Source organism: Protopterus annectens, chromosome 4.part0 (assembly GCF_019279795.1).
Source record: "Protopterus annectens isolate FY-2018-M chromosome 4.part0, PAN1.0, whole genome shotgun sequence".
NCBI classification, from domain to species: Eukaryota; Metazoa; Chordata; order Ceratodontiformes; family Protopteridae; genus Protopterus; species Protopterus annectens.
In genome coordinates, this window is record NC_056733.1 from 1,376,409,636 (window position 1) to 1,376,481,724 (window position 72,089).

A 72,089-nucleotide genomic window follows, 5' to 3' on the forward strand; every position below is an offset into this window, starting at 1 on the left:
TATAGCTTAGTAATTAATTATTCTGTTTATTTTTTAGGAATTTATTTATTTTTAGGGATTTGCATAGTAAATGAAGTATTTTTCAAAATTTATATGTTGTACATTCTGTCTATTTAAAATCTTTGTTGTTACCAATGTTACAGCATAAGTCTGGAGGAGGTTAAGCTGAGTTTGTTTGTGAAGTTTTTATTATTATATTTAATTTTTGGCTTTAGTGATTAAATTGTTGATACATAAACAAATTTGCACAGTAGCACTTTAAATACAAATGTTATGTCAGACTAGATTCGCGCCTAAAAGTTTATTTAAAATGGCGTACAAATCAACTGAATGAGTTCTGAAGAAGCCTATAATTGATAGGTGAAAGCGCTAAACTCATGTGTCATTTTTGTATTATGCAGTTTTATGTTTGATTGTTTTCAATAAACGTCTGCTGTGGTCGTAACATACTGTGTTTTCTCATTAACTATGTAACACTATAGTGAAAATAACTAGTTAGGTAGGAGTTCTCATTTCACTCATACCAAATGTAAAAGTGTGTGTGTGTGTGTGTGTGTGTGTGTGTGTGTGTGTGTGTGTGTGTGTGTGTGTGTGTGTGTGTTAATAAATTACAGATTTTGTGCCCATTCAAACCCAGTACACTCCCCATTGCCTTACTTTAGCAGTCCTGCACATATCAGTTACCTTAGAAGTACCTTTCTTCAAGCCGCAGCCCTATAATCTGTATGGTGCAAGCGATAACTGTGTAACACTATAGTACAAATAAGTAGATAGGTAGGAGTTCTAATCCCAGTGTGCCTGACTAGAGTCACCTATGACTAGTGTGTTGGGTACATTATGCCTTATGGGCTGTAGTTGAGTGGCACACTGATTATGTGAGATATGTGTCATATGGTTTGTGTTGGGGGGGTGGAGGTTGCTTGCATTCCTGCTTTGGAGGTCTCGTTGTTTGGGCAGATTTTTATTGAGAGCCTCGGTGAATGTAGGCATATGTTTTATGCTTCTGTGTGTGTGTTTTGGGGGTGTAGTTTTTGAGTAACTGTGATGAGTGTGGTGTGGTGCAAGTGTTTACCTTCTCCTCTTGACTGTCTAGTCCAGTCTTCAGTGAAGAGAGCTTTGCTTCCAGTTTGGCTATATAAGTGCATCGCTCACAGGTCATAGTGTTGGGTGGTAGGAGGAGAGGGTTGTCTGTGTACATGAGGCAATTGCTGCATTGCCCCAAGATGCCCAGATTCATCAGGTAGACAGGAGAAAACACCAGGAGCTGACCTTTAAACATGCCTGGATAGGTGCCTGACTATAGAGTCACCTATGGTTAGAGTGTTGGGTACATTATGCCTTATGGGCTGCAGTTGAGTGGTACACTGATTATGTGGGATTTGTGTCATTTGGTTTGTGTTGGTGGGTGGAGGTTGCTTGCATTTCTGCTTTGGAGGTCTCGGTTGTTTGGGCAGACTTTTTTGAGAGCCTCCTTGAATGTAGGCATGTGTTTTGTGCTTCTGTGTGTGTGTTTTGGTGGTGTAGGTTTTGAGGGACTATGTGATGAGTGTGGTGTGGTCAAGTGTTTAACTTCTCCTCTTGATTGTCTAGTCCAGTCTTCAGTGAAGAGAGCTTTGCATCCAGTTTGGCTATATAAGTGCATCTATTACAGGTCATAGTGTTGGGTGGTAGAAGGAGAGGGTTGTTTGTGTACATGAGGCAATTGCTGCATTGCCCCAAGATGCCCAGATTCATCAGGTAGACAGGGGAAATCACCGGGATCTGACCTTTAGACATGCCTGGATAGGTGCTTATTTATTAAGTACTAAAAATTGTTTTTTTCTAGACAAGTGAGGAAAGTTGAGTGCTGTAGTAATTTGTAGCTTATTTAGTGCTTAGAGTACTTCTAGCATTAAGTAGCATTACCCTCAGATTTTCCTTTCTTCTTGTGTGTTTGTGTGAGAACAACATCCATTGCATGACCATGGTTTCATATTTTATGCCATGGTACTCACAGTACACATTCCTAGGTCTACTGTATGAGGTCCACTGTTCACATCATCTATAGTGGTATCTGTAGACACTCTTCAGCCCTATATGCCCTGTGGCAGAAGTATGGAACAGTATGGTATGAATACTGCTAAAGTCAGTACTGGCAAGTGTGTGTGTGTGTGTGTGTGTGTGTGTGTGTGTGTGTGTGTGTGTGTGTGTGTGTGTGTGTGTGTGTGTGTGTGTGTCTGCATTTATTGGTGTGCATAGCAGTGGTTGTAAGTGTGTAAACTTGCATGTGAGTACTCTCACACCCAGTCTACTCACCATTGCCATACCTCACAAGGCCAAGTGATGTTATTCACCTTACAGGTTCCTTATAACACTCATCACACTCTGCAATAACCACATAATAGTGTGGTACCACAACTTGATGGGTATGAGTTCCAAACACAACACTGGCAACTGTGCTCCTGTGCATACATGTGTGTGGGTGTGTGTGTGTGTGTGTGTGTGTGTGTGTGTGTGTGTGTGTGTGTGTGTGTGTGTGTGTGTGTGTGTGTGTGTGAACAGTATTCTCTGTATGTTTGGTCGACACAATATCCTCTGGGGTTGTTGGTATTAGCAATCTGAGGTGTGTTCCACCCACCACACTTACTATTGTCCACTGTACAAGAGTTGATGTCAACCACCATAGACTTAAATACAACCCCTCAGCCCTATACTCTGTGAGGCACATGCAAGAACTGTTACACAGACCTGTGAAATGTTTGCAGATACAGATGTACCTTGGCTATGACATGTTCAATGTGTTACAATGCTGCCATACCCCTCGATGGTGATGTCTGCAGAGCTACATCCTGCTGACACACAGAGACCTGGAACACAAACAGAATACAGCATGTGAGAACACATTCACTTAGTGTTACTAACACCAATAAGGCATCATGGGTGAAAAGGTACACACACACTCTGATGTGTACCCATTACAAATGCCAGATGACAGCACCTTACACATCTTTAAAGAGCTACACTCTGCTAAAGTCACCCTGTGCATCAGGCCCATATTAGCATGTCCCTGCTTTGATGGCATGGATGGCAGGGATGTGGCACATATATCATTATATGCACAGGGTGTTGTGTGGGTTTGCCAGAAGCCTAGGCTGAGCCATACGGTTGATATCATATGCGTGTGTGTTTAGGGGGTGTTCATTAAATGGGCTGTGCAGGGGTGGTGTGAGTGTGTGTGTGTGTGTGTGTGTGTGTGTGTGTGTGTGTGTGTGTGTGTGTGTGTGTGTGTGTGTGTGGGGCGGTGACTTTCTGATGGTGATGTGTGTGGGTTTTATGCACACAGACACCATGTGGGCACCCTACACAGAGGTATTTTGGACAGCTGTGAGCCATACATGGCAGGGGGTACAGTTCACCGTCTCTGGCCATGGACATGGGAACTGTGCCTGCCAGGGGATGCACAGGCATGTCCAGGGTTGAGTCCAGGTGCAGTCCTACTCCCCGATTGTGACTGCTGCCTGCTAGATCATCATCCCTGTTGGGACTGGCAAGAACCACGTGCCCATGGCCTGCTGTGTCGTGGCATGGACATCACACCCCCTTCAGTAGTGCTGGTGTTAATGCCACTATGAGAACGTGATGGTGCATGGCCATGTAGACCGTTGGCTGATTGTGGTGCTGCCCTACATCCACGTGGCTGCTGGCCATTGTCTGCCAAATGCTCAAGCACAGATATTCCATGGTTAATGAGTGCCAAGGTCTCCCCGTACCATCTATCCATGACCTCAGTATGCTCATGGATGGCCACAGTGAGTTCATGAATATCACCACACATACCAGGGACATGCTCATCCTTGACCCTTTGTATATGTCTGGTGTTACATTCATTATGTGCCTGTGCCTCCATGATGACCCGCAACATCTGCCTGGTGACTGCTGCTGTGACACTTGCAAGGCATGACTGGCTGCAATCCTCCTCCGAGCACCCCTACCCATCTGCCTGTTTGGGACCTCGCCAGCAATCTGGCTATGCTAGTTCCTGCACCCTAACTTGCCATAGTCACCACACTAGCCTTTTCCGTGGCACCACCCACCAACTGTCCATTATCTGTGGCCACTGGTGACGAGGTATGTGTGGGCATTATGACTGTGTGTGGGGATGGGGTTGACAATACTTGGATGCCAACTGATGGCACAGATTCAGCCCCTGACAACCCCACCTGTGCCTCAATATGAGTATAATCATGGTCAGAATCTGCAGACACTGACGTCAGAATCAGAGCGGGAGGGACCTCTGCCACCATGACAACCTGTGAGGAAAAAACAACATATGTAAATTACTACCTGCACTATAAAGTCTGCTGGCACACACACACACACACACACACACACACACACACACACACACACACACACACACACACACGCACACACACACATGCACACACACACACACGCACACACACACACAGGTGTGGTGCCTCAAAGGCATTACACAGACCTTACATTAGCTGACTGGGGACATTCACTACACACACTCAGACAATAACATACACACTCTGGACAGACCCTCAGCATCATACAGTGCAGCCCTTTCCAATTACTGTTACTACTAATATACACCTCTGGGATACGTGAGTGGTGTTAGTAGGTGATGGCCCTTCACCTAGCACACACTGCACTCATGTAAATTATTGCTGTTCACCTGTATAGCACTGTGGCAACTTCTACAGAACATACCTCCCAACTGTACAGAGTTTTGCTGAATGTTTAGATGTTTGGCTCATATGTTTGGTCTGTTCCTCATAAACCCTGTGTTTGTGTGATACATTACTGGGTTGACCTGTGGATTGGCTCCACTAATTAATGTCCTAATTTAAGGTGCAGACTGCATAACCTGCAGTACATGTATGTTAAACAAAGCCGGTTACTCAAACAACTTCCCAAGCTTAGAGTGGATATAGTCAGTGTACACACACATGTTAACATGCCAGGTTTTTGTGATATATCACATGAAACCTCAGAAATCAGGACATAACATTTCCATCATTTCATATGACATATAACCTGGGAAATCCAACTGAAGAATATACACATCAGTTACTGGTAACATATGGTAAATGAAATAGATACAATAGGCTGGTTGCATGATTGTGCAGACCCTTAAATTAATACTCTGTTAAAGCACCTTTTAATTTAATCACAGCATTCATTCCTCTTGGGAAGGTGTCTATCAGCATGGCACATCTTGACTTGCCAATGTTTGCACACTCTCCCTTGCAAAACACCTCCAACTATATCAGATTGCAAAGGCATTTCCTGTGCACTGCCCTCTTCAGGTCACCTTGCATATATCCTATTGGATGTTGGTGTGGGCTCTGGCTGGGCCATTGCAGAAGGTTGCATGTGTTCTGAGGAAGCCATCCTTTTGTTGATTTGGATGTATGGTTTAGGCCATTGTTGTGTGGAAAGGTGGAATTCCTCCCCATCCACAGCTATGTGGCAGACACCAGAAGGATTGGAGCCGCAAGTGTTTGGAACTGTTCATAATCCCCTCCAACTTGGCTACAGCCCCAGTTTCAGCTTGTGGACAGCAACCACAAAGCAGGACACTGCCATCACCATGCTTCACTGTGGGGGTGGTGTTGTGTGGTGATGTGCAGTGGTACTATTGTGCCAAACAAACCTGTCAGAATTGTGGCCAAAGAGTTCAACCATGGTCCCATATTACCATAGCATATGTTCCCACTTGCTGTTTGTAGACCCGATGTATTGTTTTCAGACTTTCTCCAGGCCTGGATATTGTTTGGTGTGAGGAAGTGCTGCCATCTTCCAACCCTACCCTATAGACAAGACATATGGAGACCACAGAAGATTGTTGTGACATGTAGTACACACATTTGGTGGGATGTTCACTCCTTCACAATGTCACTGTAGCCCCATATTTTCACCACCTATTGATGACTGTCTACATTGTGTTCCATGGTATGTGCAATGCTGTGGAAATGTTTGGGTACCCTTCACCAGGCTGATACATGTCAAACATGTGGTCCCTTAGCAGCTTTGTCAGCTCTAGGCAAACCATGGCTGTTGCTGTAACAGGCAACTGGGTATATGTTAGGATATTCCTGGTAAGTCAACTGACTGTTATTTGCTGTTAATCAAAGAGTCTCTGTAATTGACGGCTGTTGTGTATCCAATAAGATGTACTGCTGTAGTTATATCAAATGCTGCCTCAACACAGGACTAGCTTCAGCCTGTGCACACATATGCATCTAGGTTGTTGTACTATTGTTATGTGTCATTATTGTTCCCTTAACAGATTTGTTTGCTTTACAATTGTACAGTTTATAGGTCACATAAAAGGTTGGCAATATTTTGAAATTGTCTGTTATGCTCTCATTTTTGTATATCACAAATACCTGACATTCTAACAGGTGTGTACACTATTTATATGCACTGTATATTACTAATTTATACAATATGACACTTGTTTTGGAGCTGTGTCCCCCCATTTTGTCAGTCTTTTTCCAGATGTCCTGCAATGACAGGTTGTGAGGTATGCTAGAGATATGCGACATCTCCTGTAAACAGGCCCCTTTGATGACTACCGTGATGCAATCCAGTAAACACCACCACAAGTGAACATGCAGATATTGCGAAATGGCTGAGTGTAACAGCTGTGTGCATGGTCACATGCATTAACTTTAGCATGACTGGGGTACTGGTGAGCCACACCAGGAAATTCCCATACTTACAATTTACTGTCCTTCACCATAGATGTGCACTTGTGTGCATTACTAAACCCCACTCACTAATCCATTTTGCACTGACATATGTATCTAGAGATTCTGTAGAAGACACTTTAAATGTTATCTCATTGCATTGATATGCACTTTGGCCTTACCTGGATGCTCCTCAGCTGTTGCCTGGGTGCCACCCACCATCATGACTGCTGTTTTCCATGTTTGAGGTTGTGTGGGGGCTACCCCAAGGTTGACAAGGAGCTCCTCTGTCACAATAAGTGGGGCCTGTGTGGCTGTTTCCCCACCAGTAGGAGTATAGCCCCTCACTACAGTAGCAGCCCTTTGCCAGGCATAACTTATTAGGTCAGTTGGTCTATGCCTGACCTGATTGTATGTGCATCTATGTTGGCCCAAGATGTTCACTCTGCGGATGATCTCATCCCACAGGGCAGTCCGCTCCCACAGATTTTGCCAGCTATGGCCAAAAAGGATGGCAAAGTTTAAGATTACATCCTATGTCATGGCTGCTGTCTCTGCATCGGTGTAAAGTGGTTGCCGCTGCATGGCAACTAGAAGACATAAACAGGGAAACACATCACAGGACCTCAGACATTGCCCAGAGCTTTTTACAGAGCCAGCAGATGAATATTGACTATCATTACCCACCACTTACAAACACATCATACTCCTGTACCTAGCAGCACTGTATGAACATGCATTGTACTCCTGGTTCTGATGTGTCATGTTCCCCCCAATGAGGGCCAGTACATTGCATAAACAACCATTTATCATTCACGTTTGTGTAGAGGGATGACAGTGGCTATGTTCCTTGCAGATGGGATGTCAATGGTGCTCAGGCTTTGCTTGGATACAGTGTGTAATGGAGCTGGAAGCATATGCCTGGGTTCATGTAGGATGCAGACAGGAATGTTATCAGGCCCAAAGGGGACTTGCCTTTGTTAACTTTGATTAGGTAGTTTGCACCTGATCCGTGATGATGAGGGGAGGGCTGCATGTGCTGTGCATATCCACCTATACTGATGGTGAGCTGGGGGGGTTATGTTTGCCCTAAACCTGTTTGCTGCAGGTTGGCTGTAGCTATGATGTGTGTGTATGTGCTGTGATTAACCACCATTACAGAGTGGGTTGGGTTGGTGCCTCTAAAACTGCAGACATATGTGAATATGGCCTTGTGATCACCCATAGTGGCTGTATCCAATTTGTACTCATAGTTAGCCTTACAGTAATCCACCTGTGACCTAATATGCTCATTCAGACAAAGGTTGGCAAGCTTTCCAGTTGGTGCCAGCTCCTACTTTGCCCTGTACAGCCAATTTAGCATCCCACTATGTGCTTTGTGCATTGCTGCTCTCCAGCAAAGGGGTTTACTCTACTTTGGTGGAGACAAGTTTTACAAGTAATGTATTGCTGAGGCCATACAGTAATGTGGGTGGTATGAAGGGATTCTCATCTAGATCAAGGGAGGTCATAGTCTCCCTATACTCATCACTCATCAGACCAATGATTGAGTACAATGCCCCATTCGGAATGTATCTGACCCGACACTTGCAGCAGCTGGAGAGGCCACAAAAGTTCCTCACCAAAAGGATAAAGGGTCTCAAACATCTGTCCTATGCTGCCCGACTGAAAGAACTCCAGCTCTATTCAGTCGCTTACCGCTTGCTCAGAGGTGACCTTTGCCTAACATACAAGGCCATGTCAAACCCAGATTTGATGAATATGCTTCACCTCAAAAAATCTAGATCCGTCAGAGCCACAAGGGTGGGAGACTTAAACCTCGACACGGCTATTAATAGGACGTGCTGGAGGGATAGATTCATCACCCAAAGACTCCCTATGCTGTGGAATAAAATCCCGGTATATGTGAGGCAGAGCACCTCGCTGGCCTTGTTCAAGAGAAATCTTGACCATTGGATGGGAGATCGCAGATATACCCCAGGGATTACCTCAGTGTCACTGCTCGACAGAGGCACAGCAAAATAATGGGTATAGTTCCCCATACTAAAGGGGTGGCGTAAGCCACAAAACTATGGGCTAGGCTTGTAAATGCCCTCGGGCAGATAGCCTAGTATGAACCTATGAACCTATGAACCTATAATATATCTGTTTGTAGTAGGCATGGACACAAGGTCATAACACAGTTGGGCACCTCTACAATTTCAACGTGATATTTATGCTTATTCTAGTGCCCATGTCTATGTCAGGGCAATGCCACAGACAGTAGCTGTAGAAGTGTAACTCTGTTGGATGCACAGAAACTAAGATTACACTTGTGTACAACATGTACAGCTTATTTACCTGACATTTTGCATCCAATGTCAGTTGTTATGAGGCAGCCAGGTACACCCACCCATACATACATATGCACAGGTAATACTTGCTATTCATTTCTGTTCTATGTCAGTATGGCACACTGTAATTGCACTCTTGCTGCCCAGTCATTCCTGTCAACCTGTTAGGGCAGGACATCTTGAGGACGCCACACATACATGGTGGGCTATGGGCCAAGATTTGTGACACTTTCTTCATATTGCTGTAACACACGTAAGTCATTTGATAGTACAGTACCCTTTGCATTCACAGACATACCATGGAAAATGGCCACAGCTGATGTGACAAGCAAAGAGGAGAAAGGCTAGGAGTGTGGTAGTGAGGTAGGACCTTTTAATGTTGCAAGTATGACTGGTATGGGAACAGAGCTAACTGATATGATGGACAGAGGAAAGGTGACTATATTGTGTGTGCCAGAGACCAAATGGAAAGGGGGTATGGCTGTGTGTATCAGAGTCTGGTACAAATAGTTCTATCATGGTATGTATGGGGATGGACATGGTGTAGGGGTTAACCTGAAGGAACATTATGCCAAGGAAGTTTTTGGAGGTGATAAGAATGTTGGGTAGAGTGATGTTTATGAGGCTGGGCACTGATGGTGTAATGATGACAGCTGTTAATGCATATGCTCCACTAGTTTCGTGTGTGGTGGGTGAGACATGAGTACTTTGGAGTGGTTGGACAAAGTGGTGTTGAGTATACACAAGGGTGAGAGACTGGTAATTACAACAGATTTCAATGTACAAGTTGGTGAAGGGACAGAAGAGTTGCAGATGTAATTGGTAGGTATTGTGTTAAGCCAAGGAATGCAGCAGGCGTGATGCTGGTGGAGATTGCAAAAGAGGTTGTATATGGCTGTGGTGTATATGCATGTTTACAAGACTGAGGGGCATAGGGTGACATACAAGAGTGGAGGGAGATGCACACAGGTGGATTATCTCCTATGCAGGTGGGCCTATTTGAAGGGGAATGGAAACTGTAAAGTGGTGACAGTGGAAACTGTAGTTAGGCAGCATGGAATGTTGGTCTGGAGGATGATGTTGGTGATCAAGAAGAGGGGGAGGAATCTGAGGGAGCACCACAAAGCAAATGGTGGCTACTGTAAAAGGGTGATTGCAAGGATGGTTCATGGAAGAGTTACAATAGGCAGTGGGTGGCAGTGAAGAGTTACCAAATATCTGGGTAACTACATCCGAGCTAGTAAGGTAGATGAGTAGAATGGGGCTTGGTGTGCCATCTGGACAGAGGAAGAAGGACAAGGAGACCTGGTAGTGGAATGAGGGAGTACAGAGAAAGAGGTTGACGAAGATGAAGTGAGATTGTCAGACAGATGAAGAAAGTAGACAGGAGTATAGGGAGATGGGGTGCATGGCAAAAAGAGTGGTGGCAAAGGCTAAGGATGAGGCATCTGAAGGGTTGTATGTAAGGTTGGACAACAAGGATGGAGGATAGGACCTGTGCCAATTGGCTAGACAGAGGCACGTAGCTAGGAAGGATGTTCAGCAAATAAGGGTGATAAAAGGCAATGGTGGAAATGTACTCACAAGCAAAGAGAGTGTGTAAAGCAGATGGGTTGTTGAATGAGGAGAATGAGAGTGAGAGAGAGCGAGAGAGAGAGATGGTTGGATGATGTGGGTATGGTGAATCAGGAAGTGCAACAGAGAATCAAGTGGGGAAGTAAGGATAGCTATGAAGAGATTTAAGAATGGACAGGCTGTTGGTCCAGATGATATACCTGTGGAAGTAGCTGGCCTAGCAGTGTCACAGTCAGTATTGTTCAACATGCACTTCAGTAGTAGTCATATGTGAGCCATCCTTTCCTGGGGTGACTCAGGGGCCTGAGCTGCATTCTGTGTCACTGCAGGCAGACACAGATGTTATGGCCATAGGTTCTGATAAGCAATATATCAGTACAGCAAGTCTTGTTGAGACATATATGTTATACTTCCTATTCCCATTATTACATACTCCCTACTGCAGTCCATTACATGCATACTTATTTGTCATAGCTGTTTATTTTTCAAGTGTAGGTAGTTATATCCTGCTTGCTGTTGTTTTTTTTTTTTTCTGTCTGTTTCCTCTCTCTCTCTCCCCAGGATGTTGGGTATGCATCTGTTTTGCATAGGCAGCAGCTTGCCTTTTTTAGGTAACGCTCATGGGCAGCTGATGGCCTGTGCACCAATTGGATTCACTACTTACTAATTGCATGTAGAACAGCTAGGATATAATTACAACAGCCAATTGCATGGAAACCCACTCGTATAATGGAATACTTCATGTGGGCATTGGCCCTTTACCTTGCCTGTGAGGGGGACTTCATGGAGGTGTGTTACAAACAGCATCACAGGGGGTAGTTGGAAATACCTCTTAGAACAAACATTGTGGAAACAGCCCAACAATCTGGGAAGAATGTTCCAGACATAGGGACTTAACGTAAGTATTGCTGTTATACATTTGAAGTACTGCTAGTTTGACAGGGTTTGTGTGGATATAGCTGTTCTGCGTGATTTTAAGTCTGACAGTGTTATGTGGTTGACATAACTCTCAACTGTAGGGCTATCTGCAGACTGGCCAGAGTTTGGACACTTATATTTGGTGTGTTACACGTTTTCTGTCTTTGGAAATTCAGTAGCATACTCTGAGGATTGCAGTTCGTTGAAGGTTGGGCATCGGGCTGGCAACTCGACACCATAAAAAACAACTACCAATCATTAGCAGACCAGAGTTGCGCTGTGACAACTCCCTAACCTGGAAAATCCGAAAGACAAACAACAACTCTGAGGATTGCAGTCAGTAAATGGTAACATCCATTTGTGTTTCTGACTTCATATCCCTCAAAATGGATATGTTACAACAAACCCTGTTACACCAGCAACTTTTTCAGTTTATAACAGCAATATGTTAATAATGCCCCAGTGTTTGGGCCTCTGTCCTCCAAGTATGCCTGGCTTTTTCCAGATGTCATGCAGTAAGAGGTGGATAGGTATGGTATATCATTATTTAGTGACTTCACTCCTGATATCATCCCAGTGATGTATCAGACTACCAGCCATGTTATGTGTAAAAGGACTTATGCATGAGGACAAAGCCTGGACATTCTGTGGAACTCTGTACAGTTGTGATGTCTGTGTATTTCTAGTGATTGTTGACAGACTGTCAGGATTGTGTAGCAGTGTATTGTGAATATGTTATTTGGCCTGTGGAGGGGGGGGGGTTAGATGTAAGTGTTATGGCATGCTGCCCCAGTTTCTGGTGCTCTAGTAGCTGTAAATGTTTGTAGGGCAGGACTGAGACATGTCCCGTACCATGGTCAGGCATAATACTACACTGTGAATTGGGCCAGTATATTTAGGGGTAGTGTGTGAGTGGCAAACATACTCATGGTTTTGTTCACACAGTCCTTGTAATATACTGTTCATTTGGCTTAACAGTATGTGACTGTGACTGTGACTGTGACTGTGACTGTGACTATGGTGGACTTGGTTTTGGGTATGCACTTTCATGCTGGTGTCTGTTTTTCAGTGCTATTACATCCCTGTAGTGCCTGATACTTTTACAAATACATGAGTAATTTCCCATAGCAGATTTTGGTTATTGTTGTGTCAGTCTGACAGTAGTTTTGACAGTGCTTGGTGACATGCCTGGCAGCTCAGTATAGTTTCCTCACTATGTGATGTTATGTCCAGATATTTGTGGGATGTACTGTTGCCTGGCCTCCATACGTGTTGTGTATTTCTGACACATCAGTGGGATGATGTGAGGATTTAAGTCAATAACTAGTGGGAAGTAATTGGGTTTTGGACTTGTGCTATATCAGTCAATATTTGTTAGAACAGAAAAGAGGGTGTTACTGCAGCAACTGTGTCAGCTTATCTACTCCAGTATTTGAGATTTGTCCCTGTTTCCATTGCTTCCACCCTCCACTTTGTCAGGCTTGGTCCAGATTTGTTGCACCAAGGGGTTCTGAGCATTCCTCTCAACTGGCAAGCTTGTGTCAGAATGTCCAGGTTTATTGCTCATATTTCTGGTCTGTTCCACACATTCCTTAATTGTATTTCTCTGGTACATCAGTGTGATGATGTCAGGATTCCTGTTAGTAAGTGTTGACATACATTTCATTTTCTGAACTCACATCCTTCAGAACATGTATGCTGAAACTTACCCTGTTAATCTAGCAACATTCCACATTTATAAGAGCAATATTTACATGATGTCTCTAGTTCTGGCCCATTGTCCCCCCATTTTCACAGCCATTGGCTGGAATTCTTTCAGTAAGAGGTTGAGAGTTATAGTGCTGAGGTATGATTCCACATATATATATATATATGGTTCCCATTCAGAAGCCTGAAACATCATAAGCCTGAAAATCAAAATCCTGAAACCAAAAGCCTGAAAATTCAGAATCCTGAAAACTCAAAATCCTGAAAGCCCAAAATCCTGAAAGACCAAAATCCTGAAACTCAAAATCCTGAAAACACAAATAATGCTAATATGTCACTATAAAGACACTAATATCTACCAACTGACCCTGACCCTAACCCTAACCCTAAGGTCCGTCACTATCGCACACTCACCTGACCCGCGCCCTAAACCTAACTCACTTAAACCGCCCCTAACCCCAATATTTGTCACTATTGCATACATGCCTAACCTGCGCCCTAACCCTAACTCACTTAAACCGCCCCTAACCCTAAAATAAAACCAACCGCACACTTACCTGACCCCAAAGCATGACCTAACACCACAGGGCTAACAATAGCAAAGCCACAATGACATCAGTATGTCTATTTTGTGTTTTCAGGATTTTGAGTTTCAGGATTTTGGTCTTTCAGGATTTTGGGCTTTCAGGATTTTGAGTTTTCAGGATTCTGAATTTTCAGGCTTTTGGTTTCAGGATTTTGATTTTCAGGCTTATGATGTTTCAGGCTTCTGAATGGGAACCATATATATATATATATATATATATATATATATATATATATATATATATATATATATATATAAATATATATACACACACACACACACACACACATATATATATATATATATATATATATATATATATATATATATATATATATATATATATATATATATATATATATATATATATATATATATATATATATATATATACATATATTTTACATGTATATATTTTATATGTATATCTCTATAAATAGTTGTATATACTTTCTCATATTTATCTCACCATACATATCTTATATGTGTATATTTATATATAGAAACATGACTAATTCCACAGTATTGTTCACTACTATTCAATACCTGTACTGAATGATATATTTGAAACAGCAACATTGAGTCCTACAGCTCAGATGGGGTAGTGGCACATTGCTCTGACTAGTGTGTACATGGTCCTGGGTTGGGGGCTTGGCAGGGTTGATTATTTTGTTTTTGGGCAGAACAATGGCTGATGGAAACAGGGTGATTAAACAGTTTTAAGCAGTTGTAAGCATATTTGTGTGGGTTTGTGAGATGGTAAGCAATGCCAACACACGGTTAACCATGCAGATGCTTAAACATCGCTTAGAGTCCTGTAAACTTGCTTACTACCACTTACTGCTGCTTAATCCCGCTTACCCCGTGGTAATTTCTTTAAATGAAAAGAAAAAAGGGGTGATAGGACAGTGGTAAAAAAGAGGCATGCAGGGGGAAAAACAATATGAAAGATAGCTAGGGATATGCAGGATGGGAGTAGGGAAGGACCATAGCTGAACATTTCTTCTACAGCAACAGCTGTGCACTTCTACAAAATGTGGAGGTAAATGTGGACCCTCAAACCTCTGAGAGATGGGTGAGGACAGCAGTAATGTGTTGTCATGCCAATTGGACTGGATCACATGTGTTCAGTGGACACATGTGCGAAATGGACAGCTATGTATGTGGTGTCATTTTTTTTGGGAACAGATTGCCCTTTTTTTAAGGTGAGAGTGGGATGTTGGGGAAGGATAGTAGGTATAATTGGGGAGGTAGGTTGGGTAGGAAGACAGACATGACAGATAAGATAGTAGACAGGGGTGATATATGACACATGTGGGGGGTAAACACCTTGGATGGGAGGGTGGTTGGTAATCAGATGCCCACGAACATTCAAATGGACATAGTGGGACTGAGGAACCCACCCATGGGCAGTCACCACTGCACCTTCACGGCCCCAAAGGTGGCTGTGCTGGAGGCTTAGCAGGAGGGGCAGGCTGACTCTCAAGATGCACCACATGGTCCTCAAGCTTGCATAGCTGATCTCCAAACTCCTTTCTGAGCTCACTATGCACCAAACCCCTGACCTGAATATGGGTGACAGTGTCCTGTCCACGCCTGCTCCCAAGGGGGGATGAGACCCATCCCCTGAGGCAGTTCCACCCAAAGTTGGTGCAGGACCATCAGCCAAGGAGTTACAAGGTTGGGTCCCAGATGTGCTGGGGCCCAGTGCCATGGCCAGATGAGGCTGGACAGGTGGATTTGCTGGGATCAGCCTTCCCAGATGTGCTATGGTGTTGAGGTTTTATAACATATGTTGGTTAGTCATGAACAACACATTCCTGGATTAGTTATAACAGCATGCATGGGTGTTCCAATTGACCCCATAAAACAGATTTGAAACAGTTGCATAGCAAACAGAACACATGCATATATGGAACCACAGTGGACATTATAACAGCATGCAGGTTACATCGATATCAACAGGCCACTAATGATAGCATTTAACAGGGAACATTAATAATCAAACATTTAAATATTTGCAAAACAATGGGACACATGTCCCAACAGTAGGTTTGTTGAAAAACATACCCGTTGATTTATGTGTATAGATTATTGGTGCAGATAGGGTGGGACAGAGAGAGATAGATGTCAATTAATAACTGTATAGGCTTCAATTGCTCACAACTGTAATGATCATTACTGTACTCATTACTCTCCAGGTGTGACCTCATTTTACATCTACCTATGGCCTTGTGTTGGGCAGTGGTATGTTTGTATACAGTGTATTAATAATGTGTTTCTAAGGCTGATATGAACATTCCCTTACCTGGCAGACCTGTGGAGGAAATGTCTTTTAACACTACCTGACTGTTTCTACCCAGAATCACATAGTCAAGGTTACATATGTGCATTCATAATGTGTGTATGTGTGTGTGCGTGTGTGTGTGTGTGTGTGTGTGTGTGTGTGTGTGTGTGTGTGTGTATGTGTGTGTGCATGTGTGTGTGTTACTGCCATACTCTGCCTTGATTTGTATCGATCACCCTGGGTGTTAGTAGCAGTGAACACTAGCCATGACAGCGTGACACTTAAGGGACATTTATCGGAGGAGCTATGTGGTGTATGTACTTATCTTGCTGTCATTTGCAGCTTTGGGGTTGGACAGTGGGTGTTGTACACAGTGTATAAGTACAGCCTTCTTACAGCTAATATATACATTTTCTTACCTGGCAGACCTGTGGAGGAAATTTCTGTTAACACTACTTGACTGTTTCTACACATATTCACATATTTCTGGATGAAATTATGCATACAGCTTACTACTACTCCTGGGATTCAAACCGTGCCTGTTTGTGCAAAAAAATTACAGTAAGTGTGTGTTTCATCAGAATGAGATATTGAGGGAACTGCTATTTTTTGCCTGACTGTTTTCTGTCTAATACTCTCTTGGTTGTACAATCTGACCCTGTAATTCTGACATTCATACATGCAGATAGTTCTTATACTGTGTATTCATATTTTGACATATTACAGTCTGGGAAACATTGATTAGCACAACATTACTATTCAGGTATCAGATCTTGGTGCATGGAACATTTCATATAGTTAATCTCCTGTTTTACAACTCCACAATCTTTGTCTGATGAGCCTCAATTATTTGATGTTTTCAGAGCAATAGTTACTGTGCAAAACCTGTACATATTTAGATTCATACCACCTCATATCAAAGTAAACACAACATTCTGGGGTTTTGAGTTTTATTGACAGGTACTGACACTTTTTTCGATATATACCTTGTATGTCACTATCACTTTACTAATGTCTCATTTATTCAGTACAAACAATACACATTTTAAATACTGACATGTGACATTCTACTCCTTTCTATTTATTTACCCTGAATACTACAAGCTAGATTAGTACTCACCAGCCTCTCGATGCAGCCTTAGCAGCCTGCTGGCATGGACATCCATGTTTGTGGCCCCGTCATCTGCAACTGTACAGGAGATAGAGAAACATTTATGTCTACCTATCCATCACATACACAGGCTGGACTTTGGCAAACACTAATTGATACTGATACTTACACACATCTGGGACATTCCCTGCCTGTGCATCTTGGACCCACTGGACCAAGAGCTTCCTCTTCATACACTTGAGGTCAGTGAAATGGTGCCAGACATGCTCACCAGTCCGAGGGATGCCAGTGGCACTGGTGAGATCATGTGCAAAATGATCCCAGGCCTCTGTTTTGTATTGGGAGCCCTGGTACTGGCCCTGCAGCAGTTTCCCCTCATGGTCTTTCACTAGGAGTCCAACCATGACTCCTGAATGTCCCAGCACTGTGCCTGAAAGTGCGATCCCTCACCAACTCCAGCCATAGTGCCTGCAGTGATAAGCTACAACTGGTTATGGGCTGTATTCCTGCCTGTGAGGTTTAAATAGGGCTGAGTTCCTGCCCCTTGCCATAATTGGACCATTTCTGAATATGCTGAACTAAGCTAAGCGACAGGCAAACCCACTTAGCTAAGGTTGACAGTGCTTAAAGGGTCAGATGTTGAGCACTGCTTACCAATGTGCAAATCCACTTAGCTGGACTACTCATTGCTTAGCATTTATATTTAAGCAATGCTTACACCAGCTTAGCAGAGCTGAGCGCTAGTTAGCATTGATCAAATTTCATTTTATAGACTATCAGGTGTATGAGATTCATTCATCATTACTGACATATTATAATTTTATGTTTGCCTTCCATGACAACCCCCCCCATGTGCTTTCATTTACATTTATTCTTGTATGACTATATTGTATGGGGCACTTGTATTTTGTATGGGGGTTTCAGATCTTTTCTGAACTGACACCTTAATTTTGGACCTGCTACACTACCCTGATTGATAAATATTATTTACTACCTCATTTAATAAAACATCAGAGTTTTAATACTGCTTTGACATGGAAAGGAGAACAGCCTTCATTGGGGCTCAAACCATGAATGACTGCCTGCAAAGTGGAAGCTCTAACCACTAAACTATTTCTGCTTGACATTTACCTGTATATTTCTATTTAGCTATTTTGGATATTTAAGCTACCCTAAGCACAGCTGCATGACATACACACCCGCTTAGCTAGGCTTAAACTTTACTTGGGATGATAATAATAATAAAAAAAAAAAAAAAGATAAAATGGATTTTAAATTTTCACTTTAGGGGTGTGCGCATACCTCCAACCTTTTTCAGCATGACATCTGGACAAAGTCATAAGTAATGGGGGACAAAGGCCCAAACATAGGGACGATTTTAAAATTTTCTCTTACAACCCTTACTTGATAGAATAACTGGTTTTGCATTGGCATGAGTTTTCTCACATATATGATGTCTGGCACTCAAATGTCTGTGATTATATACTTTTACTTTGGCCTTCAATGGCCGGATATGTGAGACGGAACTATGGACATTCTGTGAATATCTCAACAGTTGTGCGGTATGTCCGCAAACAACTGTTGTTTACATTTAACAGTGCCGTAATGGTACTTTCTGAGTGCAGGGTATGTGTTACATGTGCGGGCACTGCTGTAACATGCCCCCTGCACTTGTTCACAGATGGTGTCTATGTAGGTGTTACAGCAGTGCGCCATCATGAAAATGGAAGGTGCGCTGCTGTTCTGCATGGACATGATCCACTCTTTGCAAAAATAGCCTTATTCTTGCACAGAGCTTTATTGAATGTTTATCACTTTTTTGATTTTCTGCATTAACTGTTTGCCTTGATTTTATCTCACAATAATATATATTTTTTCAAAATGTTCAACATTTAGTCAGTTTGCAACTTAAATTAGAAATGTTATAAGAAGAAGAAATTATGTGTTTTATTAAAAAATCTATTCTAACCTTGCATCACCCACACAAACCTGTGAGTTTATTATCAGTCTCAGACTGTATGATTCACAGGTCTTTCTGGTACTTGAATACTCTTTAGCTTTGTCATATTTTGTTTTATTTATTTATTTATTTATGCATTTATTTATTTATTTAAATCTCAGTTTGAAAAATATCACTAACAGCATTGTGATTTTTTCCAGTATACTTCGGTGTTACCAGAATATTTCATAAATGAGCAATGTCTGGTAAGTATGTGTTTTTCATTAGCAATAGTAATAAAGGGACCTTCTATTCTAGCATTTCAAGTCTCTGGGTTATAGCTAAGGAAATGTTTACTTTGGCAATGATGTCTTGCCGGTATAGCTGTCCAACTTTAATGTCATATCTTTCTTTTCTTACTCATGTGTTTCATCACTTTGTTCTTTTGTTGAAAGTATCTTTCCAAACAGCTGCTTCAGGTTTTGTTTCTGTTGCAATACAGAAGAACGTTCTTGGTAAAAGTGCAACTAAACATTAAGGTTAGAGAATACACTTGAAGGTTTGTGTGTATTCAACTCTCAGTACTAGATTTTTTGTTTCTTTTGTTAGAATTTTAAAGATTCTGTCCTCATAGCTTTATCACTGTTACATTTCAATGATGTGTCCCTAAATATGCAAAAAAGAAAAAAGTCAAAGAAGTAAATAAGGATCATCTTTCCAGCTATTAAATTTAAGGGTACTATGGCTGAAAATCTGACCTACTCATAATTTAAGACAAGTACAAGTTCAAGCTGCATTTGCTGATCTACAAAAGTCAATATTGACTTCTGACTGCACTGGTTTTGGCAGTTCTGTCATCTGCACTGTATTAACTACATTAACATACACTAAATTAACTAATATTGAACTAGAAAGTAAATCTTCTGTTGAACTAATATATTTTTGTAACAAAATGATTTTTGTGAACTATTTTGGTTTACCATCTCTGTAAAGTATCAGTCAACTGCTATAAACTTTTAATTAATATTTAACATTAGGTTCAAACTGTGATATCACTTTTGCAATATTTATATTTTCTTATTACAATTACCTCTGAATCATTTAAGTGTTTTCTTTGCCAGCTGCCTGAAATGCAAAACTGCTTAAGTCTGTTCAATACTGTCTCTTTCTCAGCTTTACCATAGGTCTGTTGTAATATTCACTTCTATAAGAAATGAAAATTGTCTTCCTACTAATATACAGCATGGATATTTTTTTGCTATCTTTTGAACTTTCCTTCAGAAAACTATAAATGTTGGAAAGGTATTGTGTTCTGTGACTCTGGTGACAGATGTGTGTGTGTGTGTGTGTGTGTGTGTGTGTGTGTGTGTGTGTGTGTGTGTGTGTGTGTGTGTGTGTGTGTGTGTGCGTGCGCGTGTGTGCGTGTGTGTGTGTGTGTGTGTCCATGTGCCTGCACACCTGTATATGGTCATTTTGACCTGGGACTGTTAAAAAAAAAAACATACAGACTATACTGGCTTAAGGTCTGTGAAGAATGCAAAATACTTTCCATAAAGATAAAGGCTAAAATAATCGCAAGGCCAAATGGTAGAAATACCCCTTTTCCTGGATTTGGGAATATTATTTTAATATTTATTTCGAACAGCTTGTACAAAACCTGGAGTTTTGCTTTCAAACTTTTGCTTTTGACTCAGAACAACACCTAGGTCTACCAGACTAACCCCTTCGATAATAGTCACACACTCCTGCTATGAATCAGTTATTACATTATTAAAACTCAGATCCATCATGAAATTTTCAGCTACAGGAGACAACTCTTTAAAATAAAAATATGTTTCACTAGTGTTTCTCCCACTGATGATGTCATTGCACTGAAGAGTTTGCCAAAATGTGAAGTGTACTTTGTCATTCTTTGCAAACCCCTTTCTGAGTGAAAATATTATGTACCTTGACTTGGCTTGCATCAGATAACTTATTTCTTGCTGAAAGGTATTTTACTTTCATGCCTGCTTATCCTTAATGTCAAACCACTTTGCCTTTATGTTTCAATGACTTTTTTTCTGTTGTGCTGTTTTTTTTTTTTTTTTTTGTCTGTGTACTTGAGTGCTTTTTGAAACTCATTGCATTACTTAATGTGTCCCATTTTAACATTTTTCAGAAGGAAAGCTTGCATCAGAGGTTAGTCTTTTATGCATTCTGCTGGCTATATGCATGAGAAATCATGTGCTGCTGAACCTCTAGAGTTAGGAGCTCTACTATGAAAGTCAGCGTTCCAAAAAAAATTAAAAAAATGCCCAAATGATAAACAATTTGCAGAGGAATAAGCTCCCTATAATCCCTTTACTAATATACACCATCATCCATGGTCTCACTGACACTAAGGAGGGAAAGTCTCCCTAAATAGTGAACCATTGTCAGTGCACAATTAGAAATTGCCTTTGCAGTAATTTCTTATAGGAAACTACAATAAGCATTATACCATTCATCTTTTTTAAATGTGTGCTACTGACACTCGAATAATTTCACCTCAAGCATGTCTAGGGAAACAAGAGTTAAGTCAAGCTGCAGATATCCATAGTTTAAATATATTTTATTAAATATGTTTGCAGTATAAGTCCATTATGAAGCTATGACACATGAATGGTTTATTTGCATGTCTCTCTATATTGTTCTCTTTACTTGCTGCATTCTTGTATCACCCTCAACTTGCTGTATGGGCTTTGGAGGCATTACTATAGTGACACACATGGTGTAGGATTCGTGCCTTTTTCAGTAATGTCCATTTCCCCTGGATGTTTTAACTCATGCTTTGCTTTATGACTTAACTGTTAATGAATTTTACAGTATGGTTATGTTACTGCATTTTATAGACTAGACATTGTATCACTTTAGCTGGAAAATTTTCAGTTTCCCTACACCTTGTAGTAAGTTTTGAAAATCAATATTATTATTGCTATCATTTTTATATATATATACTGTACTTAATGTCTGAATGATTTCAAAGAATTTTACTGCTAGCTGACACATTAATGATAAATCATCTCCTTTAAGCACATGAGCTGCTCTGTGCTACTTTAATCACTTTTAACTTCTGGTGGGAAATATCCTAAAATCTGAACTGGAATGCTCAATCAGTGTAAATCTGTGATATAGATTGTTGTGTTTGCTGTACAATGTTCCCTTGCTGTTTTTAAATGAGCCATTTTAAGTCAGCAATGCTACTTCTGCTCTATTATCTCTCCATCTCTCTTTATGAATGTGTGTGTGTCTGTGTGTGCATGTGTGTGTGTGTGTGTGTGTGTGTGTGTGTGTGTGTGTGTGTGTGTATGTGTGCGTGTGTGCGTGTGTGTGTGTGTGTGTGTGTGTGTGTGTGTGTGTGTGTGTATGAACTGATGGTTCTACCTGACTTCGTCGACAGCTGAGAAGACCGACATCGGAATCCGGAGCTCCAGAAGATCGAAGTTTAAGAAGACCGGTTGCAGAACATCGACAATGCAGAAGACCGACACGACGGATGACAACACCAACGCCGAGGATGCCGACATGGGGAAAGGCTGTGTGAGTATGCGGTAGTGACGGACGTTAGGGTGCGAGGCAGGTAAGTGTGGAGATTGACGGTCTGTGGGGATAGGGGTGGGTTAAGTGAGTTAGGGTTAGGGGGTTAAGTGAGTTAGGGTTAGGGAGCGATAGGGCGGGTTAAGTGAGTTAGGGTTAGACCTTAGGGTTAGGGTAAGGTTTAGTGTGGGCTTGTAAGGATTTTGGTGTGCTTGTGTTGTGTGTGTGGTTTGTGGAATGGGGATGTGTTTTGTTTTGTATGGGGTTTCGTGTTTGTGTACCGTCGGTTATTTCGTTGTCGGTTATGTGTGGTTTCGTGTTTATGGACTGTCGAATATGTGGTGTCGGTGATGTGGTTGTCGGTGTTGTGTGGTTTCGATTATGTCAGGTAGAACCGAACTGATATATATCACGTTTTTGATGTGGCACTTTTACCATCTGTAAATAGTCCTGATTCATTCATTTAGATAAGGAGAAGGTTACATTTTAAACAATATATTATACCTCTGCATGAAGTACTTTTTCTGTGGCAAATATTGTTGCTTTTCTTATGGCTGTTTGTTACCATGCCTACTTTAGCAAAATGGTTTATCTTTTTAGACACAATGCATACTCTTACCTTCACTGGGTTCACCGTATTGTGTGGATATGATCCACTAAAGTATCTTTATGATGCTTTATTGAGTTGTTTCACATTTTTCCCTGATCCTAATTTTCATTTTGCTTCATTTTAACTTTATGTTTATCTCAGATTTAAAGCTGCTCTTGATATGTGTTGATCTAACATGTTTTAGCTTATTTGTCTCTTTAATTTGTATCTGGATCTTTGGCATTTTTCAACCTTTGCATGATCAGTCAAACTTTCAAATGTCAAGTCTACAAGTATTTTTCCTAACTTATTTTTTGAATTGTAGTATTTTAGTTTCTTTGTTATCAGCAAAATAATTTCCTGTCAGATTCTTTTACCTTGTATAAAGTGCTTACATATTTTTATTTTGCAAATGCAGTTTTTTCTAAACTATGTCTAGCAAGTTGTAATTTTTAAGACCATCCTTCAGCAGCTTTTCCTATGTGTTTGAGTATTTTTCTGTTACAGACAGCATATTCTCATTCATGTTATAAACTTGAAAACTAATTTTCCTTGCACATGTAAGAACAATTTGAGTCATTCCCCTTTTGTAATATTTAAACTGTAGCATTATTATAAAACAAGCTACATGGAATAGATTTATGCAGTCACTATTCATATTAGCATAAATGTACCGTAAACATTGTATTTGTAATGACCATTTATAAATATTCAAATATCATAACTTGCTTCTTTTGTATGTTTTCCTTGTTCCTAATATTTTTAAAATGTTTGTTACAATTTAAAATGTGTGAATAACACTCTCGATACCTCACAACCTCTAAGTGGAAGAAATCTGAAAAAAGCCAAAAACAAAATTGGACAAGGGCCCACAATCAGGGACAGATTTTAATATTTTGTCTTATAAACTTAGAAAGTTGCTAGAATTACAGGTTTTGTGTTAACATGCTTTTTCTGAAGGAAACAGAGTCTAAATCTCAAATTCATGTCATTATTTAATGATACCAATCTTCAGTGATTTGCCAGTAGGACACAAATTTTATTTTGAATGCACCAATTATATGAGCCAAAAATCTGGACATTCTATGAAAATCTGGAAAGTTAAATGGCATGTGTAGGTACTTCTTAAGTGTTTGACTTGCACGGTTAGTCATGTGAACATGTATTTCTGTTCTTGAGATGATAAAAACATTTGCCTTTCATGTGATTCTGTGATTTTGAGCTTGTGAATAGAGAATAAATATAAGGTACTCTACTGTATAGATCTAAGTGAATCAGATGGCAAGTCACAGGATAGCAAGATCTTTATTTAGTCATCATCCCCTGGACTGAATGTGCTTAATTTTATCATCATCTTTTGTGCATGTCATTGATTGTGTGTGTGTGTGTGTGTGTGTGTGTGTGTGTGTGTGTGTGTGTGTGTGTGTGTGTGTGTGTGTGTGTGTGTGTGTGTGTGTGTGTTTGTGTTTGTTACCTTGTTATATATTTGTTCGGATGTAAATGAAAAATAACCTACTTAATGAAACAGAGCTATGACAGGTGATGCTTCAACTTTATAAATCCTTCTTTAGCCAGGAAAGCTGAAATGTTTCTTACAATTTTTTATAAGAGGTCTTAATTTCAACCGTGTGTTGTATTTCTTTTCCAAATTTCTCACCCACAGATTTATATTTTTAGCTTAGAGATTTGAGCTGAAACAGCTAATCTGACCTTTGGGATATAATGGGCTGAGCTTTGCATTTGGTTTGAATAACCCAAAGGTATGCACGCAAGTCCATGATCATTATAAAAACAGATTATATGTTGCATGGTACTGCTTACGTTGCTGCAGTTTTTATCTTTATTTTATTTACAAGCTGTGAAGCAGTCCAAGCCAATCGTGTGCATTTCATAAGGATTATTGCTTTATCTTCTGACCCTTATGTGCGAAATAATAACAATTCTTGTCATTTTCTTTCTTTAGAAATGTGAAAAACCCAGCTGCAAATGGAATACCAGTAACAAAATCAAATTAGTTATTTCACCTTTCCTGTGTTTTTGAAAAAAATCATGAAAAAAATCTTATTTCCTCTTTACCCGACAGAAGATAGGAAACATTAAGGTATACAGCAAGTTATTTTATAACTTCTATTTCATGATTTTTTGGACATTATAACTTTTATTATCACTATTTCTTTCACTTGGTCTGTTGTTATTCGCACATAACATATTTTTACTTTGATGGCATACAGATGTCGCTTTGACACAAACAGTAAAAATAACCACAACACATTTGTAGGTTATTAAATCTTCTACTTCCCATCCCATGCCATAAAACTGTCAGATGAGTAAATGTAGTCTTTAGTTATCCAGAAATACTACAGTATTAAAAATAGTGTGAGACGTTTACTATACCTGCTAATTAACCCGCCTGTCTCTCCGTCTGTGTTGTAGTTTATTTAACTATAAGTATCTGTCTATCACACGATCTGGGGCATTCTCTCTCTCTCTTTCTCTTTTTCTGCCTATTTAGTTGTTTTAGGGAGAAAGGGATAGACAGACAAACACAGGCACAAATAGGTTTGGGTAGTTCGCTGACAGAAAAAAAAATTGCATGACTTATGCAGAGTGATTGTGTTCTGGTGATAGTTATTGACTGATTGTTAAGTAAGTGAACATTACTGGGCAGATACCATTCTCAGAGGGGTGAACCAGGAAAAGAAATAGAAAATCAAATACTTAAAAAAAAATATGTGGTGTAATAAAACAATGTCATAGAAGAAAAATACGATTGCCTTTAGCTGTACGCAAATTAATGCAATATACAATGGACTTTAACAAGGCAGCAGCATAAATAACAATTTTGATACACAATTTAATGTTTACACTAACTGCAATATCTTCATGATCCAGTCAGCCTGTTGAATGCACATTTTATTAACTCCGTTTATTGATTTTCACTTTAGGAAAAAGTTGCTCTTTGCTGACTGCAGTATATTCCAAATATTGGATTTTCTATTGTTTATGGAGTGAGAACTGTGTTTGCATGCAGATAAGTGACATTTTATTTTTGCTGAATTTTTGTAATATTCTGAAAGTTTTGTCATTAAGGGTAGGAGTGTGTGTGAGTGTTTGTTGGTTAGGATTAGAATAAAGGCTTTGTAATGTGATTGTGATAGCATTTTGATGGTGTGTGTGTGTGTGTGTGTGTGTGTGTGTGTGTGTGTGTGTGTGTGTGTGTGTGTGTGTGTGTGTGTGTGTATGTGTCTGTTGTGGACACATGCCCTTGTACTGTTGCTTATATAAGTATCTGTGTGTCCTAAGCATCACTCTTCTTGACAACAAACAGATTTGTTCTTTCTGTTGTAAACATGTACACAGTATGTGGAACCTATAAACTCACATTACTAATGTGGCCTTTCTGCAGCTCATGCCATCTGCCATCAGAAATGCACAGCAGCAGTCCCAAGTGAAAAAATTACACTGCTTCACACAAAGGCAGTGTTCTGAAAATGCCACCAGTTTACTATCTTCCCTTGCCAGCATTATGAGGTCCAGACATCTATTTCAACCCAGATCAGTAATACTACAAGTGACCAGCTTACCCTTAAACCATCACAGTTTATTTCAGATTTTACTGTTGATGCCACAATTTTAACTGAATACTATACACTGGTACACTTTGAAGTTTTGTTTTCTTCTGTCTTCTCAGTAAGTATGATCCAGATTATATTACATCTTTTGCATTAGCACGAGGCTCTCAGCCTTCATCATCACTGCCTCTCTTCTTTTCCCAGCCTAGCAAGGTGTTTTGCAATTTAAGTCATAACAGCTCATATCTTTCTCTGCTCTATTGTACTATGAAATGACTATGAAGTCACATGTCTAAGTTGGATCAGGCACCTTTTTATAGCAGGTGCCATTCAGATTATTTTAATGCAGATTACAGAAATGTGAAAAGCAGCTCTCCTTGATCATATAAGTTAGTTTGTATCTACAAACAACATAGCTAATTGAATGTATACATATATATTGATCTTCTTCTGGGTAGGGCATGTAATGGTTACCATTATTATTTGTCTCATTGATAACTGTCAGGGTAAGTTTCAAGTAATTCATTGTGCAAACCTGATATCATGAACGTAGCTTCTAGCAAAGCTATCATCATTCTCATTCACAATACCATGAGCGATTCTTGCCAAGTCACCATAGATAATTTCAACGAATGCAAACAAATAAAAAAAAATTAGTGAAAATATCTTCAGCAAACAGAAGAAAAATTTTTTTCAACTCCAAGGCTACACAACAGTGGAGAAAATGGCAAACTCCACTGCTGGTGAAAGTAGTTTCTGCAAACAACATTTCTTCTTATTGCATTCAGAGAAACTACTTTTCTTAACCTGACATCCTCCCTAACATTACTTATTACACCTAAGAATACATCTGTACTGTCACTTAAAATTGTATCTCACTGGTCAGTAATTTACCCTGCTCCAAAATGAAAACAACAAATGTCTTTTTTCTAGAAATAATAAAGGAAAGCAAATATTTAGAATGATATATTGGATTTATGTCTGTCAATCATCTGAATGTGATTCAATTAATCAATGACAGAGACTTGCTTTCTATAAACCAGTCAAAAAAATGGCAATTCTCTCACCCTTTTTTCTCTTTGATGGTGAAAGTTCCTCAAGGCCTCCATTAAATTTGAGACCCGCTGCAACCTCTGCTAATGTTAAAAATAAAATTCATCAAACTGCAAAGCAAATTATAATAACTAAGGAGACTTACAGATCCAAATGGAATATGGCCTACCCTATACAAATGAAATACCAAAGCTATTGAAACCATCTGCCAAAAATATGCAGAATTCATCACACTCACTCAAGATATGAACACTGCTGCTTAACTATTTAAAGAACCAAATGCTTTCCAGTCAAGCAAAGGGCTAAATGCCTTCTAGTTTCTCAATTATTTAAACTGCTGCAGACAAACTCTGCTTCTCCACTAGCAGGAAAGTATATCTTGAAGAGAATCTCTTACAAATAAGTAAATAAAATTAAAAAGCTCCATTCTACCATCTAATCCTGTTGAAATATACTTTTTTTATGGATGTACACTCATAAAACAACCAAATATGTGTACATCAGTAGAGATGCTTACATCAGTAATTTACATGACTTTATAAGTTCACTGTTTAGCAGATGATGAAAACATTGTGCTAAATATTATAGTACCAAATATCACAATTAATTAAAAGAAAGGTACTTTTTTAACTTGATTTAATGTATGCATGTATTGATTTATTAAATGTTTGTTAACTTGGTTTAGTGGACTGATCCAAATGGAGTCATTTCAGCTACAGTCTAGGAGTTATAGCACAATATTAAAAAAGTGGTTTGATAGAACTATAATTAAAAATAATGATTAAACAAATCTTTCATCTGAAAACAACATAAAACAGTGATTTTAAGACAGAACATAGTGTCATTTCTCCAAGTTTCTGAGTTTCTAAAACTAGGATGGCGATGGACCCCATTCCTATGTCAAGGCATGATTATAGTTCATGAAATTATTGTTGTTTCAGTCAATGATGTTAGGCAAGAATGTACTTCTCAGCACACATAATGTGCCAAGAATTGCTTCCTTCTGTAATGCAAGTATACATTAGGTGATGTTCCAAAAATGTACATATTTGAAGTATGTCAATACCATTAGCTGATTTGCGAGCAGTTATCGAGTTTACAAAGTAGGTAATTAGCTGTTACTGATGATTGGAGGTTAGTTGGTGTGTGAAGGGTTAGGAAGGGGACTAAATATGAGTAAGAAATTCAGAAAATAATGTTCAATTTATGAAATTAATGGGGAAAGACGTTACTGATACTAGGGGTTTGTTTATGGTAATTTATATTATTTGAAGATGGCATGTAAAAGAAGATATTTTCACTAAAGATGTTAGTCATTTATGTCTGAATTTACTGTACAGAAACATGAAATGAAGTTCTGCAAGGTACAGTCCCACAATTTAGGTGCCAGGAAGGAGAAGGCATGTTAACTGGATAAGTGTGAGGTCTTAGATCTGGCTAGTACTTGGGCACTATTGACTCATGAGTAGAACTGGTAGGTATATCTCTAATAGCTAGTCTGTGACCCAGAGTTACAGTGGAATCACTGTTGAAAAGAGTTTTATGGACATAAGAAAGGAGCTACAAGTCTGCTCAATCATTTATGAGGAGTCAGTTAGCTCACTGTAAAGTGATATAATGGTCTTTAGTTTTAAGGGACATGGGCATGGATTTGCAAATCCTGTTTCATAGGTCTATAGGTCTTTGACATTTTCTTTACAGATGAATAGTAAAGTAATGATAGGACATATTCCTCTTGAGACTGGCGGATGTTTTACTAGATGTTTTCCTCACTTCAGAGGTGTGACATTGTGAGAATGTGTGGCATGCAGGAGTGCACAGTTATGTTTAGGCTTTAGCCTAGTAAAGTGCAAGGCCATATTGTTGTTTCTGGAATGCACTTCTATTTGACTAATAAGATCTTAATCATCATTCATAATGCTAGTTAACCACATGTACACTAAATGTGCAAATTCAAAAAAGATATAAGATGTTTACTTGATAAGGGCATCTTGGTAAAGAAATTGTTAATCTTAGCCAAAAGGCCGAGAAGCAGTTTGTTTACAATTTGAAACCACCTGCTAATGCATATAAACATTATTATGGGAAAATAAATGAAAATGATAATTTTATTTAATAGGCTTATTATTGTAACTATCACAACAAATACTAAGTTCTACATTAATAATGATTTAATACCAAAATGATGGAGTGGCTTTAAGTAAACATGCCTATGCATCACTGAGAAGCTGAATGACATTTGGTTGACTGCATAATGAGGAGGTAGTGAAGGTAGCCAATGACTGCACATTTGGAAGGTGTTTTTTTGTTTTTTTTTTTGTTTTATGCAATGTAATAGCACATTTGTATAAACTTAATGTACACAGGTGTAAGGTTTTCCTGCAAGAAATATAGATATTTTGGAGTATTTTCTAATGGAGAAGTACACCATCAGAGGTAGCAAAGCCTTTATGTTTTTATTTTTTTTAAATGTTTAACTCAAGTAAGCTTTGTTGGCATACAAGGATAAAGCCCTTACTATAACCCAGGTTATGCAAGTTCATTTGGTAGCTCTGACATATGATGTAGTTGGCAATGGCATGGAGATGAAGAATATAGCTGAGCCAGCTCTTTGGTGGTTGGTACTAGTACCTAAGAGCATGTACATGGTGGCGTGTCCACTGGAGACTGAGGATCACAAGCAGTTACTTTCTGCAAAAGGGCACAACCCTTGATCATATACACATAGAAGCAGGTAAGTACATCATACAAGCCCATGACAAACACTTGGATATGCTGGGCTTCCACAGGGACACTAGAACCTTAGGGAAAAATCCTGACCCATGTGCATATGACAGTACTTAATGACCAAGTGGTATCAAAGCAAAAAAAGAAAAACATACACAGAACTCAAACTTTCAGATTTAATACATACTACACATTCAACAAATTTAGATATCAAAGAAGGCTATCTTGGAATAGAATGATTATTTCCTGACCCAGATAAGTACAGCTGTGGTGCATACAGCAGGAAAGACATTAATAAAGTCTTTACAATTATGGGATTTTACTGTCACTAGAGATGCACTCAGGCTAGTAGTTAACAAAATCTTAAACCCTCAGTAATTCACAAAATAAACAAAACTTTTATCCCAGGAAGTTGCCTTTGTTTTCTCCAGACATCTTTCTTTGTGACTTAAAAACAATACCAGTTTTGCTGTGAAGCCCATAAAACCTTCAGAATCTGACAGTTGATGCAACTGGACATGACGAGGCTCAGTTTGTACCTTGCAGTTTCATTTAATGGCTTGTAATGCAACACTTCCATACTATGATATATAAACATGCTTTTAGAACCATAACTAGAGTAAAAGGACTGAAAATCATCTTGATGTTCAACATGATGTTATGAGCATGTTTCGATCCTTATTGTCTTCATTGCCTTCTGTCCAGCCATCCTGACAAGATCAATTGTTTACGTTAAACACAATACCAAAGTTCATCTAATGTTCTTTGCATGTTCTCTGAAGAAAGTAAATTGCCCTAATTCAACCAATTTTCCTAGTAACTTTTTGTATTTATTTCACTCATTTATTCATGGTATAAACTGAGATGTACAAAACCCATTTTGAGCTGTGACATGGGCAAGGAGCAAGACATTACAATATGTAAACAATATGAATTTATTTATTTACATTTTTAAAGTAGGAATGGCAAGCTATGTACTCTGGAGCCAAAGATGTGTATGATATGGACAAAGATAATTATGTAAATGTTGACAGTAAAATATAAGCTATCTATATCTATCTATCTATCTATCTATCTATCTATCTATCTATCTATCTATCTATCTATCTTTCTATCTATCTATTAATGTATGTCTGTGCATGTATATTTAAATAAGATAGAGACAGTGAGCTGAGAATATACTTTGCTATGGGATGTACAAATGCAGACTATAATTACTAAGTAATCAGTTGCATGAGCAATGCAAGCACACATGGACAAAAGGGTTAGAAGCACTGCATTAAGCAACAGTAAAAATATAAGACTTCTTCTTCTTCTTTCAGCTTTTCCCAGTTAGGGGTCGCCACAGTGGATCTGAGAGGGAAATAACATAACATACGTAATAGTACTGCAAAATTGATGGTACACTACAAACATTACTGTATGTGACACCAGTGTTAAATATCTATCTGCTGTGTAGGTGGTTATTTAACAGGCATTCAATTGCTCATCAGCTAGGTGTCTTCCTAATGTTTTGGCGTGAGTCTCTTCCAGACGTTTGTAATAAAGAACTGAAACTTTGAATCCTGATACCTGTTGAAAGTTTGAGGGATATCAATAGGATGGATTATAGATTCTCTAAAAAAAATTTAAGTGGCACTTGATAACACCACATAAAGGAGGAATGATTCAGATGAAATGATTTGTGAGAGTGGCAATGTTGAATGGAGATAAGGTATTCATTGAATTCAAGACATACAATATCACAAAAGGGAGAATGTGATAAAAAGTTCTATGCTTATTTTAATTTGTGCTGGCCTCATAACTCTAATGGCAACTGTAAAGAGGGAGGGATAATGTAAGACTTGACAAAAGGCAAGATCTAGCAGTGAATAGTCTAGAGTCTTCAGTAACAGATGACTTTGTTCTGTAGAATTTTCCTAGCATGGAGTTATTTTTTTTTAGCTAGTGTCACTGTACTCATATTAAACATGCTCTGCTTGAGGGTACTTAAGTAATATTCTTTAGGGTCTACATTATCATATCGAAGTCTTAAAACTTCAAATGTTATAATATCGAACCCATTCGATCGAAAGACTATAAAATCGAACAGTCAGAATAGCAAATTTTTTCCCAGGGAAAATATTTGCTGTTCTGACAAACATATACACAGCACAAGCACACCAAAATAAATAATCCACACACATACACTTCACAAAACCCTACACTAAACCATACATACACTACTAGCTATCCACTTACCTTAACCCAGCCCTAACCCTAAGGTCCCTAACTATCGCCCACTCACCTTACCCGCTCCCTAACCCTAAAGTCCCTATTGCACACTCACCTTTCCCGCTCCCTAACCCTAAGGTCCTTATCGCACACTCACCTTCGTTTGCACACTTACCTTAACCCGGTCCATAACCTTTGCTCCACAGTCGAGGAAATAGCGAAGCTGCAGAAATGGCCCACCAAATATTTTCCCTAGGAAAGTATTCGATATTCTGCAGCTTTGCTATTTTCAGCGTTCGGTACATAGGGTTTGATATTATAACATTCGAAGTTTTTTAAGACTTCGATGTTATAATATAGACCCATTCTTTATTCATGGATTATGTACCATGAGTAACAAGACTTATGAATTTAAACATGAATATTCCAATGTGTGTGCAAGGGAGATAACTGTACAGGACCATGTCAATTACCAGGTTTCAAATTTAAAAGCAATCTGTAGAGAGCACTGAATGAATAAGCCAGAATGGTTTCAGTGGCGAAAAAATGATCCACTAGGCATGTAATATAATACAAAGCACTTTATTAACAACACACACAGAGGAAAATAAATAAATAAATAAATAATACTAATCCAAATAGACCAAATCCAGGCATTTTCGTCTCCTGTGTAGGAGTCTTTTTCAAGAACAGAGCATGCCCAACAACTGAAAACGTTTATACCATCCTTAATTAAATTTCAAACCAAAACACCAGTCATTTTCTGTTTCTACTAATTAATCCATTAGTGTAAGGTGTAATAATTAAAGGTGCAACACAATAAAATATGCAATAAAATATGCAGTTCTACCAAAAACCAAACAATGCAAATATTAAAACATGTATGTGTGTATACTGTTTATGCAATACAGTCAGTTATCATGCTCTGTTCTTGAAAAAGTCTCCTACACAGGAGACGAAAGTGCTTTGATTTGGTCTATTTGGATCAGTATTATTCATTTATTTATTTATTTTTTCCTCTGTGTGTGTTGTCAATAAAGTGCTTTGTATTATATTACATGCCTAGTGGATCGTTTTTTCACCACTGAGGCCATTCTGGTTTATTTGTTTTTACAGGTTTTTTCAGTTTGCACTGAATAAATAATTCAGACAATAGAAGTTGTAATGCATATATTAATGTCATTAGAAATGGAAGACAAGATGCCCTGAAAGTTTATTAGTCAGATTTTATTTTCTACCCCATGTATTCTTTTCTGAGAAATCTCTATGAATGTCCCAGTCATTGGATATGATTAGTTACTTACATACCTAACAGAGTGTGGTCCTCAATTATTGGTCTTATGATAGCAGAGTACATTGGGATTATGACTTGTTAGGACCTAGATGTCATACAATTACTTATACATTGTCCAATGTGGAAACATTTCCTCACCAAAGTAGAAATATGGTGGTCAAATAAAGCCAAATTGCTGTCTACATGCTTTCCCAAGCTACAGCTACATTGTCTAGCCTCAGGGCTATATTATCAATGTGGTAGTTTGCAGGGGTGGCCATCTTACAAAAAGATACTAAGATGCACTACTTGACATTGAGTTTTAGGCTATGACTCTAGCACCAGTTATTTGTCTTTATCAGTCCTTTTTGAAGGATATTTGTATCCTGGGGAAGAATTGATGACTGCTCCCAATTTGCAATTGTCTGCAAACTTGGTCTGCTAGATGCCTTTGACATTAGCCTTAACTTCAATGAAGTAGAAGCCAAATAATACAATAATAATAATAAGTAGATGCCAAACAGTAATGGTGCCACTATTGAGCCCTGGAGCATCCCACTAGTAACCAGCCTTTTGTTAATTTAGACTACACTGCTCTGACTTCTTTGGTACTGTCTGCAAGCCAGTTGCCTATACAATGAGTGATGTATGGGTTTATCCCTAATTTAGTGAGCTTGTTAACAATCCCTGAGTGGAGTACTGTCTCAAATTCCTTGGAGAGGCCGAGGCAGGTGGAATGTACCAATTTGCCCTCATTATCACTTTCATGACCTTCTCAAAGAAGTCCATTAGTTTGAGCAGGCAAGACCTATTCTTGTCAAACCTGAATTGATTAGGTTCCAATTTTTGTAGGTTAGTTATCTCATGCTTTATGATATCCATGACTATTCTCTCCACAGCTTTGCATTTCAGGACGTTTACTCTAGTTGTGGCACAGGCTAATGGGTCATTCATCCTCTGACTCTATGGCTGGACCAGTGTTGTGCAATGGTATGACAGTTGCAGTCCTACACTCCTTGGTATGAAGCCCATTTGGAGACAGTGGGACTAATAGTTCATGTTTCAATTAATTCAGTACATCACTGTGTATTTTTGTTGAGGTTACAAACATAGCTGAAAAAAGTCCTTGGCCTTGGTGGCTACTCTTCCCTATAATTTGGCTTTTATGGACTATTTTTAACCCCCCAGTTATTTTTTTTTAGACTGATGAGGCAGATTGTACCTTGCTGGGTATTGCTCCTCCTAATTTTGCCATGAGTTTGTTTTTGTTATGTAACCCATTTATGTTGGAATTCCACCAGGACAGCATGTTTTTTTCCGCTGGTCCTGTGCTTATTTCAGGTAGGTAGAGCAGTCCCTGTACAATTGTTGATGTGATTATGCAGGATTTCTGTCAACATTTTTGCATAGGCAGCAGTGTTTTCAGGGTTAGACTGAGCTTGAAATTTAGTTAGGGTGTCACTTAGTCGAAGGAAGTTTGCCTTAGAGCAATTCCTAAAATATCTAGAGTTTGCAAGTGACCCTGGTTTTATATTGTTTTCAAATAGACAGCTTTATGATCTGACCTGACTAGCAAGGACATTATACTGCCATGTTTATGAAGACCAGGTTGAGGATGTTTGAGACCCTAATGGGTGTACAAATTATCTGGTCCAGAGTGTTGGCTTTTACAAAGTCAAGAAATCTCTGGGTTTGCATGTTAGGGGATGTATATGCTTCCCAAGTTATACTGGGGTTTTTGAGTCACCTGTTACTATGGTTTTGGGTTGGACGGGGAGGCTGACATATATTGTCTCTACTTTGAATAACACCATTTGTTAAGCAAATTGTTAAAGTCAATTATTTTTTGTTCACATTGTGGCATCATCTTTGGTGAAGGTAGAATGATGCTCAGTGCTAAGTTCATACAAGTCAGGGACACATGGTCAGAGATCCCAGTTACGTCTCTTTTCACATAGCCCAGGAAAGTATGTCTCAGGTCATGTACACCTGCATGGATTATGACTGAGTCATACCTGTACTTGTATTTGGGGTTCAGTAACCTAAGTGTGTGAGTGATATGACAGATCCTGGCCCCTGATAGGCAGCTGACCCTGACTCTCTCCTTTCTTAGCCTGGTGAGTGGGATATCTGTTGGTCTCACTACAGAGTTTCCTATTAGTAAGATAGTGGGATGTGAAGTAATTCGCCTCATGGGCTTTAAGGTTATGTCAGTATGTATCTTGTTTGGTGTTTTTTTTTAGTGGAGTGCTCTTGAGGTTGCTGAGGACATTCTTTGTGTTTATTGTCTAGCAGGTCATTGTTGTTTAGGGAGATTATATTTGAGAGCCTCAGCATTTGTGGGTTTATATGTCTGGTCTGTATTATGTGAGGTGGGTGTTATGTATGAGTTACAGACAACCTGTTTGGTAATGTAAGTATGTGAGAGCCTTGCCTCTAATGACATTGTATAAGTGCATCTCTCACATACCATATTCATTTATTTGAGAGTTAGGAGACTGGCAGTTTACATGAGGCAATCACTGCATTGCCTCAGGACACCCATATGCATCAGGCCAGCTACAGAGATGGAAGGGAATTGCATGAACATGGCTTTGGATCCTTGTTGGTTATTTTATAGGGGTATAGTATGAAGGAGGTTCACAACTGGCTACCTAGGTTGCTGTAAGAGAATGGATTATTAGCAAGACTGCCTAAGACCTAGCACAAGAGGCAGGTGCTTCTCAGTGTGCAATCTGGCTGCTCCATGTAATACTGGGTACTGAGGGGGATTGCAGAGGTTTTTTTTTATAAAAACAATTACAATTCTAGCTGCTGAATAAGCAATGCCATGCAAATGCAATGACTTTAAAAAGGCAGAAACAAAGTTCAAACAAACAAATTAGCCCTCTAGCGAATAGCAAACAGACACTTGAAAGACTCAAACAATGAATTCCAGCTCAGAAGTGGCCTGGTCTCTCTCTACTGGCTTTAAGGAACAGAACAAAGACATCTTAATGTAAAAATACTGTTTGGAGCCATCCAGAGTACAGAAACAAAATACATTAAGGATAGAAGCCAAACAGAAAGTGTGGTCAATCAAACAAAATGGCCATAGCAAGAGTGCAAAGCACTGATAAATTCAAATCAAGAGCAAGTTCCCAGTAAATAATGGATAGCTAGTAATACAACACTAACAGATAATCAGATAAAATGCCCTTCTGTACTCAACTGTAAATATTTAGCTCTGGCTGTGCCTGTATTCAATCTAAGAAACACTTGCAAAATAACAGCAACAATAGCTAAAAAGCAGGTCTATACTATAAAAAAACAAAAACACTAAAAGCAATGGCATCTTCACTAAGCGAGTGGAAGCTCTAAGATAATTCATAGTTCATAGTTTTAGTACTAAGCTAACTGCCCTTGCGAGCCATTTTAAGCCTAGCCAATTATCCCTTGTGAGACTCAAACCCTGCACCTTGTGTTTGTAAGGCAAACACCTTAGCCATTTAGCCACCCTCCCAACCCCAATTAGTTAAGTCTCAGGCAAACATGATAGCATTTTATAGGCAGACGCAAATCTCAGATAGGCAAATTAACCCTTTGGCAAATAGAAAACAGGCACTTTAGTGATACAGCACAAACAGATAATAAGATAAAGTGTAGTTTAGTACTCACCAGTAAATATACTGTTCTGGCTAGGTCTGTATACAGCTTAAAACACGTGCAAATTAATAGCAATAATAGCTAAAAACAGGTTTTACGTGCAAAAGATTTTTTTTTCAAAAACAGCATAATTTAACAACAGAACTTCAAATTATCAAAATATGGTACAAAAAAGCATTTTCAGGCTCTTATTTAGTAGTGGATTGAACTGGATGCACCAAAATCTTCTGGAAACAATGGCATCATTGCTATTGAATGGGGTCTCTAGGATTATGTTTTTTATTTGTGCATAATATGTTGTGTGACTGCTAACATACTGCCCCATCAATATGGGATGTGGTAAGCTACTGACCTACCATGACAGAGTAGCCTGAGTTAGGATTCCTTTGTAATTATTGATCTTTGTTGCAATAGGCATGAATCATTAAACTAATTTCATTGATTCCTGTTTCTAGACGTCAGGGTTATATAACAGAGCAAGGTCATGGAACAGTAATGGAAAGGAAGTTTCTCCTTATGATGAGGATTGATCAGTCTTGCAGTTAGTATCTTTTTACATATGGCAATAAGAGAGATAGCCCCCTCTCCCCTTACAAAAATAGTTTTTGTTTTCTTATTTTGTTATAATAAACACAGGACAATATTGATTGTATATTTTACGCAAGTTGTGTTGAATGCAGATTCTGTGATTAGTCATATACACCCTGAATTCTACAAAACACCTGTAAGATCTTAATTGATCCATGATGACTAGGTTCTTCTAATGGCATCATTTCTGTTTGTAAGAAAGCATGGTTTACTACATGCTATGAGTACAGGTGAGAAAATGGCTTCATGTAGAAAAGAAATATAAAAAAATATAAAATTCTATCTCTAGTGGTAACATGTCTACAGTTATATATACTAAGCAAGTAAATAGTTAATAACTGATGTCATTTTATATAGTAGGACCACTTTATTTACTAGTTTCAGAAGCCTGTCAATTTTTGGCTATAACTAGTGCAATATCATCATGGTGCTTCCGTGTTTGCAGTAGTTTTCCCACAGAATACAATCAATAAGACTAATAAAAACAATGTGTCGCTATACCTCCTCATAAGTTTTTCCCTGCTTTTCAAAGCATTTTCCTAAAAATGCTAAATGAAACTGTTGATATGAGGCATTTGAGAAATACCATTAGCTTTTGTTTTACAAATGGACTTAAGAATGCAATAATTTTAACTTGCACAACATTGGCTATTCTTTAAATAATGGTTAACTCATAAGCAACGATTTATGTAAAATACTGCACAGATGTTTTTGTTTAACTTTCCATGATTCCATATGGGTGGCATAATTAAGTAGACACGAATGTCTTAATAAAACTATTACAAGCTAAGCATTCAACAGCCTTACATTTTCACGTCATCTCATCATATTTTAAGTAGAATTACTGCTTCGTATTTTTTCATTCAAATTATATTGACTCCAGATGCTAAGTTCCCTTTGAAAAAAATGCGCACATAACTCTACATGGTGTTAATTCTTTGACTTTTAAGCAATTTCTAACTATTGTTCTAAAAGTCAGTAATGGAAATTATTGTTTCATTATGTGCTTGTCCCTCTTGACATGAGAGATTCATTTAAGGACTAATATATCATTTAAGTCAGAAAAATATATAGGGTAAATTTATTTTACACTATTATTAAAACAGTAATCGGGTATCTACTAGTTTGTCTTACAGCATTTGAAAAAAACAAATAATAATAATAATAATAATGTTAAGGTTTATTAAAATCTCTTTTGTCATTCATATGTTTTTATTTTGCTTCTTTCTGACTGCCTACTTCTTTTATCCCCTGGTGCTCCTATCTTCATATTAATCTTCACGTGGTTGCATTCCTACCAGGATATCATAGCACTTATTTCGCTGTAGTGCCCTACAGAAGCATATTTCAGTCACACTCTACAACAGGTAAAAGCAGGAACAGGTGAATAACTAATTATAATATAAATGTGGTCTAGGCACTTACTGTTAAAGTGGACATAGGTAATTTGCCAAGCCTTCTATCACTTGCAAATTCTGATGCGGTAATGCCACATAATTAGAATATGTAGGAGGGATAAGTATGTCTCATAGAGAATTCTACTTCAGTGGAAGTGTTAAGCAAATGATTTCTTGCATATTCAAGTAATTACCCCAGAGGGAATGTTTAAGTCTAGCCATGCATTCCAAAGGTGAGAATCAATCCCAATGCTGTCTGTCTATAAGGTAACCACCTTAACTAGTATGCCAATCCCCAACACATGAATGTAGATCAGATGAATGAATGGGTAACCTCGAGTTCTCCCTCAGTTTAACCCCTTCCCCATCACCCATGTATATGCAAAAAATGAAAAAGTTTCAACATAACTTTGTTCTGCCCATCTCTGTTAAAAACATAAGGGCCAAAAATTGCAGTGAAAATTTAAAGTTAGGCTATTTAAGATCCTCACATCAAATATCCTAGTAATGATTTATGAACTTATGGACCTATGGTCCGCGTTGTTCCTTTGATGTAGCATCCTTATCCTTTTCTTTTTTATGGTTGGATGGGATATTGTGCAAGAACCACTGAGCAGCTAAGTAGCATTTTTTTTAAATTAGATACTTTTAATATCACAGCAGTGATTCAGTTCTTTCCAAAATAGTACCTCTTTTGGCTCTCACTTAGGTTCCTTTTAGAGAAACATACTCGCTGAGACCCCTGTTAATGGACTATTTTCTATTTTCCTGTAAAAAATATCTCATCCCCTTGGTTTGGCTTGTAGTCCTCATCGTGAGACTACCATGCAAGTATAGAGGAGACTGAGTGGATATGTTCAAACTGAGCCATTTTTAACTTTCATACTGAGCTGTATGGAAGGATGTTGACCTTATACATTATTTGCAAGAAAAGATCTTTATGTTTGAACTTACAGGTGGGCTCATGCATTTAAATGAACAACTATTAACATGATTTTAGAATATATTTGAAGCAGTTACTGGCATTTCTATTAATTCCAATTAATCAGTTTATTTTTAAAATGACTTTTTTGAATTATGCTTCTTTTGTCACTTTAGTTAAGGTCATGTTCAAATATAATTTTTATTTCCACAGTGTGCCTACTGTTCTGATGAACTCTGCAGGTGCAAAAACACAACATGTTTTATCTGCTGCATTTCATGTTTTGATTTTTAAGTTGACCGGTACATTTCTTGACCTGTGGCAGCTAGACAGTTTTAGATATTTAACTTTATTAGATTATTCTGGCCTGAAGGAGGCTTTTTAAGTCAACACTTGTTGATGATATTACACATATAAGAAATTAATTTTCAAATAATAGTAAATTGTCTTAATATTTGAGTCACCTGCATTAAAAAGCTAAGAATAGTAAAATAAATCCATGTGCTAAAAGAAAATAGTGTCTCTTCCAAAAGAATCTTACTGTCTCACATACATTTCCCATATATTTCCCATACTATGCAAAACCACTGCAGTGGTAACCTGTATGACTGCAGTGCAGCAATACATGAACCCAGAAAATATGAAGTAACAAAGCCCTAGTTGAAGTCATTCCATGTAAAAACAGCTCAGGGGAATCTCTATTTTCTTATGAAGTTGCAAAATATGGAACACCCTACCCTTAGACCTCAGGCTACAAAACCACACTACCACATTCAAAAAACTCCTTAAATCACACCTTTATGAAAATGATATATGTAACTGTAATGACCCTCCCTGAACCCACCTCATCCAGCCTACTACCCACAGCTGACCCTGAGGAACACTATTCCACTAACTTATACTTTACCTAAGCAGATTTGTGCATAGTGTAAATATCTAGTATACTTTTTGCTACTATTAAGTCAATTGTATATATACTGTATTTGTACTCACGTACAAATGTACTGGGATTGTTTTTTTTTTTTAAACTAGTGTTAACATTTTTTTAACTATTGTTAAACTTTGTTAACTGCTTTTTACTAAATTACTCTGTAACCTGTGGAGCTTTTCTCCTCAGGACTCTGCTGAAAACGAATGCCTGTTGTCCACTCGGACTATCCTGGTAAACAAATGTTAAATAAATAAATAAATAATAAAATAAATAAAGCAGGAAAGGGCTAAATAAGATGGGCAACCTGTGTAGGTAAGATACATTTAGAGCAAGGAGGACTGTTGCAGAATATTATCTCTGACTCACTTTTGCATTTTGCTGTAACATCTGATTAGTGTAATTAAAAAAAGAGATAATTTCTTAAACTGAAGAAGAGTTCTCAAGAAAGCAAAATGTTGCATTTTTTTCAGTACTAGATGCAAGCAAGTGGTGCTGGTAAGATATAAAGCAAGCTCTGGATTGTCCAGATTGTGTATATTCGATGCACTATTATGAAGGCGCAGGCACCTCAGACTTCTCTTTTGGTTTTTCATCAGAACTACAGATATCTGAAATATCTCAAATAACAAATGCTCAAAAAATGAAAAGGCATGTAAGGTGTAAACATATTTGATGATCTATTAACATGGGTCAGACACAAGAAAAGAATGGAAAGAAAATGATAAAACAGGCGAGCAGATTAACTCAGCATAATATAAAGATGGTAAAAACAGCAAATGTAAAACCAGAGTGACACACGTAAAATACACGGCTCATATTCTGCTGTAAGAAGGATTGAAGTCCAATACAAAAAAATGCCAAATGCCAAGATCAGTCAAACAACTTGTCAATAGAGTGGTATCTAGTAATGCTGCAGTATCTCAGAGAGTTGGTAACTAATACAGCTTAAATGATTATGATCTAAAAAAGCTGTTATGGCAATGTGTAGCTTGAGAACTGAGCTGTGAACAAAATAAGAAAGAAATTAATGATACTCTAATGGTCTTCTACAAGAATATAGACCAGTTACCTCTACAACATATCCTTTATGCAAAATAGATGACTATTTGAAAAAATAATTGAGTAATAGTGGATGGATGTGATAATTTGGAATGGACCATGAACCACAAACCCTGCAAAGCATATTCAGAAATTTGTTGTACACTAGAACTTCTAGATTGCAGAGAATGTTAACTAATCTACAAAACTATGATTTGCAAGTTAAATAAAGAAGAAGAGACTATGAATACATTAGATATTGAATAAAGCATATGTAGCATGGAGAATAATGAATTTCTAGAAGAACATGAGTCTGTCTGTTAAGTCCTGCAGTCAACAGTGATAGAAATAAAAAGTAATACAGATCCATAAATACACTGACATATACTTAAAAATGGAATTGCTGAAAGAAACTTCCTGATGGTTGCAGCTGGAGCATTTTTCTAGTGTATACTTCTGCTCTTCCAAAAATGAAAAATTAAAATGCTTTTATTATCCTTCTGGGTATGCAATATATGTCAGCATGACAGGATATGGTTGACAGACCATGTTGCTTAGCCAAGGATGGTCTGCACCTATCCCCTCTGGGATATTGGCTAAAACCTCATCCTCCACCATACTGCCTGTTTTGGGCAATGTCAACCTGACAAACCTTTTGTCACATCAAAACAACCCATGGAAATCTAAGTTTGCTACTGCTCAATGCCAGGAATTTAAACAAGAAATTCCACTCGTTCTAGGCTGTACTCATCCTGGGAAAAGTGGGCATTTGTGAGGTTACTAAGACATGGTTTAAAACATTGCAAAGCACCCTATCAGTGCAAGGCTACAATGCTTTCCACACATTTAGGTCAGCTACTGGAAGGCATGCACTAAAGGAAGGTGGATGTGTCTCAATCTACATCAATAACAACGTCACCTCAAGGCTGGTCAAATGGGATGATGAGCTTGAGCTTTTCCATGTCCAAATTACCATAGGCAAAATCCCATAGCATAGCCTCACTACTTATAGACCCCTCTTTATGACCTGGAAACCCAAAACTCATACTTAGACTTACTGGAGACACTCACCATTCAACCAAGTACCATATTCATGGGAGACTTTAATTACCCCACTGTAAACTAGAATCATACATGACCCAAGACCTGCTGAAACAGAGATTCCTGGATTTTATAAGCATTAACACTTTGGACCAGATAGTCCATATGCCCAGCAGGGAGAAAGCACCTGTGTCCTTCTTGGACAGGGGCAATAGGTGCTGATTTTAGTGTCTGCTTGAACCAGACACTATTAGTAAAACAGATTGAAGTTGGCTAGACTTGCAAGGGCCCTGGGGCCATTAGCCTAGTAACCGTCTATGATCCTATAACCCTATGATCCTATGATCTGGTCCTCACTAACATGAGAGAATGTTGTACCAACCCCCTCCCCCCAGTGTAGCATCATCTCTAGCAAGGTTGGACTATAAAGCTGACTCCTTTGAAATAAAAATAAAATCCATGATCCCAACTAACAATCTAGGATTTAGGAACTCTTCAAAGGCAAACTTTCTATTATTAAGTGACAACCTGATAAAATTTCAAACCCACCATACTCTGAGAACACACTTGCTTATGCAGACTTGTTCACACATAATCTACACAACTATGTTAATAATTGCATAGAGACAGCTATGCCTACCAGAAATCAACTCAGAACATAATCAAAATACAAGTCAAGTTGTTGGCATCAAAACATCAATAGGCTGTACAACATAAGGAAGAAACTCATAGCAAAATACATACATACATATAAATATTTCAAGCACGAGCATTAATGCCATTCTATCTTGCCATTATAACAAAACACTTGTTCCCATAATAAGTGTCCAGCAGGTCTATATTAGATCATCGAAACGTCAGAATTTCGAATGATCTAATATCGAACCGAACATTGCGAATGCTGAAAACAGTGAAGCTGCACAAAACAAAATTCTTTCCTAGGGAAAGAATTTGGTTGGTCGTTGTTGTGGCTTTGCTGTTTTCAGCGATGTGGTGGAAAATTACAGGTTGGGTTAAGGTAAGCATGTGATTGTGCGGACGTTCGGATAAGGGGCAGGTTAAGTGAGTTAGGGTTAGGGCGTGGGTGAGGTGAGTGTGCGATAGTGACGGACCTTAGTGTTAGGGTCTGGGTTAAGGTAAGTGGATAGATAGCAGTGTATGTGCAGTGTAGTGTAGGGTTAGATGTAACTTTTAAATGTATGTTTGTGGATTACTGCTTTTTAGTGTGCTTGTGGTGTGTGTGTGCTTCTCGGAACACCTAATTTTTTCCCTGGGGGAAAAAAAATCGCTGCTTTGAGGTTTCGATATTGTTAGGGTTCGGGTTTTGCAGTTCGATGTTACGACATTTGATAATGAGCCATTTTGATTATCTGATATAGACCCGTGTCCAGGCTGTTCTTAAATATTTCTAAACTAGTACTTACTTTAATGTAATTTGGTAGTCTGTTCCATGCATCAGCTACTCTGTCAGAGAACCAATTACTACACTTCTCATTCCTATAGAATCTTCTGCATAGGTTGTCTGATGATTCTCTAGTACTTCCTTGATAACCCCAAATTCAGGAAATACAATGCACAGCAGGATAAAGACTTTCTCATCAATCTAAACCAACATCGTAGAGGGCAAATAAGGTTTACCAAAGTCAGTTTTGGGGTAAAATAACCCCCCAGGCCAAGGACAACCACAAGGCTCTTTTAGCTATGGCCATAACCTTTAAGACTGAATACAGCAATGTGCAGGGTGAATTGTGAATGGAGCCACCTACATGGAACTGGAAGATATAGCAAATCAACTGTCCGACATGTTCAGTGCTATTTTACCCTTCTCTCCACTCTGTTCACCCATAGAGAAATACATCCAACATAACCCCTCCCTAACCGTCACTAGAAACAGGTCTTAAATGCACTCTCCAAGGCCAAGAAGACTGCATTGATAGGCCCCCCAAAAACCCAGGATGCCTCCTAAATAACATGAAACATAACCTATTAGGACCACTGGATTCACTATTTAAACATAGTCTCCATTTGGGCTTTGTGCCATGTGAATGGAGAACTGCAACAGTCATCCTTCTACATAATGGAAGGCCTTCTACAGACCTCATAAACTACAGACCAATTAGTCTGACTAGCCTCATATACAAAGTCATAGAAAGAATTATCATGAAAATGATATATAATGACATTGCAACCCTCCAGATACCGGATTCAACCCAGACTGGTTTTATCAAGGAAACATCATGCCTACTCAATCTGGTAGACTTCTTTGAGAAGATCACTAAGCCAATGGGAGAGGGCAAAATGGTGCATACTGCTTATCTTGATCTGACTAAGGCACTTGATACAATACCACACTAGGGTATTGAAAACAAACTCACAGAATTAGGCATAAACCCCTATGCCACATGCTGGATTGCCAGCTGGCTCTCAGATAGGACTTGGTAAGTTAGGATAGGGGAATCCACCTCCACAAATAGTCCTGTAATTTACAGAGACCCTCAGAGCTTAGTGCTATCTCGTCTCCTTTTTGGCATCTTCTTATGAGAAGGCCAACATCAAGGGCCTCTGGATGACTAAGTCTTCAGATTATTGCAAACTGGGAGCAATTACAGAGTCCCCCAAAGACAGTAATGCCCCCCAGAAATGCCTAACACAGACTAATAACTGGTACCATAGACACAATTTAAAACTCATTGCCAAGAAATGCATAACAGTACCCTTTGTGAATTCAGCTACTACAGGAATCTACCTCATTGATAACGCATCTCTAAGAGTATACCCAGTAGTCAGGGGTTTGGGGCCATATGTAGACAGTAGTCTGGGATTTAACCAATTTGAGTCTAAGGTAGTAAGGAAATCATTCTACTTTGTTCAACTTATAAGAAAATGTATGGTATCCAGCTTCAAGGAAATCACAGTTTTACTGTACTCAGCCCTCATCAGACCCATCAATGAATACAATGCCCCCTTCAGTATATACCTATCCAGGCACATGCAACAGTTGGAGTGTCCACAGAGATTCTTCACAAAACGAATAAGGGCATTAACCACATGTCCTATGTGGATCTCATCAAAAGCCTGAACTTATACTCTGTTTCCTATCGACTGCTGAGGCGTGATACATGTCTGGCAAACAAGGCTTCCTAGGATTCACCTTTGATGGGCCTCTTGCATATCCCCAAGACAAATAGCACCAGAACTACCAAATCCAGGGATTTAAACTTTGCTTGCAACATAAATAGAACTTATTGGAGGAACAGGTAAGTGTCATAGAGAATGCACCGTGTCTGGAACAGGCTGCCAGTTCATGTATAGCAGAGTTCTTCTCTTACATTCAAGCATGACTTGGACCAGTGGATGTCAAATCAAACATTCATCCCTTATCGCTCATCTATGTCTCTAATGGATAGAGGCAACCTGCAAATATTTGACCACACAAGCCCTAGCTTACCCATATCCCTATAAATAACCTCTAGGACATCAAACTAGTCAGGTACATTTGGGATGCATGGCTGGGCTTACAAAGGCCCTTGTAGTTGTTAGCCTAGTATATATCTATGACCCTATGAACCTGACTGAAAGCAAATATACTTCTTAATGTCTGCAGATGCATTTCTTCAGTTCTGTAAACATATACTTCATTCTGGTACCACATAGTGCATATTTGTTAAAATGTTTCCTAAAAAATGCAGATGATGGAGATGCTCTTCCAGTTTTCATGAGTCAATTTTTCAGATTGAGTTATAGTAGAAAAGAGTACCACGTGACATGCGATTCCCAATACCTAAGCACATGACCATCATTTATTGCAATTCCTTACTTGTAGCTTCCAGAATATGCTGTTGGCAGTACAGTAATTCAAAGGAAAATAGTTAAAATATGCAACAACAAAGTAACTTCTGAGTACAATCAATTTTTTTCTCCAAGAAATCTGTGCAAACTAACAAGTTAATTTACTGGAACTATGTTTTCCAAAACAAAGGTAGGACACATGTGTATGCTATAAAACTCTACTAAATTTCACAGTACAATAGGGTGGGAACTGAAGCACATGAGAACTAGTTTGCATCACCACATTTAGCCAGGGTCCCTGACATACTATAGATTGCTACAGCACTATTATTCCAGACAACTTACTGGTATAGTTGACAAGTCCTGTGTTCTCTAAAATAAAATAGTTTATGCTATCAAAGGACAAAGAATTTAAACTTTTCCTGAGGGCTTTTTTGCCATGCAGAGATGCTATGTGGTACATTGTCAGGAACTGAGGCAGATCATTTTTATCATCTTCATTCAGCTTTCCCATTCTAGTTAACAAGAAAGGGATCAGGTGCCTTTGGTACCCTGTAGCCAAACTGTCTGACATTAGAATGAATCCTGCCTAGTTGTCTCAGTCTCTAACTCAGCTGTGAATGACTCATTATCCACTAGAGTAACTTGGCATATATGGAGTTTCTAGCCCTCATTGCTTTAAGCAGCTTCACTAAACATTAACAATATTAATAACAAATTGCTACTTTTAGAGGACTGAATGTTACAAGAAGAACTTGATGTTCTGCTCTTTTTTTTTTTTTTTTCAATAATCATTTTTTATTATTTTTCACAACCATATTACAAATTCACACATTATATACAATATATACAAAATGCTTCCATTGGTTAATTTCACATATATATCAACCTCATGTATTGATCAAAGGTACAGCACTAACAATCAAAAGGAAAATATATAAATTGTGGAATTCATTAAAATTGCAGTTACAAAAAATGGGTTACCAAAATTCAACACTCTCTTGATGTTCTGCTCTTGTCCATACTGACACATGACTGCAGGATGAAGGCTGCCTCTTACTTGTTGCAGTTTCAAAGCTTTCTTGATAACAGCCCCAGTTCTGAGGGTAGGCAGAGGAGATCCCCCCAAATGGTTTAAAGCAAAATAAGTGCTGAGTTTTGATTGTTTAAAAGGATTGATGCCACAGATTGTGAAACAGAAAAATGGATTGAATTAGAGCTATAAATTGCTTGACACCTCAGACTTCACAGGTCTTGGCTATATTCTTTAGTGTAATTAGCCAGAAAATTTGAAGTATTGTTTGTTGTAATTCATGACCATAAATAATAATAATAATGAAATAATAATAATAATAATAATAATAATAATAATAATAATAATAATAATAATAATAATAATAATAATTTTATATTTCTGGGTGGCTGGGTCTACTTTATCTGCTTCAGTCATGGCTGATTATAGATCATAGGCTCACATCCAGGTACTTGTGCTCTGGGTAGCTTACCTGAGCTGCCACTGAATTAGATATTTAGGTCTGAGTAAGGTTAGTGCAACAGCTACAAGAAGGGAGAGGGAGCAAGTGAGAATTTAGCCTTTTGGACTGAAGGCAACTGAGTGATTGGGTTAGTGTTACTGAGTGGGTTTGAGATAAGGAGTGGTAAACAACTGGCAGTTAAAGGCTTAGGAAGCAACTGGAATGTTTAGGTTTAGTGAGTGGCAGGGGTTTTAGTTTTATGCCACAATATTCTGCATTATGTTTACGGAGCACATGTATGTTTTTAGGTTAGGGTAAGGAAGTGTAGTTTGTGGTTAGGTATAGTGAGTGAAAGGGAGTTTTAGGTTTAGGGAATGACTGGGAAATTTAGGTTTAGGGAGTGACTGTGCAGTTTTAGGTTTAGGATGTTTGGTTTGTGGTTATGGTTGGATATGACTGAAAGTTTCAGAGTTAGAGTTATGAACTTATAAGATTGGATACAGGATTGTTTGCAGGATCAAGACAGTGGGAGACTGAATATTTGCCATTTTGAGCTGGTCGCAGTGTCATGAGCTACTGGCACATGAGCACCTGGAGGATATTCTGGGTCACTTCATTTTCAACTGGATTGACCTATCTCTCTCCTGAACAGATTAGTAATATTTAGTAACCATCAACAATCACTATGGAATCTAATAAACCTAACCTATAAAACTTGTTCCCTACTGGATGCAGTAATCTCTACTATACACCCCTCCCCTCCAGGTCCATGTTCATCAGGATTCATCTGAGCTCATGAATAATAGCTGCCCAGGATCTGCAATTCAATAGCTCAAGAAAATAAATAGCCTGTCTTCATTGAAGGAAGGACATTCCATGTCATGATGGAAAATGTATTGCTTTTGTCATAATTAATTAAAACTCATTCATTTGGGAAACTAGCATGATTACTATGATAGATGCATTTAATTCCTCATTTCATAGTGCACTGTTCCCATTCAAAGTCAGAAGACTCAAAACAAATAATTTCAGTTATTATGGTTCAAGTTGACCTCTGATCAGCAGTTCCTGTGATATAGAATAGAAGAGAATGCTGGATCATCACATTGCCAACATGGTGAGCCATCCTAGAGCTGTTTTAGGTGATCATCAGAAACAATACTGGTGCCCAATGCAAAATATATAAAAAACATAGTGCTGCTATAATCAGGATATGAATTATACTGACACACTGATAATGTATTAAATTAAAACTAATAAAAGTGGGTGAAGTGGTTATAGATTAGCATTAAAACTGTATAAAAATGACTTTGTTGTATTTAACTAGCAAAAGATAAACTAAGCCCTTCACTGGGTGGGACCCAATCCTCGTTATAGATTAAAATCTATAGACATATTTTCCAGACAAAATATAATTTTTGTTGGCAAGGTTTAAACCACATGAAAGCTTTTCTTCCTCCAAAGAAAAAACAATACTACTTTAGCCTTTATAAAAAGAATAGTCATATTTCCTTGTCTCTAAGAAAGAAATCAAGATGAGGTTGGGGATAAAGTGCATTTAAAGGACACCATCTCGTATGCAATTAACTTATAAGAAATAGCCATGCTTACTGAACAATAATTATCCTGCCTGTTCTTATTTTTATCACAGTAGTGATGTGATTAACAATTCAACATTAATGAATAAGGTATAAAACAGAACAAAAATAAATCTGTCAAAAACTGTTTTTATTTTTTTTTTAAAAAGATCCCACTAAGTTTATCCAGACATATGACAAAGAACTCTTGCTAAAGTTAATAACCACTGCAACCTGTATTTGATGTTATGAAAATGTATTTCTCAAAACGCTGAATATTCTTCTGAAATATAAAGCCTGCCTTACATCTACTTGCATATTTTAACCCATTAGGAATGGATTTGGAACAATTACTCAACAAGGATCTGATCATAAAAAGAGGAATATAAGCAAATTAAGATTATCCGAGTGCATATTGTAATATTATTTCTGAATTATTCTTACTGTTATTCAGATGATTCTTATCATAGGGGCTTGGAAACAAAGAAGAGAGGATAGATGACAGAAACACAAATGTGCTTTACAAAATGAGCCTTTCCTCACTGTTAACTAAATTGCAGTGGCGAGAATATGCTGCAGTGTGAAAAGGGCTGAATTATAAGATCCAGTCTCATACCCATTGATTCTATTTTACTAGCACCTGCCTTGCAAAAATGTGTGAAGTCGATGCAAAGGCAGACCATCTAGAACACAGGAGGGTATGCATGACAAAAGCAATATTTACAGTGTACTGCATCTTTGGCTTTTAAACAACAATACTAGTGCACATTGCAGGGAGTAATGTACAGCTTATCTAACAGGTGTACAAGTCTCCCTGCAAGCTTTTATAAGTAAATGTTAGGATACATAACATCATGTAGCTGTACTGCATTTATTAAGTGCTTAATGTGACAAGGAATGCACTCATGCTGGACACTTCATATGTCTCAAAGCTTGTAGTGATATATTTAGTAGCAAGGAAATCATCTACTTTCAGAAATTCCCACCCCTCTTCTACTGAGCTTAACACTAATTGAGCTGTATAGCATATTGCATTGCTATCATAGAAACAACCAACAATAATGCTTCTCTCTGGTCATTTGTTCATAGGTTCATAGATTAGTACTAGGCTAATTGCCTTTGCGAGCCATTTTAAGCCTAGCCAATTATCCCCCTGTGAGATTCAAACCCTGTACCTTGTGTTTGTAAGACAAACACCTTAACCATTAGGCCACCCTCCCAACCCGAAATAAATTCCCACTGTCAGTCTCGAACCCAGGACCTTGGTAACACTAGTCTGTATGACCTACCACTAAGCCATGACTCTCATTTCAGTCTGTCTGCAGTCACCATAAGAAATGACAGCTGAACATGGCACTGTTTGAAGAGCACTCTAACCTGCAATAGCATGCCTTCAGTAGATTTAATGTACCAGGCATATTAGTTTCCACCAGGTAAGCTACAAACCAGAATCAGGGATGGATTGGTATGAAGAATTGTCTGAATGATGCAGTTCATGTACCACACTTCAAATGCTGATTTATATACAGCGTGCCTGAAAATGAAAGAAACTCTTTAACATAGACTGACAAAGTAATTCTGCAGCATTCAGAAGACAGGAAGGATCTCCATCTCCTTAAGTAAGCTGAGGATAACAGCAGCATATTGCATATCATAACAAAATGGGTTCACTGCCAAATAGATGTACATGATTATACTTCTGAATATCCATCCAAAGATCTTGTTCTAAGTGGAACAGACAGCCTTTGAAAATTGCAGATAGAAACCATTGTCAGGTAGACCTCATGGTGGCATATTCAAAGCCATGCAACAGGTACTCTGATAGGAGTTGATGCTGTCTTTCAGATGCCATATTTTTTATGTCTATCAGTGGTGGCTGGTGACTTCAAATCAAAGGGGGGGGGCTGCAGGAGACAGTTGAATGTGTGGAGCTAATGGGAAGGGGTGTGACCAACTAGAAAGGGGTAGAGCTATGCTCAAAACCACAAAAACTGGGACTTATGCGCTGCATTGGGTGCCAAACCATCATTATGAGAGACCAATCAAGACAAAATGAAATATAGAAGAAAAAATATTTCAGTGCATTGGCTACATGACAGCTTACTTAATATCTATATGGAAACAAAAAGGTTGTGAGGCATGAACAAATACATTACTTTTTAAATACATTACTGGAATGCCAGTCAAAATCAAGTATAAAAAAAAACAAGCAGTACTCAACTCAAACCACTTCTCCTTGCACTGCTGTTCTAATTATAATTTATATTCAGCTTTATAAAAGTACCAAGTAACATGCTGAAAGTAGCAATCTCTGTGATACCCCCACTTGTAAAAATGTTTCTTATCCAAAAAAGGCCTGCTGCCTCACAACAACTATTTACTTGTTTAACGGGAAAACATGATCAAAGTAAAAAATGAACAGCAAACAAAAAACAAGCTCAAGATAAAGTGCTTACAGGATTACTGCATAGGTTATAGACCACACGCGATAGATTGGCATTCTCTTTAGTTTACTGGTAAAGCCTGCAAAGATAACTGCAAGTATCCAACAAATCTAGTAAGCTTCTGAAAATACTGTAGTCCTGTCCTTTATTACAAATACTTTCATATGCATTTCAATACCTAAGGCTTATATGTTATCTATTTATGTAAATATTCTCTGCATGGCAACAACAAAAAAGTTTTCAATGTTGGTAATTCTTTAACAGTATGCTTATTAAAGCTTACTTGCATCTTACAATGTCAGACAACCTTACCTGATGGTCATTAAAGCATTGTTACTTAAACACAGAGCAACAGCCACTGCAACAACATGCATTTTCTGAATAATAAGAAGCATAAATCAACAGTATAAAAATATGACAGAAAACCAGAACATTCTGCAAAATCAAAGACAGATGAAAAGCCACTGTAGTACTTGTGTCTACCTTGGATGGAGGGATACTCTGCAAACATGCACTGCATAACTGCTCCTTGTCTTGCTTGGACACATCCAGAGTCACTACATGGGGGAGTGGTGTGTAACAAGTACGTCACAATTTAAAATGTCTCTGGCTGATGGTGATGGCCCTGACACATTTATCATACCTCTTAACATCAGAGCAAGAAATCTGAGCAAAGCCATAAATAGAAGTAGGACAAAGTCCCAAAAATAAGGACAATTTTTAAACATTGCTCTTATAAACTTAGAAAGATAATAGAATAGTAGGTCTTGCATTAGCATGGATTTTCCGAAGGGTATGAAATCTGAAACTCAAATGTCTGTCATTATTTTCTAACTTCAGTCATTAATGACTTGCCACTAATTTGCCAGAAAATCACAATTTTATGAAAAACGGACCAAAAATGTTATGCAAAAATATAAACAAGCCACACAATACAGCTCAGAACCTTCAAAGAAGGAGACTTTTTTAACATCAGTACTGTTGAGTTGAGCACCTGAAAAAATAAGAGAATCTACATGCATTTCTGAAATAAAAGTAATCTATAACTCTGATCATTACAATTAATTATTAATTGTAAACCCTCCACATTTTCTTCCAAAATTACCATTTTGTGGAGGGATTATTAGGGGTAGAGCAACATTTTGAGCCAAAGTCAGGGACAACTGAGAGGTTTGGATATATATAATTCTATAAAGTGTAGTCCAAACACCATATACGCTGTTCCCTATGGCAATAGAACGCAATGAAACTCCAAAAGTGAAATGAACGAAATAGGTAGTACCAAACAGGTCTTAATCTTCAGTAAAACATTTATTGGCATAAAACAAAGTGAGCGCATTCGCCAAGAGGCTTCTTCAGACTTTCAGTAATATACACTGTTCTTCAAACATTTAAAAAACCCTACATGAGTTGTGATTGGTTACCAGATCTGTGTCTGAAACGCAATGCTGTTTAAAGTGCTAGGTACATGATCATGAATTTCTATAAAATATAATGATACAAAAAGCCATAAGCTTAAGCGACAACATAAATACAGAAAAATATAAAATAAATCATATATCTACCATCTATATTAAAGATCATATATCTTAAAAAACATCATAAAAAATACTACATAAAAAATACTATGAGAATGCATACACTCAAATTTACCATGTATAAAAAACATGTAGGAGAAGAGTGGCTGATCTCACCATTCTTGAAAAGTCTTGTACATATTCAAAAAGCATGAGTGGCATAAGGAACAATAGACTGTTCGAGTCACTTTTGGGGACTCATATGAACTCACAAAAGGCACAAATGGTGTTCTATACTAATAATACAAAATACACCATTTGGAGAATCTAATGATAAAGACATGTTACCTCGGTCTATATATCCTCCTACTCTTCAGAAAAGGTTTTATCTGAACCTTGTCATTGAGACCAGGGAGTTCATCTGATCTCCATCTAATAATCCATCTGGTCTCACATTCAAGTGTTTTATTTATAAGGTCACCACCTCTTAAACCCTGTATGAGTGTCTGTGTGACATAAAATTTGAAGGTGTGGTCGGACCCTGCTGCTTTATGATGTCTTGCTAAGGCATTAACATCCAACCCTATTCTAATATGATAATTATGTTCCCTAATACGTTCCTTTAGGGTACGATTGGTCTTCCCAATATAGAAGGCCGGACATGAGTTGCAGGTGGCTACATAAACAACATTTCTGCTTTCACAGTTGGTATTGGTGTGAAAACTAAACCTGCGTGTTGTGTTCGGGTGTATGAACTCAGTGCTTAAATTTATAAAATTGCATTGATTACATTTACCACAAGGTACCGTGTTCGAGTCAACACCTGTATTATTCTTCCTAATGTAAGCGTACTTAGGCCTGCATAGGAGACTCTTCAAATTAGGGTGATTTTTATAGGCCACTCTCGGCTTGGGACCTACAACCTTGCTCACTTCCTTGTCTGATAGTAGAATGTCCCAGTGCTTATACATAAGCCCTTTTACTTCTAAACTTGCTTGACTAAAAGACATGGTAGCTCTAACCTCATTTGTGGATACTGTGGTTACCTCAAGTTGTTCCAGTTGCTCCAAAAAATATGGTCTGGCTCTGTTGGATCTTAATAGGTCCACTTCAATGATTGTCTCATTAATGTTACATTCATTATATCCCCTAGCTAAAAATCTTTTCTTGAGTTCTTGTACTTCAGACCTATAATGGTCTTCACTAGGGTTGAGCCTAGACGCTCTCATGAATTGTCCTTTCAAAATATTGTTGAAGACATGTAAGGGGTGCATAGTTTGTCTGTGAAGTAAAGTGTTCCTGTAGCACCCCTTTCTGTGTATAGACGTATTAAGTAAACCATTGGACAATCTATATATTTCTACATCCAGAAAAGAAATATTAGTTCTAGAGAAGTTCAAAGTGAACTTCAAAAAATTGGTGGAGGCATCCATGTAATTAACAAAACTTCTTAGGGACCCCTCGTCCCCTAGCCAGACAAAAAAGAGGTCATCCACAAATCTGCGGTACATACCTACAGATTCCTTAAAAAGAGGGTGCTCATAAATGTACTTATCTTCCCATGTAGCCATAACTAAGTTGGCGTAGCTATTGGCACAAGATGTGCCCATAGCCACGCCATCTTTCTGAAGGAACAAATCATCATCAAAAACAAGCACATTATTCGCAAGAATAGTTTCAAGGAATAAAGCAACTAAATCCACCTTCTTTATGGAAAAGTGTGAGTGTGTTCGTAAATATTCCAGTATATAATTAATACCAATCTCATTCGGGATCACCTTAAATAGACTCACAACATCTAGAGTCACTAAAAAGAAAGGTTGGTCCTCCCCCAACTGTCTTGTGTAAGTGTATAAATCTATCAGAAAGTGTTTACTGTCTTTAAGTATTCTACTATTCTCATCGACTAATGGTCTTAATAAACTTTCTGTATATACTGAGAGTGGTTCCGTGACCCAACCCTGGCCCACCACAATAGGTCTCATAGGGGGGTTCAAACAAGATTTGTGAATCTTCGGTAGCCCCTGAATGACTGGTATTACCGGGTCCTTAACTTTAAATAATTCATATAGTTCTCTAGTAATATCTGAGGACATAATGAGGTCATCTAACATGTAATAAACACTAAATACTTTATCCACTAGTATTTTATAATCTATTCTTTGATAAGATTTATCATCATTTAAAAGTTGTCTCATCTTCTCATTATTGTCAATGGTGTTCATCAAAACAATGGGACCTCCCTTATCCGCTGGTCTAATAACCACTGTTTCATCCTTTCTTAAGTCATTTAATGCTTTCCTTTGATGGTAATTTAAATTCTGTCCATGTCTTGTGACCCTTTTATTTTGGAAATGGTTATATATATCATTCTCTAACACTTTGCCAAATACCTCGATGGTAGGGTGGAGCTGTGGAACAAAGGTACTGTTTGCTCGAAACTTATTAGGCCCTATGTTGTAGTTCTCCTGTCCATAATCCAATTTTAATTGTACATTCCTGATGAACAACTTTGTATCAATAACAGTTTCAACTAAATCACTATTCTTAGTGGGAATAAAACTAAGGCCTTTATTTAAGACCTGTTCCTCATATTTATTCAACACTCTATCAGACAAATTAACAACTAGTGAGTTGATCTCTCCCACATCTTTTTCAGTGTGGGACCTTGTTGCTCTTCTATAGAGCCTTTCCTCTTCTGCCTGCCTCTGCTGGCAGACCGTCTCCTTTCCAAAAAATGATCTTGAGCTATTGGGAATGGAGTATTAGCCTTATTCGTTGTTAAAAAGGTACTATTTCCCTTGGGTCTGACCACTGCTTCATTATGTGGTAACTCGCCGTTAGTATGTGTATCAGTACGAATTACTGACTCACTTAACATGTCAGGGGCTCCTAGCTCACTGCTATCATCTCCCTGTGTACTAACTATTCCCTCACCGACTCTAGATGTATTCCCTGGGTCCTTGGTAGGCAGTACATTTCCTACATTCAACACTTGTCTATCATCTGGTATGGTGTCATTGCCCATGTTACAAACAGGTATATGGCTTAAAGCACATAACTGATTTTCAGAACTATTCACACCAACATTAGCACTAGGCAAACCACTATTAAATTGTTTGTGTACCTGGTTTCGAGATATCACATTCGCATAACTGTGCTGTTCAGTGCGTGAGCCATTAACACTATGTACATTAATATTTCTCTCCCTCGGCCAAGTAAAAACTTGGTTATTTTTTAAATCATGCGTATCCCTAGTTATTTTGATTTTCTTTTGGTCAAATAAACGTTTTTCCAACAACATAACATCACATCATCTAAGACTTTATTCCTTGAAACTATTCTTGCGAATAATGTGTTTGTTTTTGGTGATGATTTGTTCCTTCAGAAAGATGGCGTGGCTATGGGCACATCTTGTGCCAATAGCTACGCCAACTTAGTTATGGCTACATGGGAAGATAAGTACATTTATGAGCACCCTCTTTTTAAGGAATCTGTAGGTATGTACCGCAGATTTGTGGATGACCTCTTTTTTGTCTGGCTAGGGGACGAGGGGTCCCTAAGAAGTTTCGTTAATTACATGGATGCCTCCACCAATTTTTTGAAGTTCACTTTGAACTTCTCTAGAACTAATATTTCTTTTCTTGATGTAGAAATATATAGATTGTCCAATGGTTTACTTTATACGTCTATACACAGAAAGGGGTGCTACAGGAACACTTTACTTCACAGACAAAGTATGCACCCCTTACATGTCTTCAACAATGTTTTGAAAGGACAATTCATGAGAGTGTCTAGGCTCAACCCTAGTGAAGACCATTATAGGTCTGAAGTACAAGAACTCAAGAAAAGATTTTTAGCTAGGGGATATAATGAATGTAACATTAATGAGACAATCATTGAAGTGGACCTATTAAGATCCAACAGAGCCAGACCATATTTTTTGGAGCAACTGGAACAACTTGAGGTAACCACAGTATCCACAAATGAGGTTAGAGCTACCATGTCTTTTAGTCAAGCAAGTTTAGAAGTAAAAGGGCTTATGTATAAGCACTGGGACATTCTACTATCAGACAAGGAAGTGAGCAAGGTTGTAGGTCCCAAGCCGAGAGTGGCCTATAAAAATCACCCTAATTTGAAGAGTCTCCTATGCAGGCCTAACTACGCTTACATTAGGAAGAATAATACAGGTGTTGACTCGAACACGGTACCTTGTGGTAAATGTAATCAATGCAATTTTATAAATTTAAGCACTGAGTTCATACACCCGAACACAACACGCAGGTTTAGTTTTCACACCAATATCAACTGTGAAAGCAGAAATGTTGTTTATGTAGCCACCTGCAACTCATGTCCGGCCTTCTATATTGGGAAGACCAATCGTACCCTAAAGGAACGTATTAGGGAACATAATTATCATATTAGAATAGGGTCGGATGTTAATGCCTTAGCAAGACATCATAAAGCAGCAGGGTCCGACCACACCTTCAAATTTTATGTCACACAGACACTCATACAGGGTTTAAGAGGTGGTGACCTTATAAATAAAACACTTGAATGTGAGACCAGATGGATTATTAGATGGAGATCAGATGAACCCCCTGGTCTCAATGACAAGGTTCAGATAAAACCTTTTCTGAAGAGTAGGAGGATATATAGACCGAGGTAACATGTCTTTATCATTAGATTCTCCAAATGGTGTATTTTGTATTATTAGTATAGAACACCATTTGTGCCTTTTGTGAGTTCATATGAGTCCCCAAAAGTGACTCGAACAGTCTATTGTTCCTTATGCCACTCATGCTTTTTGAATATGTACAAGACTTTTCAAGAATGGTGAGATCAGCCACTCTTCTCCTACATGTTTTTTATACATGGTAAATTTGAGTGTATGCATTCTCATAGTATTTTTTATGTAGTATTTTTTATGATGTTTTTTAAGATATATGATCTTTAATATAGATGGTAGATATATGATTTATTTTATATTTTTCTGTATTTATGTTGTCGCTTAAGCTTATGGCTTTTTGTATCATTATATTTTATAGAAATTCATGATCATGTACCTAGCACTTTAAGCAGCATTGCGTTTCAGACACAGATCTGGTAACCAATCACAACTCATGGAGGGCTTTTTAAATGTTTGAAGAACAGTGTATATTACTGAAAGTCTGAAGAAGCCTCTTGGCGAAAGCGCTCACTTTGTTTTATGCCAATAAATGTTTTACTGAGGATTAAGACCTGTTTGGTACTACCTATTTAGTTCATTTCACTTTTGGAGTTTCATTGCGTTCTATTGCCATAGGGAACAGCGTATATGGTGTTTGGACTACATTTTTATACTTTCTTAACGCTTGTTCCCGTCTCCGCTGGTGTGCTACTCTGCATTGGGATTATTTTTAATTCTATAAAGTGATTTATTTGTGCGTACCTCTCAATATCTTAGCACAGGAAATCTGGAAAAGGCCAAATATATTGAGGGAACATTCAGACAGTCCTAAAATTGCTCTTCTTAGGCAGTTGGTAGAATAACAGGTTTTGCTTTAGCATGCTTTTTTGATGGGTATTACATCTGAAACTCAATGTCTGCCATTATTTAGTGACTTCATTCCTAAATGATTTGCTAGAAAGCCACACATTTTATGAGGAACAAACCAAAAATAAGAAGCAAAAATCTATTCATTCTGTGAAAATCTGAACAGTTGAAAAGTATAGCTCAGCTGGGGCTGTCTTTAAGTTTGCCACCCTTCCCCCCTCACAAAATCATAGTTGAATGGGGCCTCCCTCTTGCAGCCATTCCAATGTCCCATTACTTGGCTATTTCATTTACCATAAGCACTGTAATGTGCATACTGCTTTACTTCTACAATGATTTGGATTTCATTAAAAAGTTTTATTTTACATTTTACAGCACAAACACTAATAGACATCTGCTAAACAAAGCAACGCAGTCTCATAATGGAAATAAACTTATCATTAAAACTTCTCTGCCCTTGAAACACATTCATTGAAACAGCATTGAAACCCACATTCAATGAAAATACATCTGGCCAGTGGCAGATAAAGATTAACTTTTGGCTGTTTTCAAATCATAGGCCCCTTGCACATGAAACATGCATGTGTTCTTTGATACACCTTCCTAAGTGCATTAAATTATACTCCTTGTATAATGCAGTTCATTTGTTAAAGGGTGTTTTAAATTTATTGTTTAGAACATTTTTCCAGTAAACAATGAAACGAAATGCATGCACCAATTATGACAAATCTGCCCATTTCAGAACATTTCCATCATAAAAGTCTACTCAAATTTCTACAGTCCACCAGTATCAGTAAATATGCACAATCTCTGCAGAAATAAAAGTCATCTAAATAATTCCACATTAAAGAGATCTGTAACTAACGAAGAGGTTGCTGCTAGCAAACAACTTTATATTTCATTGTTTCTTCTACAAATAAAGTGTATGCTGCCCTTGAGGAATAAATTGCCCATGTTACATTAAAAATGATAAGGTAGTAATATTGTAATAGGGAATGGATGGCAAACTGGTAACAGGTTCATAGTTACTAGGTATCTCTGCCAAAGAGGACATTCTCAGGACTGCAGCACCTACCCATGTTAAAAGTGCAGTGCAGTACAGTATCAGCAATGCATCTACATATGTTGGGAGTAGAACCCACGTCCTTCTGCATAGAAAGCAAGCACACTACCTGTTGTTTTATTGACAATGCAAGCTGACTCACTATAAGCAGCACTAAACTTCCCTTCCCCTGAAGCTCTTATCTCCTTGTTAAATCAACTTGAGCCTCAACTATATCTCTCAACTTTCCAGCACATAAGCACAAGAAATCTGGAAAAAGCCAACATTTATTGGGGGGAGGGACAAAAGCCCAAAAAATCAGGGACACATTTTAAACATTGCTTGTATAATCTTAGAAAGTTGCTAGAATAAAATGCTGTGCTACCGCCATACATTTCATTGCCAAGACTTGAACACAGGACCCTGTGCATTGCAGTCAGAGCAACATGCCACCATGCCAAATCAGCTGTTTCTTGAAAGGTGGAAAGACTAAAACTTAAATGGCTATCATTTAATGAATTCAGTTCTCACCATAGCTCTCAACCTCTTAGGACAAAAAACCTGGACAAAGTCAATAATGGTGGAATACAGCCCCAAAAATAAGAACATATTTCAAATATTGATCTTATAAACTTAGAAAATTGCTAGAATAAAATGTTTTGTGTTACCATGTACTTTCTGAAGAATATGAAGTATGAAATTCAAATGTCTGTCATTATTTAGTGAATTCAAATTCCAGAAAAACACAGATTTTATGAGGAACAGAACAGAACAAAAATATGAGGCAAAAATTTGAAAACTTTTCACAAGTGGTGGTGGGTAGGGAATTTGGGCTCTTGCTACCTGCACCCAAGGTTCAGAGTTTGAGCCTGAGTTAGTCTCTTAATACCAATTATAGTTAAGTGGGGCATTTTACACTCTCTAGCCACCAGTTATAGTTAATGGAGGTATTTTACACACACACACACACACACACACACACACACACACACACACACACGGCAAAAATAGACGAGACTTGGGGCAAAGGTAAACTATACACATGACGCTGCTGAGGATGAACAGAAATGTCACAGTCTCTTCAACCATAATTCACAAAAATAAATTACTTCATTACATAAACAAGAGCTATCCCCAGCCCCAAGAAATAATGATCACCCATCAATATGGGAGTGACTGTACTTACCAGTCTCTTTAATCTATAAAGTCATAAACCTTGAACACTGAATGTATGTACATCATCTGACTGTCTTTAAGAATTGCTCAGTAACTCGCAGGTCCTCAGAGTCGACTACTGTCTCTCTGGTAGCTGTTCACCACTCACTGTCTTTCTTATATTGGTTATTGCATGTTCTATTAATGGACGTTTAATATGGAACATCCTTCATAATATGCTTAGACAGATAACTACATGATCTGCCTTCTTTGTTCAAGACTCAGCCATAGCAAAAAGGTGAAAGTAATAGCAGAGGGTGGTTAAGACAAATAGATATATTGCTGCAAGGTCATGCTCTATTATATTTCCTAATACTGTAATATTCTTTTAGTTCTGGTACCTGAGTGCAAAGTCCCATTACAGCAATGTCCACAACTGCAAGCAGCAGCTTAAAGTCCTTTCCCCATTCAAAAGCAGGCAACAGCTCAAAGTCCCACATTTAAAGCAGCTCCTGTTTCCTGGGGAATGCCAAGCATGCATGTGTGCAGTGCCTCTAGTTCCATTCGAGCACACGCAGACTACAGACCTTGCAGTCCGATCCGCTTCCAGTCTATGCAGTTGTAACCTGCATAGACTTCTGAGGCATCTGTTGACTGATGTCCTCTTCCAAATCTGGACTGATTAAACAGCAGTTTGGATTCAAGTTCCAAGAATGCTTGCACGATTTCTGGGACTCGTTAAAAGTTTTTTTTATTTTGTTTTTTGTACAGCTGGGGGGAGGGTTTCCAGTCCTGCAATCCAATAGCATGAGCCACCACTGATGTCTATGCATATTGTGATGTGCAATTTTTTTGTATGTGAGGCAATAGCCAAAGGCCATGATCTGAACATATTTTGTTTCTTACAGCCCCATACAAAATATACAGCTCATGGCACAAATTTAGATTTTGTCAAGATTGCAAAACACACTAACAATAATTTATACATGCTGAGTTCTGCCCGATTATTGCCCACTTTTATGATTATAAGCCATGCCCACTGTCATGTAAGGGCATGTGATGAACAGAAAAGATCCCAGAAGATAGTGTATAGATGTAATGTCCTTGAAGGTAATTGCATTTTGCTGCAGTTAACCTTTTTTCTGTACTTTGGCACAATTAATAAAGCACTTGTGAAGAAGTGTTACCAAGAGGGTGCTTGCATCTTTTTGGATACCCTAGGGTGGTTTGTCCCTACATATACAGTTTTTATCTTTATGCATAATGCTGTAAGTATATAGGTAGGCAGTGCTCTTCTGCAGCTCATCTCTCCTACCCTAACAGATGATGATAGCCCTACCACCAAAGGTTATGTCTCTGTGCTGTCACGTTCAGTAATACTGTTCAGTACTGATCCTTGGGATGGTCTTATATAGCCTTCTATGAAGAGCTTTCTCCTACTCATTTGAGACACCATGAATCTATAGAACTGTCTAAGTACCCTTGGGATATATGTTTGTTCTGCTAGTGTGTGAGTGGCTCTGCTCTGGTGACAGCTTACTTGCTAGACACACATTGGTAGTTATTGTTTGTCAGTTGGTGCACAGGATTAAGGAGCTGGTAACAAGCTGTTTCCTGAGGTACAGTGGTCCAGAGTTTAATTCCCTCTGCCTCCATTCCCTGTGTGACTTTGAGCAAGTCACTTAACCATATAGTGCTCTCAGGCTGAGTCTGAAAAAGGTTCATGAAGATCAGTGCTCTGCTCTGGTTTACAAACACAAATAAATAAATAAGTGAAAAACCAATGCATTTCTGCATATTCTGCCCTGTTCTGCCCTCGTATGATGTTTCACACAGTTAATTTATAAAGGAGTGATATGGAAGAGCATATATCTCTACATCATGTCCATGTTTCCTGACATTATCTATTATCTCACAAGACCTGATGTGCATATCTTGCATGGAGAGTATTATCTTACTGACTTGTGTTATTTGAGCCATTGGATGCATGTGCATTGCGTTACATATTTGGGAGTCAGCGACTATTCGTTTCTTTGGCCTGCTGTCAGTGATGTGAAAATCTGTAGTTCTGGCTCTGATGAGAAATCTTGAACCAGAAAGAGGCATTGTAGATAAAGTTTAAAAATGCAGTGTTGTATGGTATCTTTTAGCCTGTGCCAGGACTCTTAGTGCAAAATAACCCACATATTTCTGGAAATGAAGAAGCACAACAGCCCAAGCTGTTACTATAACAGCCAAGAAAATCATTCTTCTGAATTAGCTAGAACTAAGACCTCACTGTGAGATCAGATGATAAAGCAGTCAATTTAATATGTTCTATGTCTGGCGCTCAGTTAAGGATTAGTTTGCCATTTTTGGAGGATGGGTCAATACAACTTGGGGCTAAACACAGTGTTAAGCAACATTTTTCACACTGGCTAAAGTACTACAAAATACTAACTTACTTACAGTTTCTTCCATTTAGGGCAATATATAATGCTGCTTTGGATTAAGTCTTTAACATTTGCTTGGTTTAGTACTGTTCCTCTCTAACTAGCAAGTGGTATTTTGTAGCAATAAAAAACGTGAAACTTAAATATATTTGTGTCAATTTGTTTCTACTAATTAATATAGCTAGAAGGTGTATTGTATAAGATTTTTAACAATGCCTGAGAATTGCATCAGGAAAATGAAAGAAATAAGTTAAAAAGAAATCCCAGACAACATCTGGAAAAGCTTGGCATTAAAAGAAAGCCTGTAATTTTTCTATAAATTTACAAAGTTTCTATAAGGCATAAAGCCAGAACAGGAGCAAGGCAGATGAATCTATCTTGTATTAAAATAATTGCATCTTACTATTAAAACGCTCGTAATCTTTTAATGCACAGAAACATTACTTCTACTAGGTAAATCTACACCCACCCCCACTGTCAAACATCTAGTCATAAACTCCAAAACATTGTCTGAGGACAATTATTCTTACCTCTCAAATTATCACTTCATATTATCCCCCCTCCCTTACCTCTGCCACTGAATTTTCCACCACTGGTCACAGTTGACTTTAATCTCTATGATGACTATCTAAATTCTGACTGAAAATCATTAAAGCTGTCTGTATCCATAAACCACCATCTAGCCTGCAGAGCTCATCTCCTCCTAAAGAAACTACTCTCTACTATATTGCTACCCCCCCCCCCCCCGGTGCATACAGTCTCCAGTAACTGCAGACCTACCAAATTATCCATCTGCCTAAAACTTTTAATTTTACCACCTCTCTGCACTTCTGCACTATCCTGCAATGGTTATTCTTCTTCTACTTGTTTGAGAAACAAGTGTTCAAGCAAATGTTCACATTTATCTAGTCCTGCCTTTAACCCTCTCTTTTGTGCCATCCCTGGTGCAGAAGCATAAGACTATGTGCTGTTTAGAGGCATAGCTAAGTTGAGGTAAAGGGGGTAACTTTCCAGGCTGCAAAGTGTTAGGGGTTACAATCTGCAGATCCTGATCATTCTTCAGCGCATTACCAGCATTTAGAAATGAATGCCAGTATTTCATCTGTGGCCAGAACTGAAAAGCTATTGCTCTATATGTGTGCAACATAAACTGTGGTCCAAGGACAGGGCCACAGTATGAGATCACATGACTGCACTGGGTGCAAGAAGAGCTAGCTACACCTCTAGTGCTGTTTGATCTATACCACAGCAGTCCTAGGTTAAATTCCAGCAGTCTCAATTTGCCTGAGTGTTTCTGAGCAGGTCGCTTAAAAAGACTTTGCTACTGGGTCACCCAGAAACACTGACTGTATATTCAGTGGGCTTACCTGGTTAACAGATTGCTACACATTTTATGTGTTCTGCAGGCTATAAGACTACGTTTTCCTAAAAATGGTTAAAGGACATACAATAAAAACACTATTCCTGGACTTATGAGGATGTTTGTCAAGGTTAGTTAGTCTTGTCTCACTGACAGACTAGTAAAACATGGTTCTTCTGATGAACCACTCCAGTGTCAATCCACTTGTGAAATACTTGTTTCCATTGCAAATGTTATCTGTACAGTAGGCACCCCTCCACTGCAGTATCTACAGCTTCACTATTAATATCAATATTGTAAAGATTATTCTGTTTCAAACTAAAACTTTAGTCAGATATCTTTGTTGTGTTACAAGAAGGCGGTGAACACCCTTTTAAGATACATACATTTGCATAAGATGACTTCAACAAGCTCTTCTCTTTGTTAACAATAAATGAACCACAAGTCAGTGTTGCCAGACCATTTTCTATATGTTTGTAGTCATCAGATTTAACTCAGTGGTTGAATCATGCCAATCCTTTCAATGTTCTTTATAGCTATGAGTATCTGTTGCTTATCCTTAATCTATATCTTACTGTCTTCTCCCATGTTGAATAAACAATTAAAAATGTCCGAGCTCAACATATGCATACATGCATAATTACCAAAATTCCTACTCCAGGAAATAGTCTTTCAGACTGTGAGCACATTATTACCTCAGCTCAACAATGTACTTTCTATTTTAACACTAGGTAATATCCTGAATGTGCAGTTTGCAGAAAAATCCTACTAAATTCTGCAGCTTTATGATAGTAGTTGCCATATGGAATATCACTGCATATTCTTGCTTGAGAACAATAGACTCCCTATAAATTATTGAAAGAACTACTCTTTTTTTGTACTATTTCTAAATCCTTTTATAATACCTTCTAACTGTTGCTAACAATTTCCTACTCAGTTTTACAAATTAGTTACTAATATTCCAGAAGTCTAATAGTCATACTTTTCATACTTTATGCAGATTGCTCCTCTTTCTAGCTTTCTTTGACATAAGAAGTCTTCCTTACACTCTTTACAGCTATATAGAACTCTATCCCTACAGATGTCAGATCTCTAGTAAAACGCTCAACTTTTAAAGCAGCTCTGCAAAGTCAGTTTGACAGTCAACATTTTATAAATACTTTCTGGTCTACCTAGTACCTGTTGCTTCATTGTTGCCTTTATTCCTCACCAGCAACAGGCACGCACCAAAATGTATAAATGCCTATATTTCTGATGTCAATACCTGCCATTAATACCCACATCTAGGTTTCTTCACATCCTATGTTTATGTGCAGATGTTCTGTGATATGCATTTAAAAGATACAAGTATTATACAATAGTATAATCTTTCATTAGTTATCGTAGCTGTGCTACTTTATATATAATAAGTCTCAACCCTTTCTATCCTCTGTACAATATCCCACTCTGTTTATTTACGTTATTTCCCATGGAGCAACAACACGTTCTTCTCCTTAGCAGACCATACTCTATGACTGTATTTCTCAGGTGTATTTCATTGTAAGCAATAATTTATATATTCTGTGTATGCTGACATAATGTAATTAGCAACATTTTATAATATCTAGGTATCGCTTTCAGTCCTGAGGAGTGTAATTGCGACTCTAAGACTGAGAATGCTCTAAGGATGAATTTAGAGTATAATAACTTCAGGGTTAGTGAACTCAGAGTATACAACCCTCTCTGTAGTTCAGCAACCTTCTACTTCTTCTTTCGGCTGCTCCCATTAGGGGTCACCACAGCAGATAAACTGTTTCCATTTCTTCCTGTCCTCTGCATCTTGCATTGTCACACCATCCACCTGCATGTCCTCTCTCACCACGTCCATAAACCTTATCTTAGGCCTTCCTCTTTTCCTGTTACCTGGCAGCTTCACCCTTAGCATCCTTTTCCCAATATACTCTGCATCCCTCCTCAGCACATGTCCAAACCAACATAATCTTGCCTCTCTGGCTTTGTCTCCAAACCTTCCAACCTGAGCTGACCCTCTAATATACTTATTCCTAATCCTGTCCATCCTCGTCACACCCAGTGCAAATCTTAACATCTTCAACTCAGCCACGTCAAGCTCTGACTCCTGCCTTTTTGTCAGTGCCACTGTCTCCAACCCATATAACATAGCTGGTCTCACTACCCTCTTGTAGACCTTCCCTTTCACTCTTACTGGTACTCATCTGTCACAAATCACTCCTGACACTCTTCTCCACCAACTCCATCCTGCCTGTACTCGCTTCTTCACCTCTCTTCCACACTCACCATTACTCTGAACTGTTGATCACAAGTAGTTAAACTCATTCACCTTCGCCACCTCTACTCCCTGCATCCCCACCATTCATCTATCCTCCCTCTCATTCACACACATATATTCTGTCTTAGTCCTGCTGACCTCTTCTCTCTAGAGCATATCTCCACATCTACAGGGTCTCCTCCACCTGTTCCCTACTCTCACTACAGATCACGATGTCATCTGCAAACATCATAGTCCATGGGGACTCCTGTCTGATCTCGTATGTCAACCTGTCCATCACCATTGCAAATAAGAAAGGGCTCAGAGCTGATCCTTGATGTAATCCCACCTCCACCTTAAATGCATCTGTCACTCCCACCGCAGACCTCACTGCTGTCACACTACCCTCGTACATATCCTGTACCACTCTTACATACTTATCTGACACTCCCGACTTCCTCATACAATACCACAACTCCTCTCTAGGCATCCTGTCATATGCTTTCTCTAAGTCCACAAAGACACAATGCAACTCCTTCTGACCTTCTCCTTCTGACCTTCTCTTCTTATCACCCTTACCTGCTGCACATCTTTACTAGCTCGGTCCCTCTGTCTAGCCAATCAGTACAGGTTCTTTTCTCCCTCCTTAGTGTCCAACCTCTCATACAACTCTTCATACCCCTTATCCTTAGCCTTTGCCACCTCTCTCTTTGCCATGCAGCTCATCTCCTTATACTCTTGTCGACTTTCTTCATCTCTTTGACAATCCCACTTCTTCTTCGTCATCCTCTTTCTCTGTATACTCTCCTGTACTTCTTCATTCCACCACCAGGTCTCCTTGTCCTCCTTCCTCTTAGTTCAGCAACCTTAGAGATAACAAACATAGTAGGAATGTTGCAAAAACCTCAAAGTTAGTAAACATAGCTAATATGGTACTCAACTTGTGTGAATACTCAGGTGGTTACAGATCAAGCCAAACATTCAGCAAAGAAACTTGAAGACAACATTCTTAGCAAATAAATGTGGCTTAGGAAATAAAAATAAGAGGTTAGAATCAAAAACTGCCAACTTGAAAACAAGCTTGCAGTGTTAGAATTTATGTTTTATATGCATAACCAAACAGCACCAGTGACAAAAGATGAAGCAATCAGTTTATGAAAAACATTGTGGAACTTAATTATTCTTTTTCTGGCTCAGTTTAAATCAGGCTTAAACATATAGTTATGGTAAAATTTCATGCCTTGGAAGAGGGAAAACAACTCCTGGGATTCAACGAACTCTGTGTAGACTTTGCGTGAGTGTTTGTGTGGAGAGCAGCAGTGCTAATTGCATATTCATGCTGTGTTTAACAATACATAAACATTGTTTCATGGCTGGCAAGGGTATTGTCAGCCAGAAAACCATGTAAACCAGCACAGATAATGATCTTATGTACTATGGAGCAAACTGGGTTAGTGGGATTGAGCAGAATGCCACAATGATTACCAGCACTAAACATATAGGAATGTATATGTTCCAAACACAGTACAGGACAGTGTATACAGCGCAAGAGTTTTGTGAAATCCTATTCCAGGCATTCTGTACAAAAGTTGTACAAATGATCTGTAAGGGTACATGGAATGCCATGTAAAATAAACAGTCAGGGGAAGAGTGTGTATTGAATAGGGACACACAAATGAATTGTAGGAATGAACACAAGGAAAGAGGACAGCAGATGAGGGCATGTCAATGGAAGACAGTTGCAGCAAGAACACCAATCACATATCAATATGGTACAGTATGGACTGCACAGTGAAAATGTGTATTATGTGACTGTTACACCAGGTGATATAACAATGTAGAAGATGACTTTGTGAGATAAGCATCCATACATGAAGAATGCAGAGGTGATCCATCAGGGATGTTATATACAATCAGGGTAGGGTGCATATTGTGAAGCTGTGCAAACTGATTTGCCTGAATATGAGTGTAATCTCAACAGAAGTCTCCAACAAGTGGGACAGAGTTACAGGTTCATGAACAACAGTAAAAGAAACATGCACAGTCATGGACAATATCAGAATAATACCACTAGTAATCCCATGTCACTGACATTACATATGTGATTCTGAGTGATCATAGATGGTTCTACACAAACACACTTGTACAACTATTATGACATGACAGCAATCTATGAGGGTAATCAAGCAGACCATTGTGACACTGTAACATCTGCTGGAGGTGTTAGTAGGAACACTGCTATACCTGTATGTGACATTATGATCAATACAGGCTAGTTGACTGGTGTGCATGGTGTGTATGTATATGTATGTATATATATATATATATATATATATATATATATATATATATATATATATATATATATATATATATGTCACAATCCACACTATCACAAAGTTAATCCATGGCATCAATGTTGTCAAACAATTATGTACATACTGTGTGCATCACCAAAACAGGTATCACACATGCTTCTGGTATAACACCTTAATGGGAGTTCTACACCATCAGACAGTAATGTTTAGGAAATAAAAAAAATCCCTAGGCATGGACAATAAGCTTTGTGACAGCGCATTGTGCCAAATGTGGTACACTTCAGTTACACATCAGTAGAAGATGTGTAGGGAGTTACATGAAGAAGGGTGCATTGTACTCAGTTATTCGTGTGATGAAGGCTGCAAAGTATGGAGGTATTATGGCCCTTGATGTGGATGTCCTTGACATACTCAGTTGTTGGATTATATGCAAGGTAGTGATCAGCACTGTGGCCAGATGATGGTGGATGTTCCACATGCCATCTACCCAAGGACACAGGTCACATACCACTTGGTCTGCTTATAGGGGGTGATGACTACATTATCCTTGGGTTGTGCATTTCCTTTCATAATGTAACAAATCCCCACATGTTTTTATCTCATCTCATGTGTTGTCATGGCTGTGGCGGCAATCTTTGGTATGTGTTGATGCTGTCTGTATTATACTAATATCACAGCTGGAGGCAATGATTGCCCATAATCTGTAGTCCTTCAGGCAGCTGTTTGGACACAGGATGTGTATGCATTTGTGACTTCTGTGACTTAAATGATGGACAGGAAAGGGCCTAGCAGACAGCCCTGATATACAAACAACTCAAAAGTGTAAAATATAACAAATAATGACTGAAGAAACCAGGATCCACCACTCATACAAAATATATTATAACCTCTAGCCCCTTGGCAGTAACCTTCCAAGGAGAAAACCTCCTTGGAAGGCTACTGCCAAGGTGCTACAGCCCTGATATACAAACCTGATCACTGGATCTGAGATATAGGTCACTTTTCACATTTCAACATATTTAGATGCCATGTACGTGATCCAATGGTCTATCCTCTAGGTGATATAGATGTTTATGGAAACATCTGACAGTGTTGATTGAATACTTCAGTGTGGATTTGTGCCAAATGCCTTGGAATGTTCAAGTTCCACAAGATAATAGTGTTGTCATCATGCATGTCCTCAATGACCTCTTTGAGGATATCTAACACATGTAACAGACAAGATGTAGCATTAACAACACACATAGGTCTGTTGCCCACAGCTAGGATATTAATAGTGTCCATTTAGATAAAGTCTGTGATGACATGTTGGTCTACTTCACAGATGAGGAGAGTCAGGATGTGTCTATACATGCATACATCAGGTGCTGTCCCTCCACAGCTCAGATGCATGCATATTGATGTACACCCTTCTACAGGAACATAGTCTGTGTGGATGATGTGTTGAAGTGTGCATTCAACCATATCAGAAAG